Source organism: Coregonus lavaretus, assembly GCF_964263955.1.
Source record: "Coregonus lavaretus genome assembly, contig: SUPER_35_unloc_3, whole genome shotgun sequence".
Taxonomy (NCBI): Eukaryota; Metazoa; Chordata; class Actinopteri; order Salmoniformes; family Salmonidae; genus Coregonus; species Coregonus lavaretus.
Window position 1 is genome coordinate 248,559 of NW_028167179.1, and position 51,706 is coordinate 300,264.

The following is a 51,706-nucleotide window of genomic DNA, read 5'->3' on the forward strand; positions in this document are numbered from 1 at the left end:
AAGTAGAAGCCGTAATAAATATCGCGGGCAAAACAAAGTAGCTCATCCGGACTGGCTGCACTTGCTTGACCTATTTGCTCTGCCCCGGTATAAACAGTTTGCTTGCTTAACACAATTGCTATTGCGCCATCCAGTGGACACAATTGGAACAGCAGTTTCTTTTATTGAAAAATTGCAGCTCATTTTTATACTTTACAAAATCATCTCGCGGGCCGGATTAAACCCGTTTGCGGGCCTGATCCGGCCCGCGGGCCGGACGTTTGACACCCCTGCGTTACAGCCTTATTCTAAAATGGATTAAATCGTTTTTTCCTCCCTCAATTTGCACACAATACCCCATAATGACAAAGCAAAAACAGGTTTTTATAAACGTTTGCAAATGTATATACTTTTTTGTTTGTTTAAATATCACATTTACATAAGTGTTCAGACCCTTTACTCCAGGGTTCTTCAATTCCAGTCCTGGAGGGCCGAAACACTTCTGTTTTTTATTTCTACCTGGTAGTTAATTGCACTCACCTGGTGTCCCAGGTCTGAATTAGCCCCTGATTAGAAGGAGAGGATGAAAAACAGAGGTGTTTCGGCCCTCCAGGACCGGAATTGAAGAACCCTGCTTTACTCAGTACTTTGTTGAAGCACCTTTGCCAGCGATTACAGCCTTGAGTCTTCTTGGGTATGTTGCTACAAGCTTGGCACACCTGTATTTTGGGAGTTTCTCCCATTCTTTTCTGCAGATCCTCTCAAGCTCTGTCAGGTTGGATGGGGAGTGTCATGCACAGCTATTTTCAGGTCTCTCCAGAGATGTTCGATCGGGTTCAAGTCTGGGCTCTGGCTGGGCCACTCAAGGACATTCAGAGATGGCTCCATTCAGAAACTTACCCCTTTGGCTCAACTTATTTCACTCTCCCCTACCTAACAAAATGGAGCCATTGGAGTTTATTATAAAACATGTTTTATTCAAGAATAAAGTATAATGTTTTGGTTCGACTGGGATAAGGGAAACTCAAGCCAGTCAGCACAGAGTCAATTTTGTATTTAATTTCAACAAAATGGTCCTACACTCACAACGTGAAGTACATAACTGTTATTGCACAAAATGATACGTGACAAGTACACTGCTCAAAAAAATAAAGGGAACACTTAAACAACACAATGTAACTCCAAGTCAATCACACTTCTGTGAAATCAAACTGTCCACTTAGGAAGCAACACTGATTGACAATAAATGTCACATGCTGTTGTGCAAATGGAATAGACAACAGGTGGAAATTATAGGCAATTAGCAAGACACCCCCAATAAAGGACTGGTTTTGCAGGTGGTGACCACAGACCTCTTCTCAGTTCCTATGCTTCCTGGCTGATGTTTTGGTCACTTTTGAATGCTGGCGATGCTTTCACTCTAGTGGTAGCATGAGACGGAGTCTACAACCCACACAAGTGGCTCAGGTAGTGCAGCTCATCCAGGATGGCATATTAATGCGAGCTGTGGCAAGAAGGTTTGCTGTGTCTGTCAGGGTAGTGTCTAGAGCATGGAGGCGCTACCAGGAGACAGGCCAGTACATCAGGAGACGTGGAGGAGGCCGTAGGAGGCCGTAGGAGGGCAACAACCCAGCAGCAGGACTGCTACCTCCGCCTTTGTGCAAGGAGGAGCAGAAGGAGCACTGCCAGAGCCCTGCAAAATGACCACCAGCAGGCCACAAATGTGCATGTGTCTGCTCAAACGGTCAGGAACAGACTCCATGAGGGTGGTATGAGGGCCCGACATCCACAGGTGGGGGTTGTGCTTACAGCCCAACACCCTGCAGGACGTTTGGCATTTGCCAGAGAACACCAAGATTGGCAAATTCGCCACTGGCGCCCTGTGCTCTTCACAGATGAAAGCAGGTTCACACTGAGCACATGTGACAGACGTGACAGAGTATGGAGACGCCGTGGAGAACGTTCTGCTGCCTGCAACATCCTCCAGCATGACCGGTTTGGCGGTGGGTCAGTCATGGTGTGGGGTGGCATTTCTTTGGGGGGCCGCACAGCCCTCCATGTGCTCGCCAGAGGTAGCCTGACTGCCATTAGGTACCGAGATGAGATCCTCAGACCCCTTGTGAGACCATATGCTGGTGCGGTTGGCCCTGGGTTCCTCCTAATGCAAGACAATGCTAGACCTCATGTGGCTGGAGTGTGTCAGCAGTTCCTGCAAGAGGAAGGCATTGATGCTATAGACTGGCCCGCCCGTTCCCCAGACCTGAATCCAACTGAGCACATCTGGGACATCATGTCTCGCTCCATCCACCAACGCCACGTTGCACCACAGACTGTCCAGGAGTTAGCAGATGCTTTAGTCCAGGTCTGGGAGGAGATCCCTCAGGAGACCATCCGCCACCTCATCAGGAGCATGCCCAGGCGTTGTAGAGAGGTCATACAGGCACGTGGAGGCCACACACACTACTGAGCCTCATTTTGACTTGTTTTAAGGACATTACATCAAAGTTGGATCAGCCTGTAGTGTGGTTTTCCACTTTAATTTTGAGGGTGACTCCAAATCCAGACCTCCATGGGTTGATAAATTTGATTTCCATTGATAATTTTTGTGTGATTTTGTTGTCAGCACATTCAACTATGTAAAGAAAAAAGTATTTAATAAGATTATTTCATTCATTCAGATCTAGGATGTGTTATTTTAGTGTTCCCTTTATTTTTTTGAGCAGTGTATAATTACTTTTCTCACTATGGTAAAACTTTACATTTTCAGTAAATCTGGTACCCTCACGTTGATGAAATACATTTTAGAATACTTTGGAAAAGGTTCAACACACATCTTTACTACTTAATGTCAAGTAAACATGAATTAAGGGATATACTTTCCTCATAAAAGCATCAAACAGGACAAGGTTGTCACTTTTCATCAGTGGACCATTTTTAAAGACACCATCACACCAACCATCACCATATCATCTACTCTGCCTCATCATACTCATTCTTTCCTCAGTTAACCTCATCCAGTTCGCAACTAAATCCAACAACAGAATTGACTAAAAGCAAGCTAACTAGTACTACAATACATGTCACTATACACTATACATGGGCTGTGTGCATTTTCTGCTGGTGTATCCTGAGGTAGCTCCTCTCAGAGAACCTCTTCCCGCAGTGCGTACAGGCAAACGGCCTCTCTCCCGTGTGGACCTTCAGGTGCATCTTTAGCTGGTGCTGGTGGGAGAACCTCTTCTCACACTGGGGGCAGCTGTAGGGTTTCTCCCCTGTGTGGACCCTCTGGTGCCTCTTCAGGTTTGACGAGTCCGAGAAACTAGCCCGGCAAAGGTGGCAGCCGAATGGTTTCTCCCCTGTGTGCATCCTCTGGTGGACCTCCACCTGTTTGGGGAAACTGAAGGCTTTCCCACAGAACGAACACGGGAAGCGCTTCTCTTTGGCGCTGCCACCTTTACTGATTCTGTCTCTACTACTGTCATTTGTCAATGGGCTTGTGTAGCAATTTAGTGTTGAAGCACTGACATTGTCTGAGGTCTGATTTAACATTAAGAGAGTGTGAGGAGGTCGAAGGCCAGGGTGTGTCTGTGTTGTCGCAGGGTCCATGTTCCAGTCTATAGATCCTATAGAAGGCAGGCTGAAGGCAGCACCTGTTAGTGGGTTAACCTGAGGCGCCATCAGTCTCTCTGAATCACAACTATAGGAGCAGGATGGAGTATCGCTAGCCGAGTCTGTTTCTGTTCTCTCCAACCGCATACCGACTCCTCCCCGTCCCTGCAGACCAAGTCTACGCCTCACCCTGGTCTCAACCAGTCTGTTGTCATGGAGACTAAGTTTGGTTGTTGTTTTGTGTTCGACTGTCTGTTTCTGGTTAACAGTGTTGTTCTCCAGCCCAGAGCTGAGGATGCTGTCCCATCCACTGGCCTCCACTAAGTCGCCTCTGGTCCTGGCCTGCTCGATGATGTTGACTCCTGGGTCCTTGGCTGCACCCGTCTGGGAATCCAAGATGGCCACCCAGTCTCCTCTGTTAGCCTCCAGCCAACCACCTGCAGGAAGAAGTTAGAAAATATACTTTACAACCATGGCAGAGAACATTACATATGGAAATGTTTTATTCAATTACCTGGTCAAGTTCATACATTATAATGTGTGTTATTGTATGTAAACATAAGTTGTGTTTATTTAATTTCATGAATGAAAATTAAGAAAAAAGCAACAGCCAGGCGCATCACTATTCCCATTGAAGATATTTTACTGGTTATTACAGTGCATTTGGAAAGTATTCAGACCGCTTCCCTTTTTCCACATTTTGTTACGTTACAGCCTTATTCTAAAATGGATTAAATAAAAGTATTTCCTCATCAATCTACACACAATACCCTATAATGATAAAGACAAAACAGGTTTTTAGAAATGTTAGCAAACTTATTAAAAATAAAAAACAGATACCTTATTTACATAAGTATTCAGACCCTATGCTATGAGACCTGAAATTTAGCTGAGGTGCATCCTATTTCCATTGATCATCCTTGAGCTGTTTCTACAACTTGATTGCGTCCACCTGTGGTAAATTCAATTGATTGGACATGATTTGGAAAGGCAGAAACCTGTCTATATAAGGTCCCACAGTTGACAATGCATGTCAGAGCAAAAAACAAGCCATGAGGTCGAAGGAATTGTCATTAGAGCTCCGAGACAGGATTGTGTTGAGGCACAGATCTTGGGAAGGTTACCAAAAAATGTCTGTAGCATTGAAGATCCCCAAGAACACAGTGGCCTCCATCATTCTAAAATGGAAGAAGTTTGGAACCACCAAGACTCTTCCTAGTCCTGGCCGCCAAGCCAAACTGAGCAATCGGGGGAGAACGGCCTTGGTCAGGGAGGTGACCAAGAACCCAATGGTCACTTAGAGAGCTCCAGAGTTCCTCTGTGGAGATGGGAAAACCTTCCAGAAGTACAACCATCTCTGCAGCACTCCACCAAATCAGGCCTCCATGGTAGAGTGGCCAGACGGCAGCCCCTCCTCAGTAAAAGGCACATGACAGCCCGCTTGGAGTTTGTCAAAAGGCACCGAAAGGACTCAGACCATGAGAAACAAGATTCTCTGGTCTGATGAAACCAAGATTAAACTCTTTGGCCTGAATGCCAAGTGTCACGTCTGGAGGAAACCAGGCATCACTCATCACCTGGCCAGACGAACCATCAAACAGGCAAAGCGTCAATACAGGACTAAGATTCAATCCCACTAAACCGGCTCTGACGCTCGTTGGATGTGGCTGGGCTTGCAAACTATTACGGACAACAAAGGGAAACCCAGCCGCGAGCTGCCCAGTGACGCGAGCCTACCAGACGAGCTAAATACCTTTTACGCTCGCTTCAAGGCAAGCAACACTGAAGCATGCATGAGAGCACCAGCTGTTCCGGACGACTGTGTGATCACGCTCTCCGTAGCCTATGTGAGCAAGACCTTTAAACAGGTCAACATTCACAAGGCCACAAGGCCAGATGGATTATCAGGACGTGTACTCAGAGCATGCGCAGACCAACTAGCAAGTGTCTTCACTGACATTTTCAACCTCTCCCTGACCGAGTCTGTAATACCTACATGTTTCAAGCAGACCACCATAGTCCCTGTGCCCAAGAAAGCGAAGGTAACCTGCCTAAATGACTACCGCCCCGTAGCACTCACGTCGGTAGCCATGAAGTGCTTTGAAAGGCTGATCATGGCTCACATCAACACCATCATCCCGGAAACCCTAGACCCACTCCAATTTGCATACTGCCCCAACAGATCCACAAATGACGCAATCTCAATTGCACTCCACACTGCCCATTCCAACATGGACAAAAGGAATGCCTATGTGAGAATGCTGTTCATTGACTACAGCTCAGCATTCAACACCATAGTGCCCACAAAGTTCATCACTAAGCTAAGGACCCTGGGACGAAACACCTCCCTCTGCAACTGGATCCTGAACTTGCTGATAGGCCGCCCCCAGGTGGTAAGGGTAGGCAACAACACATCTGCCATGCTGATCCTCAACACGGTGGCCCCTCAGGGGTGCGTGCTTAGTCCCCTCCTGTACTCCGTGTTCACCCACGACTGCGTGGCCAAGCACAACTCCAACACCGTCATTAAGTTTGTTGACGACACAACAGTGGTAGGCCTGATCACCGACAACGATGAGACAGCCTTTAGGGAGGAGGTCAGAGACCAGGCAGTGTGGTGCCAGGACAACAACCTCTCCCTCAACGTGAGCAAGACAAAGGAGCTGATCGTGGACTACGGGAAAAAGAAGGCCGAACACGCCCCCATTCACATCGATGGGGCTGTAGTGGAGTGGGTCGACAGTTTCAAGTTCATTGGTGTCCACATCACCAACAAACTATCATGGTCCAAACACACAACAACACCTTTTCCCCCTCAGGAGACTGAAAAGATTTGGCATGGGTCCCCAGATACTCAAATAGTTATACAGCTGCACCATCGAGAGCATCCTGACCGGTTGCATCACCCCTGGTATGGCAACTGCTCGGTATCCGACCATAAGGCTCTACAGAGAGTAGTGCTTACGGCCCAGTACACCACTGGGGCCAAGCTTCCTGCCATCCAGGACCTATATACTAGGTGGTGTCAGAGGAAAGCCCAGCAAATTGTCAAAGACTCCAGTCACCCAAGTCATAGACTCTTCTCTCTGCTACCGCATGGCAAGCGGTACTGGAGCGCCAAGTCTAGGTCCAAAAGGCTCCTTAACAGCTTCTACCCCCAAGCCATAAGACTGCTGAACAATCAAATGGCCACCCGGACTATTTACATTGATCCCCCCACTCTTTTGTTTTTACACTGCTGCTACTCGCTGTTTATTATCTATGCATAGTCACTTTACCTCTACCTACATGTACAAATTACCTCGACTAACCTGTACCCCCACACATTGACTCAGTACTGGTAGCCCCTGTATTTAACCTTGTTGATGTTATTTTGTGTTACTTTTTATTTTATTTTTTACTTTAGTTTATTTAGTAAATATTTTCTTAACTCTATTTCTTGAACTGCATTGTTGGTTAAGGGCTCGTAAGTAAGCATTTCACGGTAAGCTCTACACCTGTTGTATTTGGTGCATGTGACAAATAAAATGTAATACCATCCTTACGGTGAAGCATGGTGGTGGCAGCATCATGTTGTGGGGATGTTGTTCAGCGGCAGGGATCGGGAGACTAGTCAGGATCGACGGAAAGATGAACAGAGCAAAGTACATAAAGATCCTTGATGAAAACCTGCTCCAGAGCGCTCAGGACCTCAGACTGGGGCGAAGGTTCACCTTCAAACAGGACAACGACCCTAAGCACACAGCCAAGACAACGCAAGAGTGGCTTCGGGACAAGTCTCTGAATGTCCTTGAGTGGCTCAGCCAGAGCCCGGACTTGAACCCGATCGAACATCTCTGGAGAGACCTGAAAATAGCTGTGCAGCGACGCTCCCCATCCAACCTGACAGAGCTTGAGAGGATCTGCAGAGAAGAATGGGAACTCCCCAAATACAGGTGTGCCAAGCTTGTAGCAACATACCAAAGAAGACTCGAGGCTGTAATCGCTGCCAAAGGTGCTTCAACAAAGTACTGAGTAAAGAGTCTGAATACTTACACTACCGTTCAAAAGTTTGAGGTCACTTAGAAATGTCCTTGTTTCGAAAGAAAAGCAAATTTTTGTCCATTAAAATAACATCAAATTGATCAGAAATACAGTGTAGACATTGTTAATGTTGTAAATGGCTATTGTAGCTGGAAACGGCAGATTTTTTATGGAATATCTACATAGGCGTACAGAGGCCCATTATCAGCAACCATCAGTCCTGTGTTCCAATGGCACGTTGTGTTTGCTAATCCAAGTTTTAAAAGGCTAATTGATCATTAGAAAACCCTTTTGCAATTATGTTAGCACAGCTGAAAACTGTTGTGCCGATTAAATAAGCAATAAAACTGGCCTTCTTGAGACTAGTTGAGTATCTGGAGCATCAGCAATTGTGGGTTCGATTACAGGCTCAAAATGGCCAGAAATAAAAAACTTTCTTCTGAAACTCGTCAGTCTATTCTTGTTCTGAGAAATTAAGGCTATTCCATGCGAGAAATTGCCAAGAAACTGAAGATCTCGTACAACGCTGTGTACTACTCCCTTCACAGAACAGTGCAAACGGGCTCTAACCAGAATAGAAAGAGGAGTGGGAGGCCACGGTGCACAACTGAGCAAGAGGACAAATACATTTGAGTGTCTAGTTTGAGAAACAGAAGCCTCACAGGTCCTCAAATGGCAGCTTCATTAAATAGTACCCGCAAAACACCAGTCTCAACGTCAACAGTGAAGAGGCGACTCCGGGATGCTGACCTTCTAGGCAGAGTTGCAAAGAAAAAGCCATATCTCAGACTGGCCAATAAAAATAAAAGATTAAGATGGGCAAAAGAACACAGACACTTGACAGAGGAAGATTGGGAAAAAGTGTTATGGACAGACAAATCGAAGTTTGAGGTGTTCATATCACAAAGAAGAACATTTGTGAGACGCAGACCAAATTAAAAGATGCTGGAGGAGTGCTTGATGCCATCTGTCAAGCATGGTGGAGGTAATGTGATGGTCTGGGGGTGCTTTGGTGGTGGTAAAGTGGAAGATTTGTACAGGGTTAAAGGGATCTTGAAGAAGGAAGGATATCACTCCATTTTGCAACGCCATGCCATACCCTGTGGACGGCGCTTGATTGGAGCCAATGTCCTCCTACGACAGGACAATGACCCAAAGCACAGCTCCAAACTATGCAATAACTATTTAGGGGAGAAGCAGTCAGCTGGTATTCTGTCTATAATGGAATGGCCAGCACAGTCACCGGATCTCAACCCTATTGAGCTGTTGTGGGAGCAGCTTGACCGTATGGTACGTAAGAAGTGCCCATCAAGCCAATCCAACTTGTGGGAGGTGCTTCAGGAAGCATGGGGTGAAATCTCTTCAGATTACCTCAACAAATTGACAACTAGAATGCCAAAGGTCTGCAAGGCTGTAATTGCTGCAAATGGAGGATTCTTTGACGAAAGCAAAGTTTGAAGGACACAATTATTATTTCAATTAAAAATCATTATTTCTAACCTTGTCAATGACTACATTTCCTATTCATTTTGCTATATTTCCTATTCAAACTAATTTCATGTATTTTTCATGGAAAACAAGGACATTTCTAAGTGACCCCAAAATTTTGAACGTTTTGTATTTTTTATACATTTGCACTGTTTTTGCTTAGTCATTATGAGGTATTGTGTATAGATTTAGGAAAAACAACAATTTAATACATTTTAGAATAAGGCTGTAACGTAACAAAATGTAGAAAAAGTCAAGGGGTCTGAATACTTTCCAAATGCACTGTATTTACAAGGTTATTATATAGAAGGTAATTAACGTAAACTAAAACAAACTGATCATGAAAAAACAATTTAGTAAACAAATAAAATATTTAATAAACCCGTTAAAACGACTAAAACTATACTCAACTATTTCCTTTGACTAGATAACTAAAATAAAATCCATCAATTATGTTCAGTTGTAGTTATTTTTTCTAAAAAAGTTGGGCAAAAATCTAATATAAATCTGGCGGGTCACATTGAGATTTACTTCATTTTAAAGGTAGACTCAGCGAGATGACACTGCCATGAGCAGCACCGCAGATATTGCTTGTGTTCCCCTGCTCAGATGTTGCATGCATCAACCAATGGTTGCGTACCGCGTCATCGACTGTGCAGTTGGGCACTAGACTGCTGTAACATGTCGGTAGTGTTCCTCTGCTCAGACGTTGCTGACACATGCCAGATCTTACAACGCCTAGATGGTTATTATACGTATCAGCTAACCACATCATATGGTATAGCAGTCTGGTCCCCGACTGCACAGTCTATGACGTGGCACGCAACCATTGGTTGATGCATGCGACATCTGAGCAGGGGAACACAACCATGATGTGGTTAGCTGGTATGTAAAAAACCTATCCAGGTGTTGTAAGATCTGGCAGGCATCAGCCGTGCAAGACTTTGGTCTCACACAGTCACACAGAGTATCAGCGCACAGGTTCGCTTCATGCTGCTACAACTTGGTAGCTACGGGACCAAAACAGCGGAGAAGTTTAGCCTCGCGCTTCAAAACTCCTCGTCATTGAGGAAATTGACCCACTACCACTGTTTACTTGGTGCGTCTACGTCATCTCACTGAGTCTACCTTTAAACCTAACCTACTGACCTGACCCATCACCTTATGTATTACTGCCCCACAGTGGCAAGAAGTGACATCCCCAAAAACAGAGACACTATAAATGGCTCCTAGCCTCGCACGCATAGGCTACTTTCTGACCCCAAAACAAAAAAATATACAAACGCAATAGAAATGTTTTTATAAAACTTCAAAGCGAGGAAATCAGATCTGAAAACGAACTGAAACTAAACTGAATTTCAAATACAAATCTTAAAACTAATAGAAATAAAAACTAATATAAAAACACAAAACTATAATAAACTTGGTATGTAGGCTATATGTACAGTTGAAGTCGGAAGTTTACATAGACTAAGGTTGGAGTCATTAAAACTAGTTTTTCAACCACTCTACAAATTTCTTGTTAACAAACTATAGTTTTGGCAAGTCGGTTAGGACATCTACTTTGTGCATGACACAAGTAATTTTTCCAACAATTGTTTAAAGACAGATTATTTCACTGTATCACAATTCCAGTGGGTCAGAAGTTTACATACACTAAGTTGACTGTGCCTTTAAACAGCTTGGAAAATTCCAGAAAATTATGTCATGGCTTTAGAAGCTTCTGATAGGCTAATTGACATCATTTGAGTCAATACGAGGTGTCCCTGCGGATGTATTTCAAGGCCTACCTTCAAACTCAGTGCCTCTTCGCTTGACATCATGGGAAAATCAAAAGAAATCAGCCAAGACCTCAGAATTTTTTTTGTAGACCTCCACAAGTCTGGTTCATCCTTGGGAGCAATTTCCAAACGCCTGAAGGTACCATGTTCATCTGTACAAACAATAGTATGCAAGTATAAACACCATGGGACCACGCAGCCGTCATACCGCTCAGGAAGGAGACGCATTATGTCTCCTAGAGATGAACGTACTTTGGTGCGAAAAGTGCAAATCAATCCCAGAACAGCAGCAAAGGACCTTGTGACGATGCTGGAGGAAACAGGTACAAAATTATCTATATCTACAGTAAAACAAGTCCTATATCGACATTACCTGAAAGGCCGCTAAGCAAGGAAGAAGCCACTGCTCCAAAACCACCATAAAAAAGCCAGACTACGGTTTGCAACTGCACATGGGGACAAAGATCGTACTTTTTGGAGAAATGTCCTCTGGTCTGATGAAACAAAAATAGAACTGTTTGGCCATAATGACCATCGCTATGTTTGGAGGAAAAAGGGATCACTTGCAAGCCGAAGAACACCATCCCAACCTTGAAACACGGGGGTGGCATCATCATGCTGTGGAGGTGCTTTGCTGCAGGAGGGACTGGTGCACTTCACAAAATAGATAGCATCATGAGGAAGGAAAATTATGTGGATATATTGAAGCAATATCTCAAGACATCAGTCAGGAAGTTAAAGCTTGGTCGCAAATGGGTTTTCCAAATGGACAATGACCCCAAGCGTACTTCCAAAGTTGTGGCAAAATGGCTTAAGGACAACAAAGTCAAAGTATTGGAGTGGCCATCACAATCAATCCTATAGAACATTTGTGGGCAGAACTGAAAAAGCGTGTGCGAGCAAGGAGGCCTACAAACCTGACTCAGTTACACCAGCTCTGTCAGGAGGAATGGGCCAAAATTCACCCAACTTATTGTGGGAAGCTTGTGGAAGGCTACCCAAAACGTTTGACTCAAGTTAAACAATTTAAAGGCAATTCTACCAAATACTAATTGAGTGTATGTAAACTTCTGACCCACTGGGAATGTGATGAAAGAAATAAAAGCTGAAATAAATCATTTTCTCTACTATTATTCTGACATTTCACATTCTTAAAAGAAAGTGGTGATCCTAACTGACCTAAGACAGCGAATTTCTACTTGGATTAAATGTCAGGAATTGTGAAAAACTGAGTTTAAATTTATTTGGCTAAGGTGTATGTAAACTTCCGACTTCAACTGTATTTCTTACCTTGCTCCCCCATCTTTAGTCCACTCAGCAGATCAATGCTTTCTGGACCGTCCTCTATGGTCTCCTCTTTGACTAGCAGCAGATCAGGCTTCCCATCCTCCATGTCTATTAACTGTAAGAGATACAGAGTGAGAGGATGTTGGATCAAGAAATCTGATATGAGCACCCTGCGATGGAGCATCTTCTGATTGGGCAATGAGGGATTGCTATGCAAATATGTTAGTTGATTTGATACTATGCAAATGTATTAGTTGATTTGATTACTTGACAGTCTTTCATGGTTTGATCATTCAAATACATTTCCCCACACTTAAGACAAAATTAATCAAGCCCTGGGCCCGTATCTACAAAGAGTCTCAGAATAGGAGTGCTGTTCTAGGATCTCTCCATATAATCTTATTCATTATGATCTAAAAGGCCAAACTGATCCTAGATCAGCACTCCTACTCTGAGAGGCTTTGTGGATACGGGCCCTGACCTAATACCATGCAGACAGTAGTTTACAGTGGGCTCACCTCAGTGAGACTGTGTGTGGTCCTGTGCTGCTCAGCTGGTTCCTCTGTGGGTTCAGGAGGAGGTGTAGTCTGGTTGTCCTCCACGACCATGGTCCCCTCATGGTTCCCCAGACCCTCCTCACACCCCTCCTCCTTCAACAGAAGCACCTCTGGACCCTCCTCTTCCTGGAAGAGACAGGTGATACAGATTACACAGACATACACTCCCTCAGGTACGTACACACAGATAATAAACACACTTTCAACATGTGGGGGCCATACTTGCGAACATTAGAAAAAGTTCAAGATTAAGTGTAGCTCTTTACACTCGTACCCGTATACCTGTTCAAAATAGCAGATTTGGACACTGATACGCGCCTAAACTGGAATGCTGTACAGTATCATGCTATACATGACGTCAGAGCTAAAGGTCTCCACTTCACAGCACAGTATTGGTTTTGACTGACAGCGGTTCTGAACTTGAACACTGTGCACAACAAGAAGTTGACCCCATCCCTCCCGCTTATTGGGCAGCTTTTACTAATGTTTTGTCTGAGTGAGGGAAATGCTGTAAATAAAGATGACTCAATGTATTTTGAGAGATGAGGCGTTGAGAATTATAATAAATACCGCTTTGATTTCCTTATCATAAAACTCATGTAATATACAGTGTCAACGTTTATGATCACTATGATGTACAGTTACAAGATGACATGGTGTCATACCCTGGGTTGTTCTGAATAGAATGAGCCTGTTTGTTGTATTGTGAAGAAATTTTGCAGGGAACACGCAACAAATTTACGATCTGCGCAACAAATTTACGATCTGCTTCTCTGAATTGCCTTGTGAAAGCCTAACACTGTAAGATCGTATTTTGTAACTTAGCTAGCCATGTTGGCAATAGAACACGCTTTCAAATGATGCCCACCTAACCAGATTGTGATTTAAATCGACCGTTTTTTGGAATGCGTAAACAACAGTAATTGTGTGATGGTGGGGATGCAGGGCTGTGTTCAAAAGAAAACTTGCTTTAGTTCCTCAAAAGCACAGCTAGGAGAGCTCAAAACAGGACCTTATAGTTGACTCTTCTTTGAGTCATAAAAGTGCATTGAAATTACGTAGGAACTGTGCACACTTTGGAGAGGTGTGTGGCCAATTGGAGACACCAGTTAGTCCTCTCACTCAAACCCTTGTCATTTTTCTTTCTTACGGTGCCCCAAATTTCCCATGAATATTATTATGTTATTGAATGTATCCAGAGTATTTTCAGATTTCGTTATTCACAAACGCGGCGAATATTACAGTAAATGTAAAATACACATAAACTCAACAGTGTAATGTTTGTATTCAGTCTTGTGTCAGATTAACTGTTTTGTCCTCACCTTTAGTCTAATAATTTTCCCATAATCCCCAAACTGTTCCCTTTTGATTGCTACCATGGTTATTCATATGCTTTCCATATTTCTTCTGTAAGAAACATTTCAATTTAGCTCGATCCATATAGGCCAAATCCCACGAGTGTAAGGGTTTAAGCCTCAGCCTATTAAAATCGTTGATGTAGTGGCACGTGATCAAAGGCTACATGTTAGCTGTTCCCATTACATAAGCTTGCACATTTATCCCTATGCTAACCTCACCAGGTGGCCATCATTATTTCCTGTAACAAATTCCGTATCAGCTTATCAAAGATCTTAAACTTTTTCTCCACAAACCAATGGCATTTCTTAAAATAGGACAACTTGGCCACCAGAGGGATACATTTAAACCTCCAAATTCAATGTTTACTTTTGTTTCACTTCACTTGGTCTGTCTCAATATTGCATGATCATCGCATCCTTGACTAGGATACTTACTAACATTACATTTTTGCATATATGACAAAATCCCACATTTCACGGAGAAAAGATAAAGGAGGTCTATACTAGGGCTGTGGCAGTCACGAAATTTCGTCAAGCGGTGATAATTGCCGGTCTCACGGCAATTTACCATAATTAACATAACCGCATTTAGCATCTCCTGGCTTCCACACATAGCCTACAAGCCACTGATGCAGACCTTTGGAACATCTACATTTTAAAATGTCTAATACATCCATGTAATAAAGCCTACACGATAAATCCATTATTTATTTTAGACAGGTCTAAATAAACATGATATGAAGAAAATGTAGTCTATTTCAGAAGAACAGAATAGCATACTCTGAGTTGTCCTTATGTTAGGTCCTGATCTGGCTATGGCAAATGGCTGTGGGCCACACTAGTTCATTTAGCAGACAAGATTTGCTTACAATTCCGTGGCATTATTTTATATTATTTTATAGTATGAAGAATACAACTGAACAAATCTGAATAAAATGGAAAGGATATTTTCTCCAAACGATTTGAGGGAGTGTGCACGTGCGGCTATTCTGTGTTGAGCGGTTAACAAAGAAACATGTCCTCCTATATGCTTAATTTAGAGTTATTTATGCAACTTTAGTTGTGATACAAACGTTGGGCTATATGTTTTGATTTAAAAAAAATTCTAGCTGCATGATGCGACTAATGATGATTTGAAAGAAGTCACATGAAAGGCATGAGCTCTGCTCTGTTTCTTGAGCAGGCTGCACACACTTCATCAGTCTCTCATTCACAAGCACTTGATAATGCCTCTAATTTCCTGGCGGCATCCCTTTAGTGTGGCCATAATGCCCCCTAAAAAATCAGAATGTTTAGCTTTAAATGTTGATAAACTATTCGGCTATTTCTTCACATTATAAGCGCAGCGATGCGCACACAGCAGTAGGCTATAAGCGCGAATGTTCCATTAGTGGGAAAACACAATCATCAAAAGTGACCGCAAATGCGATTACATATGTAATGCTTTTATTATAAAGGTGTATTTTTATGGTGAAGATCATCTTCCCCAAACTTGAAACTCACGTGCTGCATATGTTTGCCAGTTAGGCTCTACACCCTTATTTGACCTGTTCTTGCCATAATATGGACTTGGTCTTTTACCAAATAGGGCTATCTTCTGTATACCCCCCCCCCCCTACCTTGTCACAACAAAACCGATTGGCTCAAACGCATTAAGAAGGAAAGAAATTCCACAAATTAACTTTTAAGAAGGCACACCTGTTAATTGAAATGCATTCCAGGTGACTACCTCATGAAGCTGGTTGAGAGAATGCCAAGAGTGTGCAAAGCTGTCATCAAGGCAAAGGGTGGCTATTTGAAGAATCTCAAATATAAAATATATTTTGATTTGTTTAACACTTTTTTGGTTACTACATGATTCCATATGTGTTATATCCTAGTTTTGATGTCTTCACTATAATTCTACAATGTAAAATATTTAAAGATAAAGAAAAACCCTTGAATGAGTAGGTGTGTCCAAACTTTTGACTGGTAGTGTACATCCATGTGCTTTTTACAGAGAAAATATGAAGGAGGTCTATACAACATACGTTTATCGTGCATCGTTTTTAAAAAAAGTTGAAGAGCCTTATTGACTTGTCAGATAGCTGTCATGTACCGTAACCATCATTGCTTTCCTGGTGGCAAACACCGCTAAAGCGGTTGACCCGTTAACAACAGTGTTCATTAACCGCAGGTTCGAGCCCCCCCTTGCTTCAAGCATTCCTTGTTAAGGAAAACAGTTTTCACGCATGGTCCACGCATATGTGGATGATTATAATAATGCATATATAACATTGTACATGTAAGTGTCAACCTACACGTCTATATGATATAGCCTATACTAGAGTAGCGTTGATTATTTATGTAGCGGTGCCAGTAGCCTATGTATCGGTCTGCATTTTTACATTGAATTCATGGATTTCACATGAGAGGGTTCCAGGAGTGATTCATTTTTATTTCCATAGGTCTATAGCCTCACACACACATTGTCGAAGTGAATTGAAGTGTACCATACAAAGTCCCATACGCATTAATAAGTTATAGCATAAGGAGGACACTATATGATGTAAATTAATGTAGGCTTTAGCTCTACTGTTGATCGGAGTTCCTATAGTACAGTATATGAGAAGCAGAGAGTTAGATGACTTTGTCAAATATAAGTAATTCACCATCTGATTCACTTCCTCTACCAAGACTGTCAATTTGGAATCTTTTACATACTGTGCTAAGCGTGGGTTCGAGTCCGGACTCACAATAAACGTATTTAAAAGAACTGTAGTGAGAGTGCAACCTGTAATCCTAATCTATAACACTTTGTAATGCTCGTCCTCGAGTCAAATAAGGCATATGTGACGAATTAGATTATTATAAAAATGCATACAAAACATTGTAGGCATACATTAGGTGTACACATCTATATAATATAGCCTATGTAATATGATTATTAGGCCATAGCAGTGTTTGTCTGCAAGACTGAAGAAAGAGGTCGCTCCTTATTAAATTCATTCTTAATCTTCATTTTCAAGCTGTTGGCTGTAGGCTACATCCCTTCAACACACTAATGTGAGATTCGAACCCTTACCACAATTACATGGAGCTAGGCACTCTACACAGAAAGCAATTTGACCAGTCAGTCAAATACACGTGATGCAGTTGTTTTGATTATCAGTAAATACACGTGATGCAGTTGTTTTGATTATCAGTACGTGCTGTTATACTTCTGTTAAGGACGCTTCCATGAACAAGTGTTGGAACAAGTCCAACTACGTTGATGATTTTATTTGCCTGATACAGAATTTGTTACAGGAAATAATCACAGCCACCTGGTAAGGTTATCATAGGGCTAAATGTGCAAGCTTATGTAATGGGAACAGCTAACACGTAGCCTTTGATCACATGCCACTACGTCAAGGATTTTAATTTGCTGATACTTAAACTTTACCTTTAACGTAAACTTTTTCTAATGTACGCAAGTATGGCCCCAGTGTGTTTACCCATCCCCAATATGTTTGAGTCCTATACTGTAGTTACAGAATGACTTAATTGTTGTTAAACTCATCATGGACATAAATGAGTCCGCTATGATAAAGCAAGTCATCATCAGACAAGCCTGACTAAACTATTTTGATGTGTACTGTAGGTGTTTGTTAGTGTGTGGGTATATTTATTTATATTTAAGTGTATGTTGGTAATAAAGTGCTGTCGGTGTATGCAGAATAGGGTGAGATCAGATGTGATGTTTACTAAAGAGAGAGAATGAAAGTCTTAGAATGAAAAGTCCCATTTTGTGTTTATTAAACAAACAAGTTTTAAAGAAACCATATGAAAACCACACATACACGTCTCAACAAAAAATCTGCATCAACTTGATAAACTGCATTAATTTTCTAATTGAAAATTAAGTAGTATAATGAAAGTAATGAAATAGGCATTTGTTAACATCACATATCCAACACAGTACAAACACAATATGTAACAGACTTTTTAGTCTTGTATGTGGCTTATACACAGTGTACAAAACATTAGGAACACCTGCTCTGTCCATGGCATAGACTGACCAGATGAATCCAGGTGAAAGCTATGATCTATCACCTGTTAAATCCACTTAAATCAGTGTAGATGAAGGGGAGGAGACAGGTTAAAAAATGTTTTTTAAGCCTAGAGGCAATTGAGACATGGATTGTGTGTGCCATTCAGAGGATGAATGTGCAAGACAAAAGATTTAAGTGCCTTTGAACGAACGGGGTATGGTAGTAGGTGCCAGGCGCACCGGTTTGAGTGTGTCAAGAACTGCAATGCTGCTGGGTTTTTCATATTCAACAGTTTCCCGTGTGTATCAAGAATGGTCCACCACCCAAAGGACATCCAGCCAACTTGACACAACTGTGGGAAGCATTGGAGTCAATATGGGCCAGCATCCCTGTGGAAAGCTTTCGACACCTTGTAAAGTCCATGCCTCGACAAATGAAGGCTGTTCTGAGGGCAAAAGGTGGTGTAATTCAATAGTAGGGAGGTGTTCCTAATGTTTTGTACACTCAGTGTATATCACACAATGTATTTGTATTTATTAGGGATCCCCATTAGCTGCTGCCAAGTGAATGGTTTGTCCCAAATACAATGCTTTTAGTTGTTTTTTTATGTATTTAGTACTAGCTTATTACTTGCCACCCATTCTAAAACTGACTGCAATTCTTTAAGTGTTGCAGTGATTTCACTTGTTGCAGTAGCTGACGTGTTTAATGTTCAGCATGCATATATCGTTTTTTTTTTGCCATTTTTACCATACCGCCAACTTTTTTCGGCCTTTTCTTTATACCTGAAAGGTATTGCCGGTATCAAAGCCTAAACTTTTATTTCTACCTAACGACCTAGTAATCAATTCGGTAAAGTTCTGCATACGGCTTAGTATGATACATAGCCGTAATTCTGAGGCGGCATTGACATGCACTACGCTCTTAATCTCTTGATGGTTGCTTGGCACCACCCTGTAACCATCCTCCCGCCAGTTTCTAAACTTTGAGGCATGTCACTTCGCCCATCTTTTCGCATAGCCCACCACTAAGTGTGCACTGTTTTCTTAACCACAACTGGATGGATCCATAAAGAATTACTGTGGGAATAAATATCACTGAATGACAAACATGATGGAATAAAGTAGGTTAATGCAATTGAAGGCATGTATCAAATTGTTGCTTGATGAAACTCCCAAAGTCATCCAACCGTTGTAATACATTTGAAGCAATAGCCTACCCACGTGGTCAACTAGATGATAATTTCAGCACTGTTTCGTTTGGGACAGCGCCATCGTGCTGCTTTGAGACAAGCGTGGGGACTCAATGTCAGATTTTTGATTTAATTGAATCTCCGTTTGGATATTTGTTAGGTTACAATTAGACTGGGGAAACGTTAGCTAAGTTGAGGTGAGTGCTGCTCATGATCATGTTGTATAGTTGGCTCATTTATTAGAACATTTTGTCAGCCTGTAATATAGGCCGTTTAATATGCAGTTTAACAAGTGGATTATTTTGCTCTTCACTCGCAATCGCTTAGTAGCCTAGGCCTACTCCTGACCAAAAGCCTGTGACTTCACCGACTTGTCTCAGGCTATTTGGTTAATTGGTTTCTGGCTGGGCAAATCAGAAACATATAGCATGCAATAATGTAGCCTAAATCAAGTGTAGCCCTATTATTTTGCTCGATCGCGTATAGGCAACTCCAAGCTTATCTTCTATCAGTATCATGATGAAGATAAGACCTTACGCCTGCTCCCTAACAAAGTGGAGTGAGGGTAGGAAATAGATTAAACGTGGATCAAAAAAGCATGGGTTTGGGCTCTGTTTCAGTATCTCTTTTTTAAATGACAGCGGTTGTGTAGGAATTTTTTTTTGTTGCATTTTATTCCATTATTTTCTTACTATAAAATACATGTGTGTTGACTGATCGGGGTAGGTTTGTCTTGTGTGTTTAATGAACAAAATAATGAACTATTGATTTAATTCATTTGGATGTAACATAATTAAACTCAATATGCTAGGCCTATTCTATTCCTTTGAAAATACATTTTATTAGTCTTATGTTTCTTAGGACCTGCTTGAAAAAATTTATAATATATTTATTTTTGATGGTGTATATTCAATGGATTTATTAAAATAAACGCCCACCAGCATCTGCACACCACTACTACCACCACTCATCACCTGGATGCCGGCATGCGCACAGCAGGTATAAAATGCATATGCAGGCAAGAATGTGGTAAAAATTGACCTGTTTTTAAGGGGGTCCTATAAACATTGCCCTCTTTTTTATTTTTACAAGCAAAATACAGTGAAAGCAGTAATAGACACACAGGCTTTACTCAGTGCCAGCTCATTGGTAAAGATTGAAAAAAGTAAGGGGCCTAGACAACTGCCCTGGGGAATGCCCGACTCTACCTGGATTATGTTGGAGAGGCTTCCATTCAAGAACACCCTCTGTGTTCTGTTAGACAGGTAACGCTCAATCCACGATATAGCAGGGCATGTAAAGCCACAACATACATTTTTCCAGCAGCAAATTATGATCGAGAATGTCAAAAGCTGCACTGAAGTCTAACAAAACATCTCCCACAAGCTTCTTATTATTAATTTATTCCAGCCAATCATCAGTCATTCTCGATCAAACCAGGAATATTCAACACTGAAATGTGTTACTTTCTCTACTCCAAATGCATCTGTGGATCTTTTCTGCTGACAACAATGAAAAGTAATCTTTGTCTTTAATGCAGGGTTTGATCTAAACGTAATAAGCAATAACATGGAATTGTTTCTAGTTTATAGAGTGGAATGGTTTTTCTGCTGGTGTATCCTAAGGTATCTCCTCTCTGAGAACCTCTTCCCGCAGTGCGGACAGGCAAACGGCCTTTCTCCCGTGTGGACCTTCAGATGCCTCTTCAGGCTGCCAGCCTGGGTGAAGCTCATGTGACACTGGGGGCAGCTGTAGGGTTTCTCCCCTGTATGGACCCTCTGGTGCCTCTTCAGGTCACTAGACTGGGTGAAGCGCATGTGACACTGGGTACAGCTGAAGGGTTTCACCCCTATGTGGACCCTCTGGTGCCTCTTCAGGTCACTAGACTGGGCGAAGCGCATGTGACACTGGGTACAGCTGAAGGGTTTAACCCCTCTGTGGACCCTCTGGTGAATATCCACATTCTGGGGGCTGCTGAAGCCTTTGTTACAGAACATGCAGAGGAACTGTTTCTCTTTACTATTGCATGATGTTGCTCCCCCTTCCCGAGCCTGGGCTCTAGCACTGTCGTTTGAGTGCAATACCTGATCGAAAAGGACGTGGCCGTGTGAATCGGAAGGCCCCATCGACGTGGACACTGGGTCACGGTCCCCGAACGCGTATAAAGGCGAGTGGGTCGCAACATTTGGATTTGTCTTTAATCTTTCCCTGTAATCTAAGAAATATCTTCCCTGTGAGTGTCCGTCTCCGAAGTGATTATCTGCATTCCATGTAGGAGAATCGTTGTCCTCCACTTTCACAGTCACTTCATCTATGACCAGACCCTCCCCTTTCTTATCTTGGCACCCTTCAGAGTATACACTACTACTGTACTGGTTCCAGTCCCCTCTAGACAGATCAGTCTGTGTCTCTAAACCCAAGGATATGTTGCCAGGGTCCATCTCTGTAGCGTAAGAACAAGACGGATCATCACCGCCAGTGTCTAATGCGTCACCATCACCATCCTCACGAGAATGAACCATCCTCTCGTTCTGGTGAAATACCGGTACATAGTCTGAGCCGGGAGCAGGAGGACAGCCCAGTCTCCCCAGCCCATGTCTCTCTGGGTCTGATCTGTGGTCAGATGCTGTGTGTAAGAGCCTGTGTGTTACAGTTAAAGTCTTGGTGTCTGTCTCTGACTTGAGGACGGCGTTCTGCGTTCCACTGACCTCCGTGATGCTGCATTGGGTCCTGGGCGGCGCTGGGGTGGTGGTGTTGTCCTCCGTGGCTACAGGGGGCGCTACAGACCCTCCAGTCTGGATGTCTCTGCTGTGCCGTGGGTCCTCCTCTCCTTCTGACCTCTCCTGCTTGACCCCAGGACCTGCAGCCTCTGCAGACTGACACAAGAGAGGAGGTTATTATCGGTACATTAGTTAAATTGGATAACAAAGAGTACGTTTACATGCACAGTAATAATGTGATATTAAACTGATTATGGCAGTAGGCAGATTATGCAATAGTTATGTAAACACCTTACTCTGCTTATCTTAATTGCCATAAGGTCAAAATCGAAGTAAGCATACGCCGATTAAAACACCTGGTTTTCTGAGCCATCTTTTGAATTATTAGGACATGTAAACATCTTAAATCGGTGTTCCAGCAGTGTATTTGATCTGCGCATGTGCTAACACCAGTCGAGCGAGCCTCCCTCTTTAGCGCTAGTGAAATGAGTTTGGAACAACTGAATGTATGCATCTTAGAAGTTGTTTTCACATACAAACTTTACAGGTCCCAACTCAGAATCAAATATGCTTCCCAAAAATAACATGTGATAGAACATTTATTTTGATTGGCGATTTTCTACATTTATCAGAGTGCCAAGAGCTAGCCTTTCAGATGTGTCCATGTAAAGATGATAATTAGGGAAATCATTCTTCTTGCAAAGCATGTCAACGTTTTAATCAAACTATTATATTAATCTGACTATCCACAATAATCGCATTATTGTGTGCATGTAACCGTACTCAACGTCGTAGTAAAGTCTCACAAGCTCCCCTATGGCAGATAAATTAGGATGCACATGTAAGCAAGTGAATAGCTGAGGGGAGCCTTTCTGAAATAAAAGGGCCACATTTGATTTACAAAGTAACAGGTTTTATGCAACACTAATACACTAACCTCTATCACAATAACGTGCTGGGTTGAGGTTCCACTCCCCTCATCAACAGTGATTGGTTGGTCATCTCTCCATGTATTGTGTCCTGCTGGCTTCACAAAGCTCCTGTGTCCTCCAGTGAGATGTCCTTCACCTGAGAGTGTGATTGGGGTAAAAGAGGTGTTTGGTTAGTTGTAATAAAGGCCTAGTGCACTAATTTGGTGGGATTTTTTATTTTTTTGGGGGGGTTTAATATCTTCATGTTTTACATTTCGATTTATCAGGGGGAGCTGCAGCACACTCAGCACCCCTACTTCCCGTGGCTATGTTGACACTGTCTACAATTGGCAAGGATGTAAGGTAACACTTCTCATAACTTCTTATACTATACTATTAATTGATTATGTATTATGTTCCATGCATCACATTGTTTTCATTGAGTAAATAATAGGAAATGCAGTAAATCAAGATTTTGGTTAGAATATGATAGTGTCTTTGCCAAGTAATCATACTATCCAAAAACTGACTAAGACCCATTTCTGGGTAACACATCTGAACACATGCAGAGGGGAACGGTGCGACATACAATTAGCTATATACAAGAATTTCGCTACACCCGCAATACTAAATATGTGTATGTGACCAATATAATTTCATATGAACGGTGAAAGGCCGCGCAGTCTAGGCTTTCTGCAAACTGTACCTCTTGCCATTCCTCTGTATCGGTCAAGGATCTTGACACTACTGGGACGACTGACGAGGACGCGCTCTCGTATTGTCCTCTCTGCGCGCTCCCGTGCCACCTTCAGTTCCTGTAGCTGTAGTTTCCTCCGCAATCCCCTGTTTTCTTTCCGGCTTTGAGTTATTTCTAAACGAAACACAGCATAGTCGTCGTCTACGAGTTTACAGATCTCTGTCACGGCTGCATTCGCTAGCACCTCCATGATGGAGGCTATTTGAGTGTGAAAACCCATACAGTTAGCCATTGTTAGCAGCTAACAAGCGTTACCTAGATAACATCTATCAACTAAGTCCCGTCTCCAATGCGAATTAAAGACTACCTGGGGTAAGTATATGATGCTGTGCCGTTAAATGAGTCATACGTTTCAGTTACATGGTGTTAATAAATGTCTAAACAATAAAAACGATTACGTGGAAACTGTTCTTGGTACCGCTATGAAACGGTTGTGACTAGATAGAGTACAGCTACGGACGAGATTTACAATTGAACTACCGCGAGATTCTGGACTTTATTACGATGATGAGTCGGAGTCGGATATCGCTTAGATTTGCTTAAAGTAAAAATCAATAGAGCACGCCAGCTTGTAGTCCTAAAACCCGGAAATAAGTTACCTCTGGTTCTTTCAGCCATCCCTATGGGAAAACTGAATGGGGAAAGGATAGGGTCCGAAAAAAAGGTCTGAGGAAATAAACTACAATGTATCAAATGAATCGTCAGCGCACAGATACAATATAACCTAGCCAATTTGCCCTGTTAAATGCCAATTCAGCCTAAATGTGTTATTTTCAAATGAAAACTCAGTCCCTATTGACCACCCGTTACCTGCACATTTATCTCCTACCTCTAGCTGCTATTGCCATAGCAAAAGTGATATTCTTCTTCTTCGATGAGGTTTAACTTCTTCTTCTTCTTCAGTGGGGTTTATGGTGCATTACCGCCACATACTGTACTGGAGTGTCGGCCAGAGACAGGGATAAACTAAATCCAACCTGCCAGCCCTGTTGCTCTTAAAAAATATAAAATATTTGACACTATATCTAATGACGTTCTACTCAATATACTCTTTAAACGAATTTCCTGTATCCCCTTCTCCCTCATACTAGATCTCACCCTCTCTCTTTCCCTCTGATACTGCCTACACTGTAGCAATACATGCTCCACAGTCTCTGTTTGCTGACAATAATCACACTTTCCTGTTGGATGCTTTCCTATCACATTTAATGTCTTATTCAACTGGCTGTGTCCCACCCTTAATCTTGTAAAAATAGCCTCCTCTCTTCTGTCCCTTCCTGCCGTCCTCCCCTCCCCGACTTTCCTCTGTACTTGAAATAAATGCCTTCCCTTATTATCTCTATTCAACTGCTCCTGCCATCTCTGCACCATCACTGTATATATCAGTCTTTTTGCCTCTGCCTTGCTCATTGAAACTTCAACATCAACATCCCCACTACTAAGTGCTTGTTTAGCCAGTACATCTACTGCATCGTTCCCCTACACCCTCACATGGGCTGGGACCCAAGTAAATCGTATCTGAATACCCATCTGTTTAAAGAGGTTTAACGGCGGTTGGCATCCAATTTGTTGCATTACCGCCACCTACTAGACTGGAGTACAACTCCCTTATATTTTGCTTGAAAAATAAAATAAAGAAATACCCTACCATCTAACACTACACTCAGAAATTCAAAAATAAATATTCAAAAAAATATTATTAATAATTAACACCACCCTACTCCACTATTTAAATATATTCATTCCTACCTCATGCCCTCAACCTGAAAGGATGGGACATCACCGCTTAACACACCCTGTAACTCTTCTGATGTCAAGTCTCGCACACCCAAATACCTCTCTGCAGCTGCCACTACAACCTCAATTTTCTTAGACTTACGTTCCATCCCTGCAGTACAATGAGTAACCATTGCTATAAATGTTAAAAATCCAATCTTACTGAAACATATATCACTTGTTGGCCTATCCCTCTGTACTGGTACATACAGTTGAAGTCGGAAGTTTACATACACCTTAGCCAAATACATTCAGAATTCCTGACATTTAATCCTAGTAAAAATTCCCTGTTTTAGGTCAGTTAGGATCACCACTTTATTTTACGAATGTGAATGATTTATTTCAGCTTTTATTTCTTTCGTCACATTCCCAGTGGGTCAGAAGTTTACATACACTCAATTAGTATTTGGTAGAATTGCCTTTAAATTGTTTAACTTGGGTCAAACATTTCAGGTAGCCTTCCACAAGCTTCACACAATAAGTTGGGTGAATTTTGGCCCATTCCTCCTGACAGAGCTGGTGTAACTGAGTCAGGTTTGTAGGCCTCCTTGCTCGCACACACTTTTTCAGTTCTGCCCACAAATGTTCTAAAGGATTGAGGTCAAGGCTTTGTGATGGCCACTCCAATACTTTGACTTTTTTGTCCTTAAGCCATTTTGCCACAACTTTGGAAGTATGCATGGGGTCATTGTCCATTTGGAAGACCCATTTGCGACCAAGCTTTAACTTCCTGACTGATGTCTTGAGATGTTGCTTCAATATATCCACATAATTTTCCTTCCTCATGATGCCATCTATTTTGTGAAGTGCACCAGTCCCTCCTGCAGCTAAGCACCCTCACAGTATGATGCAGCCACCCCTGTGCTTCACGGTTGGGATGGTGTTCTTCGGCTTGCAAGCTACCCCCTTTTTCCTCCAAACATAACGATGGTCATTATGGCCAAACAGTTCTATTTTTGTTTCATCAGACCAGAGGACATTTCTACAAAAAGTATGATCTTTGTCCCCATGTGAGTTGCAAACCGTAGTCTGGCTTTTTTATGGCGCTTTTGGAGCAGTGGCTTCTTCCTTGCTGAGCGGCCTTTCAGGTTATATCGATATAGGACTCGTTTTACTGTGGATATAGATACTTTTGTACCTGTTTCCTCCAGCATCTTCACAAGGTCCTTTGCTGTTGTTCTGGGATTGATTTGCACTTTTCGCACCAAAGTACGTTCATCTCTAGGAGACAGAAAGCGTCTCCTTCCTGAGCGGTATGACTGCTGCGTGGTCCCATGGTGTTTATACTTGCGTACTATTGTTTGTACATATGAACGTGGTACCTTCAGGCGTTTGGAAATTGCTCCCAAGGATGAACCAGACTTGTGGAGGTCTACAATTTTTTCTGAGGTCTTGGCTGATTTCTTTAGATTCTCCCATGATGTCAAGCAAAGAGGCACTGCGTTTGAAGGTAGACCTTGAAATACATCCACAGGTACACCTCCAATTGACTCAAATTATGTCAATTAGCCTATCAGAAGCTTCTAAAGCCTGACATCATTTTCTTGAATTTTCCAAGCTGTGTAAAGGCACAGTCAACTTAGTGTACAGTGGGGGAAAAAATGATTTAGTCAGCCACCAATTGTGCAAGTTCTCTCACTTAAAAAGATGAGAGGCCTGTAATTTTCATCATAGGTACACGTCAACTATGACAGACAAAATGAGAATTATTTTCCCAGAAAATCACATTGTAGGATTTTTAATGAATTTATTTGCAAATTATGGTGGAAAATAAGTATTTGGTCAATAACAAAAGTTTCTCAATACTTTGTTATATACCCTTTGTTGGCAATGACACAGGTCAAACGTTTTCTTTAAGTCTTCACAAGGTTTTCACACACTGTTGCTGGTATTTTGGCCCATTCCTCCATGCAGATCTCCTCTAGAGCATTGATGTTTTGGGGCTGTCGCTGGGCAACACGGACTTTCAACTCCCTCCAAAGATTTTCTATGGGGTTGAGATCTGGAGACTGGCTAGGCCACTCCAGGACCTTGAAATGCTTCTTACAAAGCCACTCCTTCGTTGCCCGGGCGGTGTGTTTGGGATCATTGTCATGCTGAAAGACCCAGCCACGTTTCATCTTCAATGCCCTTGCTGATGGAAGGAGGTTTTCACTCAAAATCTCACGATACATGGCCCCATTCATTCTTTCCTTTACACGGATCAGTCGTTCTGGTCCCTTTGCAGAAAAACAGCCCCAAAGCATGATGTTTCCACCCCCATGCTTCACAGTAGGTATGGTGTTCTTTGGATGCAACTCAGCATTCTTTGTCCTCCAAACACGACGAGTTGAGTTTTTACCAAAAAGTTATATTTTGGTTTCATCTGACCATATGACATTCTCCCAATCCTCTTCTGGATCATCCAAATGCACTCTAGCAAACTTCAGACGGGCCTGGACATGTACTGGCTTAAGCAGGGGGACACGTCTTGCACTGCAGGATTTGAGTCCCTGGCGGCGTAGTGTGTTACTGATGGTAGGCTTTGTTACTTTGGTCCCAGCTCTCTGCAGGTCATTCACTAGGTCCCCCCGTGTGGTTCTGGGATTTTTGCTCACCGTTCTTGTGATCATTTTGACCCCACGGGGTGAGATCTTGCGTGGAGCCCCAGATCGAGGGAGATTATCAGTGGTCTTGTATGTCTTCCATTTCCTAATAATTGCTCCCACAGTTGATTTCTTCAAACCAAGCTGCTTACCTATTGCAGATTCATTCTTCCCAGCCTGGTGCAGGTCTACAATTTTGTTTCTGGTGTCCTTTGACAGCTCTTTGGTCTTGGCCATAGTGGAGTTTGGAGTGTGACTGTTTGAGGTTGTGGACAGGTGTCTTTTATACTGATAACAAGTTCAAACAGGTGCCATTAATACAGGTAACTAGTGGAGGACAGAGGAGCCTCTTAAAGAAGAAGTTACAGGTCTGTGAGAGCCAGAAATCTTGCTTGTTTGTAGGTGACCAAATACTTATTTTCCACCATAATTTGCAAATAAATTCATTAAAAATCCTACAATGTGATTTTCTGGATTTAATTTTCTCATTTTGTCTGTCATAGTTGTACCTATGATGAAAATTACAGGCCTCTCTCATATTTTTAAGTGGGAGAACTTGCACAATTGGTGGCTGACTAAATACTTTTTTCCCCCACTGTATGTAAACTTCTGACCCACTGGAATAGTGATACAGTGAATTATAAGTGAAATAATATGTCTGTAAACAATTGTTGGAAAAACTACTTGTGTCATGCACAAAGTAGATGTCTTAACAGACTTGCCAAAACTATAGTTTGTTAACAAGACATTTGTGGGATGGTTGAAAAACGAGTTTAAATGACTCCAACCTAAGTGAATGTAAACTTCCGACTTCAACTGTATCTACTACTCTCACCACTCCTCCCCCTTGACCCCTCTTCCTCTACTTTCTTCAAATACAAATATTTACACATGTTAAGTTTGCTGAAAATAAACACAGTTGACAGTGAAAGGATGTTTCTTTTTTTGCTGAGTTTATATATATAAATAAAACAATGAGAAAGGTGACATGGCCGGTGGCCCATGGGCCTTTATTAAATATTTTGCCCAATTTCTCTGTTATACTAATCTATAATGAGCCTTTGGCTGATCAGTAGGCAATGGCCGGCCCCCCTACCAGGATGGGCCGGCCCAGTTTTCTGATAGGCTGAGCTAAGGTCACGCAAACATACATTCAAAGTCAAAATTCATAATCACTGGATTAGGATGCATATCAAAATATCATGAACTCATACATTCCTGCTTGGATGTGTTATGTAGGAGTTCATGATACTTTGATATGCATCCTGATACAGTGAATGTCATGAATTTTGGGTTGACAATTTGACTATAGTTGCTATATTTTACTGTCAAAATTAAGGTGACCAGATTTTGGAAAGGAATATTGGGGAAATGTAAAAAACATGTGCACTATGAATGACTTTATTAGGTGATAACTCATGATTTGGGTTGTTTTGGGTTCGACCGTATCATGGGCTGGTGCTACCAACTGGAACAGTTAATGACACCAGGGGGAAATTGTTGCCAGCACGCGCAGTGATGTGGGCTGGTGTGGAAAAAATGCCAGGCCCGAATTCTTGTCCCAGTCCGCCCCTGAAAAAACCCATCCCACTCCTTCAGTCACATTCATGTCACATCCCAACTAAACAGGCTCGGAGGCCTGTGAGGGCAGACCATCCTTTAAAATGATTTTTTGCAATGCCTCGGCTGTAAACAAAAGTATGGATGAAGTTAATTTCTTCACTCGATCTACCACACGGGTCAGTCAATCTGCACCAACAACTCCATCTACTTCCTCAGGTATTAAATCTGCACGTACTTTATGCGCCACCCCAGATATAACCTCCTTGATAGCCGCTCTGCTTTGAAGATCCATATACAAAACATTCCACTCATATCTTCTTGAGGCACAATGCACGCTTCTTCTGCTTCGTTGACACAAAAAAAAGCTATATAAGCCCACTTCTTGTGACCCTTACTGACGCCACTTCACCCAACGCCTCATGCATGACATTTATCGAGACTTCAAACGGATCTCCCAGGTTACATTGGTCCAAAACCCTCACTCCGACTAAAAACGAGTCTAGGGGTTTCCTATTTCCACCACCACTTTACTTCTCATTTCCTTCCTTTTTCGCCAGTGTAACCCACTCATGACACAGATTTGATAAAACATTTTACATAAAGGAACAGGTGTCACCTGATTATGCCAAATAATGTCGGGGGGGAAGGGGGTGTTATAAAGGTGTTATAAAAAAGAGGGATATTATATTTGTTATGAATAGAACATAGCCAAAACCAAATTCAGAGGGGAAATATGATGTTACACTTCAATGACAGTGTTTCAGCTATGGGTAAATCCATTTGAATTCAAATCACTTTTTGATGGCACCCCTTTTGATTTGAACAAAACCCATTGTAGAAGTGCTCAGAAAGTAACTGTTTGGACCTGAATACCAAAACATTCAAGAGATAAAAGGTGAGACATCCATGTCTTCATCACTGGAAATTGGATTGATATTTAAAAGCGTACAAACTGGGTTGTCAAACTATTTTATTGCTGGAGATTTATTTTATTTAAAAGAAAAGAAAATAAAGTCAAAAAAGAAAATGTAACGTCAATTATCTAAAAACCTGTAAAATGAGAATTATTTTCATATTCGCATATGTTGTACCCTATTTTAAATCATCTAAGGTTTTTGTGTTGTGCCCGCCATCAGTTGAGACACAACACGCTCTTGAATACATGGTTGGTGTCATGTTTTGGCTGATAAATGTACTAACATTTTAAATTTCAAAATGGTACCACAAAGATGGTTAGAGGTCCACACATCCGAGAATGTTGACTTGAATGGGAATTAGCTGTTGTTTTAAATTATACTGTAAGCTATATAAATAAATAGTCGCACACTCTAAATTATACTGCCAATCCTCCATAGGAAACCTATTGAAAAATAGAGAATAGATATGACCATTTATGTTGACATTAAACGGTGGGTGGACGAAGGTCATCTTTGTGATAGTAATTAAAAGTAAATATGTCAATTCAATAAAAATGTAAATGGTGTACCAGCTAAATTGCAGTAGTCTGAAGGGATAGGTCCATTCTATAAATTATATTTATATGATTGAAATGACACCCACCCTGTATTCAAGAGCATGTTGTGTTTCAACTGATGGCGGGCACAACACAAAAAAACTCAGATAATGTGAACTAGGATCGAAGCTGCAACATCGGAATTTACGTGTCACTTTCTGACAACTTCTTCCATGGGCAAACGTGCATGGAACGTTTTGTTTAAAATCATAAAGGATGCTGTCAAAAAGTGAGTGAATTCAAATGGATTGACTATGCCAGCACACCAAACAACAAGTCTGTATCATGTGAGAATGTGAGCGTACTTGAAAAAGAAAAGGAAAGCCGCACACTCTAGGAGCTCAGATGCAATAATTTAATAACCTAATAACCAACGTCAGCTTTTCTGTCGAAACGTTGGTTATTAGGTTATTAAATTATTGCATCTGAGCTTCTAGAGTGTGCGGCTCTCCTTTTATTTTTCAAGTGTTCTACTGCGCTAGCCAGCACCTCGCCTAAACAGGTGTGCGTTTCTTTCGCCTCCAAATTAGAGCGTACCCAGATGCTCAACTGAGGGACTTTGTAATAAATAAATAAAACTCTCTCTAAGACACTTCACATTATAGGTATAATATGTCAGCAATACTAAAGAATGGTTCCCAGATATCCCCATACATCTCAAGCCACACTGCTAAGATTTCTCCCCGTTGTGGACACTCCTATGTTTGATAAGGTTACTCTGGAAGGAGAAGCTCTTGTAACATAGTTTGCACTTGAAGGGTCTCTCGTTGGTGTGAACGGTCTGGTGCTGCTTGATATATTTCGTCTTAGCGAAGCGCTTCCCACACGTAGGGCAGGCATATGGCTTGTCGGCGTCCGTCCTAATGCTCGGCCTCCCACGTTGTGACCCAATGACACCAGAGGAGGTAGAAGCAGGAGCCACCACCCTCAGGTGGTTAGTCTTTGTGCTCCCTCCTTGACCTCTAGCCATTGTTTGGGTGTTGTTGGGATTGTGTGCTGTGTTATAGGCTAGGTACCTCTCGTGGTGAACGCCCATCCCGGCCCTGTCTGTATTTGTGGGATAACTATGAGGTAACTGTGGAAGGCTAGACCCAGGCCTTCTATGAACCCAGTCACTAGTCATTAGACGAGACCCTGAAGGAGAAGGCAGACTTCCTGATAGACTACCACCAGGGGGGTCTCCCACCACTCTCTGTGAAGGCTGAAGCGCAGGGTGACCTGCTCTGTTCATCATGGAGACTGTGGTGCTTGTATCATAGGAACAGGAGGGTCTATCTCTATCAGCCCCAGGTCCTGCTTCATCCCTGCACTGAGACTGTGAAGAGAAGAGTGTGGGCTGCAGACTGGATCCCTGACTGGAGCCTCTGTCTCTCTGATGACCACCAGGACTGAGGTTGTTCAGTCCACCTGTCCACTGGTTGTGTTCTGTGTGGTGCTGGTGGTGGTGGTGGAGTCTCTGTCCCTCGTGGTTGGGTCCTGGTTCTGACTCGTGAAGGAAGCGCAACGGCTCCTGCTCCAGGGTTCTGATCTGGTGCCAGGGTTTGTGACCCGCCACCTCAGAGGTCCAGTCTCTCCCGCCAGCAACACCGGATTTCAGCAGGTCCTCATGGACTGCACACTTCAAAACAACGATTGTACAGAAAAGCATAAAGTTAATATAAGAAACTCTTTGCTGTGCACACAGAAACATGACATAAAATGTTAACCACAGTCAAGCCTCTAACACTGTGATTCAAGCACCTAACAATATGGAGCCATTGGAGTTTATTATAAAAAATGTCCTTATGTGTTGATTAAATTATTTAATATAATGTTTTGGTTTGACTGAGATAAGGGAAGTCAGTCAGCACCGAGTTGATTTTGTGTTTAATTTAAACAAAATGGTCATACACTCACATAACGTGAAGTACAGTACTTTTATTGCACAAAACGATATGTGACAAATACAATAACTTTTCTCACTATGGTAACACTTTACCTTTTCTTTAAAAATATGGTACCCTCGCTTTGACAAAATGAATTTTTAAATATTTTAGAAAAGGTTCAACATTACACACAGCTTCACTACTTCCTGTCAAGTAAACATGAATTAAGGCACTATAACTTCCTCCATTATAAAACACCAGCATCAAACAACAGGACAAGGTTGTCACTTTTCATCAGTGAAGCATTTCTACAGACACCATTACACCAACCATCACCATATCATCTACTCTGCTTCATCATACTCATTCTTTCCTCAGTTCACCTCATTCAGTTCCCTACTACATCCGAAACCTACAGAATTAACTACAAACAAACTAACTAGTACTACATTACATGTCACTATACTCTATACATGGGCCGTGTGCATTTTCTGCTGGTGTATCCTAAAGTAGCTCCTCTCTAATAACATCTTCCCGCAGTGCGTACAGGCAAACAGCCTCTCTCCTGTGTGGACCTTCAGGTGCATCTTCAGCTGGTAAAAAACAAACAAATGGATTTCCATCCACTGACCTCCACTTTGTCGCCTCTGGTGTTGGCCTGCTCAATGATGTCGTCCCCCGGGGCCTTGGCTGCACCAGTCTGGGAATCCAAGATGACCGCCCAGTCTCCTCTGTTAGCCTCCAGCCAACCACCTGCAGGAAGAGGTTAGAAAATAGACTTTACATATGGGGGCCATACTTGTGAACTTTTGCTTAGACCATGGTTTAAACCATCGGTCTAAAATGGCTAGCTGCTAGCTTTTCTCATAGGGCAACATGGCCAAATGAGCCACAATTCTGTGGACGGCCAGCTGAGCACATAATTATATCCGGTAACAAAATAACAAATCAACCTATCAGAGACCTTAAACGGTAGAGCTGCCATCCATTCGCATTTGTTCAACAGGTAAATTTGGCCAACAGTGGCAGATTGTTAAACCATCCAACTGCTTGGTTGAATTTATTACCCATGGTCTAAGCGGAGTAGTGGCGTCATCCACTAAAGTGGTCTACGCCACATGTTGGCATATGGTGGCTGTGAGTTCAAATCCCATTCAGGCCAAGATTATTTTAAAAGAGAAAATCCTCCACTGCTGGTCGTCGAGTGAAATAGCGCAAATGTGATGAAGTAGCCGATTACCAAAATGCATATAAATCCTACAATTAAGTGTACACGTCTATGTAACTTCGCCTATATTCATTGTAGCTACAAATATTTCTGAATTAGGCCTATCCTATAGCCTGTGTTTCGGTCTGAGTGACTTCAAGTTGTGAAGCCAGAAGAAGGCTAGGCTTCACCTCAGTAGATTCCTGGAGAAGCTGCGCCCTCACTGGACACTTGGTGAACATAGCCAGACCAGTCAATTTACACTTTGTTACACATGTGTGACAAGGTAGGCTAGATAATGATTCAAAAAACGCATATCAAATTATGTAGCCCTAACCTACAAGTAAGCAAGTGTACACATCCATGCAGCCTCGTATACTAAGACATTATTAGGTCCTAGCAGTATGTTTGTGAAGAAGGCTGAAGAAAGTCTTAGGCCTAGAGCCTTATGAAATAAATTCTTAATCTTCATTTTTAAGGTGATGACTGCATTTTCTTCTAAATACAATACCACAATGAATGTCCACATGTCAAAAGAAAAATTATGACCCCACTGGGGATATGAATTTAAGTCGCAAGTGATGAAAAGTGTCAGGAACTAAGCGTCTTACACTGTCAGCTAATTGTCCAGACCCATTTTTGCATGTGATGCAATTAATTTCTGTATCAGAATGTGCGGGTGGACTCCTGGTAAGGATGCACCTCAAAAAGCACAAGAAAGAGGATTTCGACACCCACCACCTCAGATTGTTCTGAAATTGTTTCTGTTGTTCGAAACAGATAAGATTAGCATTCCTGCAACATTATTTTGTTGAAATATAATTTCATCTCTGAGAAATTAAGCTAATTGATAGCACCAAAATTGGCCCTTTTAATTTATAGGATTCATATAATGTTCAATGAATATAGTCCATAACATCCTATTTGGACCACATTTTTTACTAACAATGAATTAGAAATGAGGAATCCAGAGAAATTGTCAACCAACAACGAGTATATAGTTCTCTATGTCTGATATATAGTATGGCGCTGCGGCTCGGAGTATTGTTTCTTCATCCTATGTAATGTATTCCCAGAGAATTTGGTGATGTATTTTTTTTTTCCTGTTCAGAGAAATGTGTCTTTTAAGTTGTTAGGTTTATGTCCCATCCTACATCCTGATATTACCAGGTTCTGACCACTAGATGGTGCTGTTCCAAGTTATTTATTTTTTAAAGAATCCCCACCCCTCAATGTTTAAGGGATAGTTCACCCAAATTACTAAATTAGATATTGGTTTCCTTTCCCTGTAAGCAGTGTATGGAAAAGGTATGACAGCAATCCATGCGTTGCTTTTGTTCCCCACTGTTTCAAATGCTAACTTTTTAGCATTTGTAGCACAAATCCAATGCAAGTCAATGGTACCTATATTAGCATTTTCATGCTTCATGTCCAAATCATCCTGAAGTATCTAAAAATGTATTGTGTAACTCGATGATGTTACTTATAGATGATTTGGATATGCAATGAATAATTTCTCTGAACAGGGGAAAGAAACCATCACCAAATTCGCTAAGAATACATTACATAGGATGAAGAAACAATACTCCGAGCCGCAGCTCCATACTAGTTAGACATTGAGAACTGATACTGTATACTCGTTGTTAAGGTGGGATTGGCGTGGGGGGTCCATGGGTGGCTTGACCATTTATTTAGATTCCTCATGTCTTACTCATTGTTAGAAAAATGTTTGGTCCAAATCGGATGTTGGGTACTATATTTATTGGATATTATATGAATCCTATTTTTCCCTTACCTTGCGCCCCCATCTTTAGTCCACTCAGCAGATCAATGCTCTCTGGTCCGTCTTCTATTGTCTCCTCTTTGACTAGCAGCAGATCAGGCTTCCCATCCTCCATGTCTACTGACTGTAAGAGATACAGAGTAAGAGGATATGAGCACCCTGCTATGGAGCATCTTCTGATTGGGCAATAAGGTATTGCTATGATTACTATTCAAACATTTTAGTTGATTTGATACTATGCAAACATGTTAGATTAGATTATTTGTCACGCTTTCATGGTTTGATCATTCAAAGACATGGGCCGTGTCCGAAATACCCATACATGTGTCCTAAATTATTATTATTATTAAATAGTAGGCTGTTTAGTATGCGAAATAAATAATGTTTAATAGTATGCAACGTTTCGAAATTCTAGTATACCTTAAATGCCCGGATGTTATACTCTTTTCGGCTGACAACAGCTGATCAAACAGATATGGGGATGCTCAACCAAAATCAACTAATAACAGGAAACAACGCAGGCAAAACTGAACTTCTGCTCTGAGAGGCTCTCTGGATACAGGCCCTGACATAATACCATTCAGACAGTAGTTCACAGTGGGCTCACCTCAGTGAGACTGTGTGTAGTCCTGTGCTGCTCAGCTGGTTCCTCTGTGGGTTCAGGAGGAGTTGTAGTCTGGTTGTCCTCCATGACCATGGTCCCCTCAGGGTTCCCCAGACCCTCCTCACACCCCTCCTCCTTCACCAGCAGCACCTCTGGACCCTCCTCCTCCTGGAAGAGACAGGTGATACAGATTACACAGACATACACTCCCTCAGGTACGTACACACAGATAATAAACACACTTTCAACATGGAGTGTTTACCCATCCCCACTACGTTTGAGTCCTATACTGTAGTTACAGAATGACCTCATATAAGTCAGCTATGATAAGTCAAAAGTCATCATCAGACAAACCCGACTAAACTATTTTGACGTGTACAGTAGTTTATTATTTTTTTTCCCTACCAACCCTCCCCTAATTGGTGTAAACTAATGGACAACTTCCAGTTCATACAGCCTATATCAATTTTTACGGACACAGTATATTTTACAATTACTTCTCTTTTCCCTTTCTTTTTTCCTCCCAGCTTTCAACTTATTCCACATTTAGTTGTGTTACAGCCTGAATTAAAAATGAATTCGATTTTTTTCTCACCCATCTACTCACCCAATACCCTATAATGACAAAGTGAAAACATATTTTTAGAAATTTTAGCAAATGTATTGAAAATGAAATACAGAAATTTAATTTACATTAGTATTCACACCCAGCCTTCAGCTACCCTCAAGCCCTCCCATCTATCTCTGAAGACCATCCAGTTTTGATTTCGAATTGCCATATATTTCTCAACTGTGCTGTTATGTTTCACAACATTTCTGAACCTTTCTATTCTCATAGTTTCTACAGATTGTAAATTAAAGATAAACATTTTTGCTATGAGTATTATTATATTATTGATCGATTTCTTTGTATATGTCCATAAAAATTATGCTGATTCATGATTTCGACTGGCTGAGAAAAGCTGCCTGCCTGTCTGTCTCGTCCCGACAGAATTTCAATATTGAAACAATGTTGCAAATGTCAGAAAGACAGACTGCAAGTTTTATACAAATCTCCACTGTTGAAAACCAATTGCTAGTCTAAAAGAAATGGGAGATAATGTCTAGATGCTTTTTACAGTGGAGATCAAGTTTATAAATTGCCTGGTTGGGCTGATGAGACAGTGGATTGTGCAGTGTGATGGAACAGAGTAAACAGGCATTTCAACGTCATAGCTTTAGCCTGTGGTAACTTCTGAAATAGACACCGGCTGGAATGCCGTTTTAACCAACCAGCGTCCAGGATTAGACCCCCCCCCCCCCCCGTTGTATAAATTGTATATAACATTCTATTGGTGGCAAGAACTTTGTATAATAATTTAAATTTAAAAACTTGAAGTTTTGAATCCGCCATCATTTTGTGTATCAGTTCATAAACCATGTGCCATGGAATCAGTATATCAAAAATCTCTTCCCAACTATTTCGCAACCTGTAAGGCGCAGCTGTCAATTTTTTGGTCCTTAAATGAAACTGGTATACTTTTTTATTTATCACAATTTTCTTTAACCAATTTTGGATAGAGCAGACATTTCCATATATTTTTGTTAACTGCATGTGTGAAAACTCCACCAGTCCTATTTATGACATATTTTACAAATATTATACCGTTTGTATTTATTTTTCTCTAAAAAATAATGTTTTTTAAAATCAATTAGTATATTTGAGTTTAACCATAATATTTGTCCTGTCTTTTCTGGTGGATTAAACTGAAATTGTAACCAGCTTTTTAAGGCTTGTTTTAAAAATAGGGATATTTTGGAGATGATTTTTGAATAAAGGGAAAAAAGGCCATTCTTGAACACGGGGAGAACCAGTTCAGATTTAAGTATAGCTTTTGTATGACTGAAGCATTTAGTGAGAGGTCCAATACTTTAATATTTAATAATTTCTTCCCTCCGAATTCATTATATAAATAGGCCCGTTCAATTTTGTTTGGCTTGCCGTTCCAAATAAATAGGCGTTTGTTAGTGTGTGTATGTGTAGGTACAGTGTATTCGGAAAGTATTCAGACCCCTTCCCTTTTTCCACATCTTGTTACGTTACAGCCTTATTCTGTTCCTCATAAATCTACACACAATACCCCATAATGACAATGCAAAAACAGGTTTTTAGACATTTTTGCAAATGTATTCAAAATAAAACAACTGAAATACATTATTTACATGTATTCAGACCCTTTGCAATGAGACTCGAAATTGAGATGTTTCTACAACTTGATTTGAGTCCACCTGTGGTAAATTAAATAGATTGGACATGATTAGGAAAGGCACACACCTGTATATAAGGTCCCACAGTTGATGACAGTGCATGTCAGAGCAAAAATCAAGCCATGAGGTCGAAGGAATTGTCTGTCTGATTGTGTCGAGGCACAGATCTGAGGAAAGGTACCAAAATATTTCTGCAGCATTGAAGGTCCCCAAGAACACAGTGGCCTCCATAATTCTTAAACGGAAGAAGTTGGAACCACCAAGACTCTCCCTAGAGCTGTTCGCCCGGCCAAACTGAGCAATCGGGGGAGAAGGGCCTTGGTCAGGGAGGTGACCAAGAACCTGATGGTCATTCTGACAGAGCTCCAGAGTTCCTCTGTGGAGATGGAAGAACCTTCCAGAATCCCAACCATCTCTGCAGCACTCCACCAATCAGGCCTTTATGGTAGACTGGCCAGATGGAAGCCACTCCTCAGTAAAGGCACATGAACGCCCGCTTGGAGTTTGCCAAGAGGCACCTAAAGGACTCTCAGACCATGAGAAACAAGTTTCTCTGGTCTGATGAAACCAAGATTGAACGCTTTGGCCTGAATGCCAAGCGTCACGTCTGGAGGAAATCTGGCACCATCCCACGGAGAAGCATGGTGATGGCAGCATCATGCTGTGGGGATATTTTTCAGCGGCAGGAACTGGGAGACTAGTCAGGATCAAGGGAAAGATGAATGGAGCAAAGTACAGAGAGATCCTTGATGAAAACCTGCTCCAGAGTGCTCAGGACCTCAGACTGGGGCGAAGGTTCACCTTCCAACAGGACAACGACCCAAAGCACACAGCCAAGACAACGCAGGAGTGGCTTCGGGACAAGTCTCTGAATGTCCTTGAGTGGCCCAGCCAGAGCCCGGACTTGAACCCGATCGAACATCTCTGGAGAGACCTGAAAATAGCTGTGCAGCGACACTCCCCATCCAACCTGACAGAGCTTGAGAGGATCTGCAGAAAAGAATGGAAGAAACTCCCCAAATACAGGTGTGCCAAGCATACCCAAGAAGACTCAAGGCTGTAATCGCTGCAAACAGTGATTCAGCAAAGTACTGAGTAAAGGGTTTGAATACTTATGTAAATGTTACATTTCAGTTTTTTATTTGTAATACATTTGCAAAAATTTCTACAAACCTGTTTTTACTTTGTCATTATAGGAATAAGGCTGTAATGTAACAAAATTTGGAAAAAGTCAAGGGGTCTGACTACTTTCCGAATGCACTGTACAGTGGGGGAAAAAAGTATTTAGTCAGCCACCAATTGTGCAAGTTTTCCCACTTAAAAAGATGAGAGGCCTGTAATTTTCATCATAGGTACACGTCAACTATGACATACAAAATGAGAAATAAAATTCCAGAAAATCACATTGTAGGATTTTTAATGAATTTATTTGCAAATTATGGTGGAAAATAAGTATTTGGTCAATAACAAAAGTTTCTCAATACTTTGTTACATACCCTTTGTTGGCAATGACACAGGTCAAACGTTTTCTGTAAGTCTTCACAAGGTTTTCACACACTGTTGCTGGTATTTTGGCCCATTCCTCCATGCAGATCTCCTCTAGAGCAGTGATGTTTTGGGGCTGTCGCTGGGCAACACAGACTTTCAACTCCCTCCAAAGATTTTCTATGGGGTTGAGATCTGGAGACTGGCTAGGCCACTCCAGGACCTTGAAATGCTCTCTAGCAAACTTCAGATGGGCCTGGACATGTACTGGCTTAAGCAGGGGGACACGTCTGGCACTGCAGGATTTGAGTCCCTGGCGGCGTAGTGTGTTACTGATGGTAGGCTTTGTTACTTTGGTCCCAGCTCTCTGCAGGTCATTCACTAGGTCCCCCCGTGTGGTTCTGTGATTTTTCCTCACCGTTCTTGTGATCATTTTGACCCCACGGGGTGAGATCTTGCGTGGAGCCCCAGATCGAGGGAGATTATCAGTGGTCTTGTATGTCTTCCATTTCCTAATAATTGCTCCCACAGTTGAATTCTTCAAACCAAGCTGCTTACATTTACATTTACATTTTAGTCATTTAGCAGACGCTCTTATCCAGAGCGACTTACAGTTAGTGCATACATAATTTTTTTCATACTGGCCCCCGTGGGAAACGAACCCACAACCCTGGCTTTGCAAACGCCATGCTCTACCAACTGAGCTACATCCCTGCCGGCCATTCCCTCCCCTACCCTGGACAACGCTGGGCCAATTGTGCGCCGCCCCATGGGTCTCCCGGTCGCGGCCAGCTACGACAGAGCCTGGATTCGAACCAGGATCTCTAGTGGCACAGCTAGCACTGCGATGCAGTGCCTTAGACCACTGCGCCACTCGCTTACCTATTGCAGATTCAGTCTTCCCAGCCTGGTGCAGGTCTACAATTTTGTTTCTGGTGTCCTTTGACAGCTCTTTGGTCTTGGCCATAGTGGAGTTTGGAGTGTGACTGTTTGAGGTTGTGGACAGGTGTCTTTTATACTGATAACAAGTTCAAACAGGTGCCATTAATACAGGTAACGAGTGGAGGACAGAGGAGCCTCTTAAAGAAGAAGTTACAGGTCTGTGAGAGCCAGAAATCTTGCTTGTTTGTAGGTGACCAAATACTTATTTTCCACCATAATTTGCAAATAAATTCATTAAACATCCTACAATGTGATTTTCTGGAGAAAAAAAATCTCAATTTGTCTGTCATAGTTGACGTGTACCTATGATGAAAATTACAGGCCTCTCTCATCTTTTTAAGTGGGAGAACTTGCACAATTGGTGGCTGACTAAATACTTTTTTTCCCCACTGTATATTTAGTAAGTGTATATTAGTTATAAAGTTGTGTGATGTATATGGCCAAATGTGATGTCTATTAAAGGGAGTCTCAATGAAAGTCTAAGAATGAAAAGTCAAATTTGTTGTTTATTAAACATAAACAAGTTTTAAATAGAACATATAAAAACCACACATCCACATGTCTCAACTTCAAATCTGCATGAACTTGATAAACTGCATTTATTTTGTCATTAAAAGTGTCTTGGGAAAAAATAAAATAGTTGAATAGAATGAAATGGGCATTTGTGAACATTCTATAGCAAGCTTGATTCTGTTTAATTTGAGGGACCTAGGAATTTTGTTTTGAAGCTCATTTCCTGCAATTCTACTCATTACATCTTTTAGATAGGCTATTTAATTATAATAATAATGGATAAGGAAAATAAAGTCTAGACCCAATTTCCCCAAATGTTATTCCGCTACCAAATATGTTTTATTATGATAATTTATATGAACCCTCAATTTAATTATACATATACAATGTGTGACTCTCGCTATCAACTGATCGTTTCACTTTCTGTAAAAGAGAATAAGATGACTTCCCAATTTCTTTGACTCCTACACTTTAGAAGGTTATAGCTCAGCTTCTGAATGTCAGGCTTATACAGTGGGGAGAACAAGTATTTGATACACTGCCGATTTTGCAGGTTTTCCTACTTACAAAGCATGTAGAGGTCTGTAATTTTTATCATAGGTACACTTCAACTGTGAGAGACGGAATCTAAAACAAAAATCCAGAAAATCACATTGTATGATTTTTAAGTAATTAATTTGCATTTTATTGCATAACATAAATATTTGATCACCTACCAACCAGTAAGAATTCCGGCTCTCACAGACCTGTTAGTTTTTCTTTAAGAAGCCCTCCTGTTCTCCACTCATTACCTGTATTAACTGCACCTGTTTGAACTCGTTACCTGTATAAAAGACACCTGTCCACACACTCAATCAAACAGACTCCAACCTCTCCACAATGGCCACGACCAGAGAGCTGTGTAAGGACATCAGGGATAAAATTGTAGACCTGCACAAGGCTGGGATGGGCTACAGGACAATAAGCAAGCAGCTTGGTGAGAAGGCAACAACTGTTGGCGCAATTATTAGAAAATGGAAGAAGTTCAAGATGACGGTCAATCACCCTCAGTCTGGGGCTCCATGCAAGATCTCACCTTGTGGGGCATCAATGATCATGAGGAAGGTGAGGGATCAGCCCAGAACTACACGGCAGGACCTGGTCAATGACCTGAAGAGAGCTGGGACCACAGTCTCAAAGAAAACCATTAGTAACACACTACGCCGTCATGGATTAAAATCCTGCAGCGCACGCAAGGTCCCCCTGCTCAAGCCAGCGCATGTCCAGGCCCGTCTGAAGTTTACCAATGACCATCTGGATGATCCAGAGGAGGAATGGGAGAAGGTCATGTGGTCTGATGAGACAAAAATAGAGCTTTTTGGTCTAAACTCCACTCGCCGTGTTTGGAGGAAGTAGAAGGATGAGTACAACCCCAAGAACACCATCCCAACCGTGAAGCATGGAGGTGGAAACATCATTCTTTGGGAATGCTTTTCTGCAAAGGGGACAGGACAACAGCACCGTATTGAGGGGAGGATGGATGGGGCCATATATCGCGACATCTTGGCCAACAACCTCCTTCCCTCAGTAAGAGCATTGAAGATGGGTCGTGGCTGGGTCTTCCGGCATGACAACGACCCGAAACACACAGCCAGGGCAACTAAGGAGTGGCTCCGTAAGAAGTGTATCAAATACTTGTTCTCCCCACTGTATATGCCTTATATATCCCACAATGTCTGGGCCTTGCACTTCAACGCTCTTAGTTGTTGCGTAAATTGACCAACTACTGCTGTTTACTTTGTGCATCTACGTAATCTCACTGAGTCTACCTTTAATGCAGGGTTTTACGTTAACGTCAGAAGCTATCGAGTGGAAGGGTTACTTTCTATTTTATAGAGCGGAATGGTTTTTCTGCTGGTGTATCCTGAGGTATCTCCTCTCTGAGAACCTCTTCCCACAGTGCGTACAGGCGAATGGCCTTTCTCCCGTGTGGACCTTCATGTGCATCTTCAGCTGGTGCTGACGGGAGAACCTCTTCTCACACTGGGGGCAGCTGTAGGGTTTCTCCCCTGTGTGGACCCTCTGGTGCCTCTTCAGCGTGCCAGCCTCAGCGAAACACATGTGACACTGGGTACAGCTGAAGGGTTTCACCCCTGTGTGGACCCTCTGGTGGATCTCCACCTTCTGGGGGCAGCTGAAGCCTTTGTTACAGAACATGCAGAGGAACCGCTTCTCTTTACTATTGCCTGATGTAGCTCCCCCTCTCCGAGCCTGGGGTCTAGCCCTGTCGTTTGAGTTCAATACCTGATCGAAAAGGACGCGGCCGTGTGAATCGGAAGGCCCCATCGACGTGGACACTGGGTTGTGATCCCTGAACGCGTGTAAAGGGGAGTGGGTCGCAACATTTTGATTTGTCTCTATGATTTCCCCGTAATCTAACAAATCTCTGCCCTGTGAGTGTCCATCTCCTAGGTGACTATCTGGATTCCATTCGTCGCCCTCCAATTTCACAGTCACTTCATCTACAGCCAGAACCTCCCCTTTCTTATCTAGGCACCCTTCAGAGTATACACTACTACTGTACTGGTTCCAGTCCCCTCTAGACAGATCAGTCTGTGTCTCTAAACCCAAGGGCATGTTGCCAGGGTCCATCTCTGTTGTGTAAGAACAAGAAGGATCATCACCACCAGTTTCTAACGCTTCACCATCCCCACAGGAATTAACCGTCCTCTGGCTCTGGTGAAATACCGGTAAATACTCTGAGCCGGGAGCAGGAGGACAGCCGAGTGGCCCCAGCCTCTTTGGATCTGATCTGTGGTCAGATCCTGTGTGTAAGAACATGTGTGTTACAGTTAAAGTCTTGGTGCCTGTCTTTGACTTGAGGACGGCGTTCGGCGTTCCACTGACCTCCGTGATACTGCATCGGGTCCTGGGCTGCGCTGGGGCAGTGGTGGGGTCCTCCATAGCTACAGGGGGCGCTCCAGCCAGTCCAGTCTGGATGTCACGGCTGTGCCGTGGGTCCTCCTTTCCTTCAGACCTCTCCAGCTTGACCTCAGGACCTGCAGCCTCTGCATCTGCAGACTGACACAAGAAGAGGGGAGGTTATTACCGGTACATTAGTAAAATTGGATAACAATATTGTAGGGAAGTCTCACAAGCTCCCCTATGGCAAGTGAATAGCTGAGGGGAGCCTTTCAGAAATAAACTGGACACATTTGATTTACAAAGTTTAAAAAAAATTATGCAACACTATTACACAAACCTCTATCACGATAATGTGCTGGGTTGAGGTTCCACTTCCCTCATCAAAAGTGATTGGTTGGTCATCTCTCCATCTATTGTGTCCTGCTGGTTTCACAAATAGGTTTTTAGGTTAGCTACTGTCTGCTCAACGGTATAGACCCCATTCTGTGTTTGCAAACATTGCTGCACCAGGGCTATGCGCAGAATTTGGTTCCAGAAGACGGGGAAGTTCTCATAGAACGTCAGCAACAACAAAAATTAAAACACATTACACATTACTTTTTGATTATAATTGGATTAAAGCTCGCATGAATGTCCTGCTAAATATAACGTTTGTGTCATCATCGCAAATCAACTGCATTATACTTTAAAATGATGGTTCTTTCGGCTAACTTTGCTACAGTCTATGTCAATGAGCGTTAGCGTTCGAACTAACTGCTGTATCCAAAATAGTTATATAAAAAAAAAAGACAACCAAATATAATCATAGTGACTGTTCAAGTAATAATCAAAACATTATACGCGTATGACAACCCAAAATTCTATGGCTCTGGTTACAACAACCTATGAATAGTTATTCGGGGCCCTGACTGACGACTGGGTGACCTGCTTTCATTCTGCAATCTGCATCCAAAAGTAGCGCGCATCTGGTTAGAATACCTGAACGACATTTTGTCTGTGCAAGATAGCTAGCAAAGTAATCAGGGAAATTACTGTATACTATCCAAAAACGGACCAAGACCCAATTCTGGGTAACACATCTGAACACATGTGCAGAGGGGAATAGGGAGACAGACCGCGCAGCCTCGGCCTTCTACAAATTGTACCTCTTGCCATTCCTCTGTATCGGTCGAGGATCTTGACACTACTAGGACGACTGGCAACTACGCGATCTCGCATTGTCCTCTCTGCGCGCTCCCGTGCCACCTTCAGTTCCAGTAGCTGTAGTTTCCTCCGCAATGACCTGTTTTCATTCTGGCTTTGAGACATTTCCAAACGAAACACTGCATAGTCGTTGTCTACGAGTTTACAAATATCTGCCACTGCTGCATTCGCTAGCACCTCCATAATGGAGGCTATTTGAGTGTGAAAAACCATACAGTTAGCCATTGTTAGCAGCTAGCTAGCGTTACCTAGATAACATATATCAATCAAGTCCTGTCTACAACGCGAATTAAAGACTACATGGGGTAAGAATGTGATGCTGTGCTGTTAAATTGTCCACATTTTGAGTTCCATTGTGTTGATAAACGTCTAAATAACAACAATAAAAAAACGCTAACGTGGAAATGTTTCTTGGTCATTGTTTACTTCCGTTTACACTGAAGAGAAAGGATGTTATTGGTAGGCGTCATAGCTCAAAGGGTTTGGCTAAATGAAGAGTATGCGCACTGTACTTTATTATAAAACAAGTTTTACCTTTATTTTAACAGGGAGCCCTGCATCTTACAATTACACAACAAATTACACCAGAAAATAAAAATATTAACAAATAAAATATGACTCATGAAAATTAATCACATTCCTCAGCAAATATGTCATCTCTCCAATAGTGTGTGATTCAGGGTGTTCCTGCATGTGGGCATTCCTGCATCTGCAGTGTTTTTCTAATAAATTATGATTATGATTTTTTCCCTTATCAATCTACACACAATACCCCATAATGACAAAACAAAAACGGGTACATTTATACAATTTAAAAAACGGAAATATCAAATTTACATAAGTATTCAGACCCTTTACTCAATACTTTGTTGAAGCACCTTTGGCAGCGATTACAGCCTCAAGTCTTCTTGGGTTTGACACTACAGGCTTGGCACACCTGTATTTGGGGAGTTTCTCCCATTCTTCTCTGCAGATCCTCTCAAGCTCTGTCAGGTTGGATGGGGAGCGTCGCTGCACAGCTATTTTCAGGTCTCTCCAGAGATGTTTGATCGGGTTCAAGTCCAGGCTCTGGCTGGGCCACTCAAGGACATTCAGAGACTTGTCCCGAAGCCACTCCTGCGTTGTCTTGGCTGTGTGCTTAGGGTCGTTGTCCTGTTGGAAGGTGAACCCTCGCCCCAGTCTGAGGTACTGAGCACTCTGGAGCAGGTTTTCATCAAGGATCTCTCTGTACTTTGCTCCGTTAATCTTTTCCTCAATCCTGACTAGTCTCCCAGTCCCTGTCACTGAACAACATCCCCACAGCATGATGCTGCCACCACCATGCTTCACCAGAGGGATGGTGCCAGGTTTCCTCCAGATGTGACGCTTGGCATTCAGGCCAAAGAGTTAAATCTTGGTTTCATCAAACCAGAGAAGCTTGTTTCTCATGGTCAGAGTCCTTTAGGTGCCTTTTGGCAAACTCCAAGCGGGCGTTCATGTGCCTTTTACTGAGGAGTGGCTTCCGTCTGGCCACTCTACCATAAAGGCCTGATTGGTGGAGTGCTGCAGAGATGGTTGTCCTTCTGGAAGGTTCTCCCATTGCCACAGAGGAACTCTCGAGCTCTGTCAGAGTGACCATCATGTTCTTGGTCACCTGCCTGACCAAGGCCTTTCTCCCCCGATTGCTCAGTTTGGCCAGGCGGCCAGTTCTAGGAAGAGTCTTGGTGGTTCCAACTTCTTCCATTTAAAGAAGAATGAAGGCTACTGTGTTCTTGGGGACCTTCAAAGCTGTCTCTGAGAATTGTCCACAGGTGAACTCCAATCAACTTGTAGAAACATCTCAAGGATGATCAATGGAAACAGGATGCACCTGAGCTCAATTCCGAGTCTCATAGCAAAGGGTCTGAATACTTATGTAAATGAGGTATTTGTTTTACATTTTTGATAAATTAGCAAAAATGTCTAAAAACCTGTTTTCACTGTCATTATGGGGTATTGTGTGTAGATTGTTGAGTTTTTGTTTTAGAATAAGGCTGTAACGTGACAAAATGTGAAAAAAGTCAAGGGTTCTGAATACTCTCCGAATGCACTGTAAGCTACCACATACAGTGCCGTCAGAAATTATTCACACCACTTGACTTTTTCCATATTTTGTTGTGTTACAAAGTGGGATTAAAATGGATTTAATTGTCTTTTTTTTGTCAACGATCTACACAAAATACTCTGTAATGTCAAAGTGCAAGAAAAAGTCCAACGTTTGTATTTTAAAAAATCATGACAAATAAAACACAAATAAAACTGTATCTTAATTAGATAAGTATTCAACCCCCTGAGTCAATACATGCTGTGAACCTTTCTGGTAAGTCTCTATGAGTTTTCCACACTTGGATTGTGCAACATTTGCCCATTATTCTTTTAAAAATTCTTCAAGCTCTATCAAATTGGTTGTTGATCATTGCTAGACAACCATTTTCAGGTCTTGCCATAGATTTTCAAACAGATTTATGTCAAAACTGTACTTTCTGAATGCGAATATAAAAAACATCGGAGTTTAGGTGTTTTTAGATAATTTACTATAAAGGTAAATAAATTACATCATTTTTTTTTTTTTTTTTTCATTTTTTTCAAGAGATGATTGAATAGTTTGACAACCCAGTTTGTAAGCTTTTAAATTATATCAATCTCAACTATTTTTTATTTTCCTGTGATGAAGACATGGATGTCTCATGGTATGGCTCAGATAGAGTTCAATGTGTCAAATCGGAGGGCCTGTTGTCTGGACCTATGGCAGTCTCTATGAGGGTGCCACAGGGTTCAATTCTTGGGCCGACTCTTTTCTCTGTGTATATCAATGATGTCGCTCTTGCTGCTGGTGATTCTCAGATCCACCTCTACGCAGACGACACAATTTTGTATACATCTGGCCCTTCATTGGACACTGTGTTAACAAACCTCCAAACGAGCTTCAATGCCATACAACACTCCTTCCGTAGCCTCCAACTGCTCTTAAACACAAGTAAATGCATGCTCTTCAAACGAACGCTGCTTGCACCCGCCCACCCGACTAGAATCACTACTCTCGGTGGGTCTGACTTAGAATATGTGGACAACTACAAATACCTAGGTGTCTGATTAGACCGTAAACTCTCCTTCCAGACTCACATTAAGCATCTCCAATCCAAAGTTAAATCTAGAATCGGCTTCCTCGTAAAACTGACTATCCTACCGATCCTTGACTTTGGCGATGTCATTTACAAAATAGCCTCCAACACTCTACTCAGCAAATTGGATGTAGTCTATCACAGTGCCATCCGTTTTGTCACCAAAGCCCCATATACTACCCACCACTGTGACCTGTACGCTCTTGTTGGCTGGTACTCACTACATATTTGTCGCCAAACCCACTGGCTCCAGGCCATCTATAAATCACTGCTAGGCAAATCCCCACCTTATCTTAGCTCATTGGTCACCATATCAACACCCACCCGTAGTATGCGCTCCAGCAGGTATATCTCACTGGTCATCCCCAAAGCCAACACCTTTGGCCGCCATTCCTTCCAGTTCTCTGCTGCCAATGACTGGAACGAACTGCAAAAATCTCTGAAGCTGGAGACTCTTATCTCCCTCACTAACTTTAAGCATCAGTTGTCAGAGCACCTTACCGACCACTGCACCTGTACACAGCCCATCTGAAATTAGCCCACCCAACTACCTCATCCCCATATTGTTATTTATTTAGCTCATTTGCACCCCAGTATCTCTATTTGCACATCATCTCTTGCACATCTATCATTCCAGTGTTAATACTAATTGTAATTATTTTGCACTATGGCCTATTTATTGCCTTACCTCCATAACTTGCTACATTTGCACACACTGTTTATATATTTTCTGTTGTATTTTTGACTTTATGTTTTGTTTTACCCCATATGTAACTCTGTGTTGTTGTTTTTATCGCACTGCTTTGCTTTATCTTGGCCAGGTCGCAGTTGTAAATGAGAACATGTTCTCAACTGGCTTACCTGGTTAAAAAAAGGTTAAATAAATAAATAAAATAAATGGTGGGGTATGCAAAACTTTGAGCACCTTTATCTCAAATCAAATCACATTTTATTCATCACATGCTTTGTAAACAACAGGTGTCGACTAACAGTGAAATACTTACCTACGGGCCCTTCCCAACAATACAGAGAGAAATAGACAAGGAATAGAAAGGTAAAACACGTAATATAAAAAATAATAATAGATACACAATGAGTAACGATAACTTGGCTATATACACAGGTACCAGTACCAAACCAATGTGCAGGGTTACGAGGTAATTGAGGTAGATATGTACATATAAGTAGGAATAAAGTGACAGATAGTAAACAGTAGCAGCAGCGTAAGTGATGAGTTAGTGCAGAAAAGAGCCAACGCAGATAATTAAATAGTGGTCCTCTGTAGCTCAGCTGGTAGAGCACAGCGCTTGTAACGCCAGGGTAGTGGGTTCGATCCCCGGGACCACCCATACACAAAAATGTATGCACGCATGACTGTAAGTCGCTTTGGATAAAAGCGTCTGCTAAATGGCATATTATTATATTATATTATTAACCAAATAGCTACCCGGACTAACTATTTAGCAGTGGTGGTGGTAGAAGCTGTTCAGGGTCCTGTTGGTTCCAGACTTGGTGCATCGGTACCGCTTGCCATGCCGTTGCAGAGAGAACCGTCTGTGACTTGGTTGACTGCAGTCTATTAAAAAATGTTGTGCCTTCCTCTGACACCGCCTGGTATAGAGCTCCTGGTTGGCAGGGAGCTCGGTTCCAGTGATGTACTGGGCCGTACGCACTACCCTCTGTAGCGCCTTGTGGTCGGATGCCAAGCAATTGCCATACCAAGCGGTGATGCAGCCAGTGAAGATGCCCTCAACCTTTTGAGGATCTGGGGGCCCATCCCAAATCTTTTCAGCCTCCTGAGGGGGGAGAGGCGTTGTCGTGCCCTCTTCAAGACTGTGTTGGTGTGTTTGGAACATGATAGATCCTTAGTGATGTGTACACCGAAGAACTTGAACCTCTCGACCTGCTCCACTTCAGCCCCGTCGATATGAATCGGGGCGTGCTCGCCCCTCTGTTTCCTGTAGTCCACGATCAGCTCCTTTGTCTTGCTGACGTTGAGGGAGAAGATGTTGACCTGGCACCACACTGCCAGGTCTCTGACATCCTCCCTATAGGCTGTCTCATCATCGTCGGTGATCAGGCCTACCACCATTGTGTCCTCTGCAAACTTAAGATGGTGTTGGAGTCCTGAGCAGCTATGCAGTCGTGGGTGAACAGGGAGTACAGAAGGGAACTAAGCATGCACACCTGAGGGCATGGCTGCCATGTTCGCGTTTTTCCCGCAAATAGGGCTACTTTGAAAACGATGCCGCAGGTGAAAATGTATTGGTTGCAGGTTTTTGGGCTACTTCTAAGTTGCACCACGGCCACCATGGCATTTTTCTTTAAAAAATAAATAATCTATTTCACTGTGACCTGCTGCTGCTGACTATCAGGCAGTGAGGCAGGCTGTTGCTGAGCGAGTGGTGGGGAGGGTCGGAGGGGTGTGTGTGTGTTGGGAAAGCACTGCAGCATGCAGCTTAGTTCACTATTGGCTGAGTCACATGAGTGAGTGGAGACAAAGCAGTATGAGCACGTTGTGACAACTTTTTACCAGTAGGTAGGCTATTTAACTTATTATGCACCAGTGGAAATTTGAAATGGAAGTTATGGAACTCCCTCGCGTGCTTCTGTTATAGGGAAAAGTCCTCAATGAAATTGACATTAAATGTGGAGAATGATACATTAGCATCTGTTGGCCATCAAGTTGGCTATTAATTTA

At 42.3% G+C, this 51,706-nt stretch overlaps 3 protein-coding genes across 5 annotated transcripts; all 3 read right to left on the minus strand.

Moving 5' to 3' along the window:
- Positions 1 to 2,973: 2,973 nt before the first annotated feature.
- Positions 2,974 to 24,128, minus strand: LOC311110356 (uncharacterized protein). Its single transcript, XM_084188901.1, has 6 exons — positions 23,625 to 24,128; positions 22,945 to 23,075; positions 21,996 to 22,163; positions 12,686 to 12,850; positions 12,171 to 12,282; positions 2,974 to 4,025 (listed from the first exon to the last, which is right to left on the minus strand). The coding sequence occupies exons 1-6, from the start codon at positions 23,905 to 23,907 to the stop codon at positions 3,070 to 3,072; spliced, it is 1,815 nt and encodes a 604-aa protein (XP_084045027.1). The 5' UTR covers positions 23,908 to 24,128; the 3' UTR covers positions 2,974 to 3,069.
- Positions 24,129 to 31,721: 7,593 nt separating this feature from the next.
- Positions 31,722 to 33,736, minus strand: LOC311110355 (uncharacterized protein). The gene is made up of 2 exons (XM_084188900.1): positions 33,609 to 33,736; positions 31,722 to 32,730 (listed from the first exon to the last, which is right to left on the minus strand). Exon 2 carries the CDS (start codon positions 32,344 to 32,346, stop codon positions 31,783 to 31,785), a length of 564 nt encoding a protein of 187 aa, XP_084045026.1. The 5' UTR covers positions 32,347 to 32,730; positions 33,609 to 33,736; the 3' UTR covers positions 31,722 to 31,782.
- Positions 33,011 to 46,304, minus strand: LOC311110353 (uncharacterized protein). 3 transcript variants are annotated; one of them, XM_084188898.1, is made up of 6 exons: positions 45,808 to 46,304; positions 45,000 to 45,082; positions 44,645 to 44,818; positions 36,575 to 36,739; positions 35,980 to 36,091; positions 33,011 to 33,730 (listed from the first exon to the last, which is right to left on the minus strand). In XM_084188898.1, the coding sequence occupies exons 1-6, from the start codon at positions 46,088 to 46,090 to the stop codon at positions 33,567 to 33,569; spliced, it is 981 nt and encodes a 326-aa protein (XP_084045024.1). In that variant the 5' UTR covers positions 46,091 to 46,304; the 3' UTR covers positions 33,011 to 33,566. The 3 variants fall into 3 exon arrangements, with proteins under 3 accessions (XP_084045024.1, XP_084045023.1, XP_084045022.1); XM_084188897.1 differs by lacking the exons at positions 33,011 to 33,730; positions 35,980 to 36,091; positions 36,575 to 36,739 and having other exon boundaries at positions 43,535 to 44,818; positions 45,808 to 46,169; XM_084188896.1 differs by lacking the exons at positions 33,011 to 33,730; positions 35,980 to 36,091; positions 36,575 to 36,739 and having other exon boundaries at positions 43,535 to 44,818; positions 45,000 to 45,085; positions 45,808 to 46,169.
- Between the last annotated feature and the right edge of the window lie 5,402 nt (positions 46,305 to 51,706).

Excerpts from the sequence above, each read along its gene's own strand:
- LOC311110356 (XM_084188901.1), bottom strand. The coding sequence starts at position 23,907 with ATGGCTAACTGTATGGGTTTTCACACTCAAATAGCCTCCATCATGGAG. Across the intron at positions 12,283-12,685 it reads CCACACACAGTCTCACTGAG|TTAATAGACATGGAGGATGG; the intron begins GTGAGCCCACTG and ends TATCTCTTACAG. Across the intron at positions 4,026-12,170 it reads ACTAAAGATGGGGGAGCAAG|GTGGTTGGCTGGAGGCTAAC; the intron begins GTAAGAAATACA and ends TTCTTCCTGCAG.
- LOC311110355 (XM_084188900.1), bottom strand. The coding sequence starts at position 32,346 with ATGATGAACAGAGCAGGTCACCCTGCGCTTCAGCCTTCACAGAGAGTG.
- LOC311110353 (XM_084188896.1), bottom strand. The coding sequence starts at position 46,090 with ATGGCTAACTGTATGGTTTTTCACACTCAAATAGCCTCCATTATGGAG. Across the intron at positions 45,086-45,807 it reads ATACAGAGGAATGGCAAGAG|CAGGACACAATAGATGGAGA; the intron begins GTACAATTTGTA and ends TTGTGAAACCAG. Across the intron at positions 44,819-44,999 it reads AGCACATTATCGTGATAGAG|TCTGCAGATGCAGAGGCTGC; the intron begins GTTTGTGTAATA and ends TTCTTGTGTCAG.